The sequence below is a fragment of the Lithobates pipiens genome, unplaced genomic scaffold, assembly GCF_037356315.1.
Source record: "Lithobates pipiens isolate NorthernLeopardFrog02 unplaced genomic scaffold, aLitPip1_a1.2 Scaffold_28, whole genome shotgun sequence".
In the NCBI taxonomy this organism is placed as follows: Eukaryota; Metazoa; Chordata; class Amphibia; order Anura; family Ranidae; genus Lithobates; species Lithobates pipiens.
This window is the reverse complement of record NW_027507789.1, coordinates 143,141,932-143,208,908: the sequence shown is the minus strand read 5'-3', so window position 1 is coordinate 143,208,908 and position 66,977 is coordinate 143,141,932.

The window sequence follows — 66,977 nt, the reverse complement described above, 5'->3', positions numbered from 1 at the left end:
TCCCCCACCAGTGCTCTCCCCCCTGTTCCCCCCCCCCAGTGCTCTCCCGCCTGTTCTCCCCCCACCAGTGCTCTCCCCCTGTTCCCCCCGTTCTCCCCCCACCAGTGTTCTCCCCCTGTTCCCCCCCAGTGCTCTCGCCTCCTCCCAGTGCTCTCCCCCTGTTCCCCCCAGTGCTCTCCCCCTGTTCCCCCCAGTGCTCTCGCCTCCTCCCAGTGCTCTCCCCCTCCCCCCAGTGCTCTCCCCCTGTTCCCCCCCCGTGCTCTCGCCTCCTCCCAGTGCTCTCCCCCTCCCCCCAGTGCTCTCCCCCTGTTCCCCCCCAGTGCTCTCCCCCCTGTTCCCCCCCAGTGCTCTCCCGCCCAGTGCTCTCCTCCCCAGTGCTCTCCCCCCCCTGTTCTCCCCCCAGTGCTCTCCCCCCTGTTCTCCCCCCACCAGTGCTCTCCCCCCGTTCTCCCCGTTCTCCCCCCACCAGTGCTCTCCCCCTGTTCCCCCCCAGTGCTCTCCCCCTGTTCCCCCCCAGTGCTCTCGCCTCCTCCCAGTGCTCTCCCCCTGTTCCCCCAGTGCTCTCCCCCTCCCCCCAGTGCTCTCCCCCTGTTCCCCCCCAGTGCTCTCCCCCCTGTTCCCCCCCAGTGCTCTCCCGTCCAGTGCTCTCCTCCCCAGTGCTCTCCCCCCCTGTTCTCCCCCCAGTGCTCTCCCCCCTGTTCTCCCCCCACCAGTGCTCTCCCCCCGTTCTCCCCGTTCTCCCCCCACCAGTGCTCTCCCCCTGTTCCCCTCAGTGCTCTCCCCCTGTCCCCCCCCCCAGTGATCTCCCCCCTGTTCACCCCTCCTCCCAGTGCTCTCCCCCCTGTTCCCCCCAGTGCTCTCCCGCCCAGTGCTCTCCCCCCCTGTTCTCCCCCCAGTGATCTCCCCCCAGTGATCTCCCCCCTGTTCTCCCCACCAGTGCTCTCCCCCCTGTTCCCCCCCAGTGCTCTCCCGCCCAGTGCCCCCCCCTGTTCCCCCCCCTGTTCTCCCCCCCAGTGCTCCCCCCCCCCCCTGTTCTCCCCCCCCTGTTCTCCCCCCAGTGCTCTCCCCCCCTGTTCTCCCCCCATTGCTCTCCCGCCCAGTGCTCTCCTCCCCAGTGCTCCCCCCTGTTCTCCCCCCCTGTTCTCCCCCCAGTGCTCTCCCCCCTGTTCTCCCCCACCAGTGTTCTCCCCCCCTGATCTCCCCCCAGTGCTCTCCCCCCCTGTTCTCCCCCCACCAGTGCTCTCCCCCTGTTCTCCCCCCACCAGTGCTCTCCCCCTGTTCCCCCCGTTCTCCCCCCACCAGTGTTCTCCCCCTGTTCCCCCCCAGTGATCTCCCATTGTTCTCCCCCCACCAGTGCTCTCCCCCTGTTCCCCCCACCAGTGTTCTCCCCCTGTTCCCCCCCAGTGCTCTCCCCTCCTCCCAATGCTCTCCCCCTGTTCCCCCCAGTGCTCTCCCCCTCCCCCCAATGCTCTCCCCCTGTTCCCCCCAGTGCTCTCCCCCTCCCCCCAGTGCTCTTCCCCCTGATCCCCCCCCAGTGATCCCCCCCCCCTGTTCTCCCCCCACCAGTGCTCTCCCCTCCTCCCAATGCTCTCCCCCTGTTCCCCCCACCAGTGCTCTCCCCCTGTTCCCCCCCAGTGCTCTCCCCTCCTCCCAATGCTCTCCCCCTGTTCCCCCCAGTGCTCTCCCCCTCCCCCAGTGCTCTTCCCCCTGATCCCCCCCAGTGATCCCCCCCGTGCTCTCCCCTCCTCCCAATGCTCTCCCCCTGTTCCCCCCAGTGCTCTCCCCCTCCCCCCAGTGCTCTTCCCCCTGTTCCCCCCCAGTGCTCTCCCCTCCTCCCAATGCTCTCCCCCTGTTCCCCCCAGTGCTCTCCCCCTCCCCCAGTGCTCTTCCCCCTGATCCCCCCCCCAGTGATCCCCCCCCCCTGTGCTCTCCCCTCCTCCCAATGCTCTCCCCCTGTTCCCCCCAGTGCTCTCCCCCTCCCCCCAGTGCTCTTCCCCCTGTCCCCCCCCAGTGATCTCCCCCCTGTTCTCCCCCCACCAGTGCTCTCCCTCCTGTTCCCCCCCAGTGCTCTCCCGCCCAGTGCTCTCCTCCCCAGTGCCCCCCTGTTCTCCCCCCAGTGCTCTCCCCCCTGTTCTCCCCCCCAGTGCTCTCCCCCCTGTTCTCCCCCCAGTGCTCTCCCCCCTGTCCTCCCCCCAGTGCTCTCCCCCCTGTACTCCCCTCAGTGCTCTTCCGCCCAGTGCTCTCCCCCCCTGTTCTCACCCCAGTGATCTCCCCCCTGTTCTCCCCCACCAGTGCTCTCCCCCCTGTTCCCCCCCAGTGCTCTCCCGCCCAGTGCTCTCCTCCCCAGTACTCTCCCCCCTGTTCTCCCCCCAGTGCTCTCCCGCCCAGTGCTCTCCTCCCCAGTACTCTCTCCCCTGTTCTCCCCCCAGTGCTCTCCCGCCCAGTGCTCTCCTCCCCAGTACTCTCTCCCCTGTTCTCCCCCCAGTGCTCTCCCCCCCTGTTCTCCCCCTTGTGCTCTCCCCCCCCTGTACTCCCCCCAGTGCTCTCCCCCCCTGTACTCCCCCCATTGCTCTCCCCCCTGTTCTCCCCCCCAGTACTCCCCCCAGTGCTCTCCCCCCCCTGTACTCCCCCCAGTGCTCTCCCCCTGTTCCCCCCCAGTGCTCTCCCCTCCTCCCAATGCTCTCCCCCTGTTCCCCCCAGTGCTCTCCCCATCCCCCAGTGCTCTTCCCCCTGATCCCCCCCAGTGATCCCCCCCGTGCTCTCCCCTCCTCCCAATGCTCTCCCCCTGTTCCCCCCAGTGCTCTCCCCCTCCCCCCAGTGCTCTTCCCCCTGTTCCCCCCCAGTGCTCTCCCCTCCTCCCAATGCTCTCCCCCTGTTCCCCCCAGTGCTCTCCCCCTCCCCCAGTGCTCTTCCCCCTGATCCCCCCCCAGTGATCCCCCCCCCTGTGCTCTCCCCTCCTCCCAATGCTCTCCCCCTGTTCCCCCCAGTGCTCTCCCCCTCCCCCCAGTGCTCTTCCCCCTGTCCCCCCAGTGATCTCCCCCCTGTTCTCCCCCCACCAGTGCTCTCCCTCCTGTTCCCCCCCAGTGCTCTCCCGCCCAGTGCTCTCCTCCCCAGTGCCCCCCTGTTCTCCCCCCAGTGCTCTCCCCCCTGTTCTCCCCCCCAGTGCTCTCCCCCCTGTTCTCCCCCCAGTGCTCTCCCCCCTGTCCTCCCCCCAGTGCTCTCCCCCCTGTACTCCCCTCAGTGCTCTTCCGCCCAGTGCTCTCCCCCCCTGTTCTCACCCCAGTGATCTCCCCCCTGTTCTCCCCCACCAGTGCTCTCCCCCCTGTTCCCCCCCAGTGCTCTCCCGCCCAGTGCTCTCCTCCCCAGTACTCTCCCCCCTGTTCTCCCCCCAGTGCTCTCCCGCCCAGTGCTCTCCTCCCCAGTACTCTCCTCCCCAGTGCCCCCCTGTTCTCCCCCCAGTGCTCTCCCCCCTGTTCTCCCCCCCAGTGCTCTCCCCCCTGTTCTCCCCCCCAGTGCTCTCCCCCCTGTTCTCCCCCCCAGTGCTCTCCCCCCTGTTCTCCCCCCAGTGCTCTCCCCCCTGTCCTCCCCCCAGTGCTCTCCCCCCTGTACTCCCCTCAGTGCTCTTCCGCCCAGTGCTCTCCCCCCCTGTTCTCACCCCAGTGATCTCCCCCCTGTTCTCCCCCACCAGTGCTCTCCCCCCTGTTCCCCCCCAGTGCTCTCCCGCCCAGTGCTCTCCTCCCCAGTACTCTCCCCCCTGTTCTCCCCCCAGTGCTCTCCCGCCCAGTGCTCTCCTCCCCAGTACTCTCTCCCCTGTTCTCCCCCCAGTGCTCTCCCGCCCAGTGCTCTCCTCCCCAGTACTCTCCCGCCCAGTGCTCTCCTCCCCAGTACTCTCCCCCCTGTTCTCCCCCCAGTGCTCTCCCGCCCAGTGCTCTCCTCCCCAGTACTCTCTCCCCTGTTCTCCCCCCAGTGCTCTCCCGCCCAGTGCTCTCCTCCCCAGTACTCTCTCCCCTGTTCTCCCCCCAGTGCTCTCCCCCCCTGTTCTCCCCCCAGTGCTCTCCCCCCCTGTACTCCCCCCAGTGCTCTCCCCCCCTGTACTCCCCCCAGTGCTCTCCCCCCCTGTACTCCCCCCATTGCTCTTCCCCCTGTTCTCCCCCCCAGTGCTCTCCCCCCCTGTACTCCCCCCCGTGCTCTCCCCCCCTGTACTCCCCCCAGTGCTCTCCCCCCTGTTCTCCCCCCAGTGCTCTCCCCCTCCCCCCAGTGCTCTTCCCCCTGTCCCCCCCCAGTGATCTCCCCCCTGTTCTCCCCCACCAGTGCTCTCCCCCCTGTTCCCCCCCAGTGCTCTCCCGCCCAGTGCTCTCCTCCCCAGTGCCCCCCCCCCTGTTCTCCCCCCAGTGCTCTCCCCCCTGTTCTCCCCCCCAGTGCTCTCCCCCTTGTTCTCCCCCCAGTGCTCTCCCCCCTGTCCTCCCCCCAGTGCTCTCCCCCCCTGTACTCCCCTCAGTGCTCTTCCGCCCAGTGCTCTCCCCCCCTGTTCTCACCCCAGTGATCTCCCCCCCTGTACTCCCCTCAGTGCTCTTCCGCCCAGTGCTCTCCCCCCCTGTTCTCACCCCAGTGATCTCCCCCCTGTTCTCCCCCACCAGTGCTCTCCCCCCTGTTCCCCCCCAGTGCTCTCCCGCCCAGTGCTCTCCTCCCCAGTACTCTCCCCCCCTGTTCTCCCCCCAGTGCTCTCCCCCCCTGTTCTCCCCTCAGTGCTCTCCCCCCCTGTACTCCCCCCAGTGATCTCCCCCCTGTTCTCCCCCACCAGTGCTCTCCCCCCTGTTCCCCCCCAGTGCTCTCCCGCCCAGTGCTCTCCTCCCCAGTACTCTCCCCCCATGTTCTCCCCCCAGTGCTCTCCCCCCGTTCTCCCCCCAGTGCTCTCCCCCCCTGTACTCCCCCCAGTGCTTTCCCCCCCGGGACTCCCCCCAGTGCTCTCCCCCCTGTTCTCCCCCCCAGTGCTCTCCCCCCTGTTCCCCCCCAGTGCTCTCCCGCCCAGTGCTCTCCCCCCCAGTGCTCTCCCCCCTGTTCTCCCCCCAGTGCTCTCCCCCCCTGTTCTCCCCCCAGTGCTCTCCCCCCCTGTACTCCCCCCAGTGCTTTCCCCCCCGGTACTCCCCCCAGTGCTCTCCCCCCTGTTCTCCCCCCTGTTCTCCCCCCCCCCAGTGCTCTCCCCCCCTGTACTCCCCCCCAGTGCTCTCCCCCCCTGTACTCCCCCCCAGTGCTCTCCCCCCCTGTACTCCCCCCCAGTGCTCTCCCCCCTGTTCTCCCCCCCTGTTCTCACCCCAGTGATCTCCCCCCCAGTGCTCTCCCCCCTGTTCTCCCCCCCTGTTCTCACCCCAGTGATCTCCCCCCCCTGTACTCCCCTCAGTGCTCTTCCGCCCAGTGCTCTCCCCCCTGTTCTCACCCCAGTGATCTCCCCCCTGTTCTCCCCCACCAGTGCTCTCCCCCCTGTTCCCCCCCAGTGCTCTCCCGCCCAGTGCTCTCCTCCCCAGTACTCTCCCCCCCTGTTCTCCCCCCAGTGCTCTCCCCCCCTGTTCTCCCCCCAGTGCTCTCCCCCCCTGTACTCCCCCCAATGATCTCCCCCCTGTTCTCCCCCACCAGTGCTCTCCCCCCTGTTCCCCCCCAGTGCTCTCCCGCCCAGTGCTCTCCTCCCCAGTACTCTCCCCCCCTGTTCTCCCCCCAGTGCTCTCCCCCCCTGTACTCCCCCCAGTGATCTCCCCCCCTGTTCTCCCCCCAGTGCTCTCCCCCCCTGTACTCCCCCCAGTGATCTCCCCCCTTTTCTCCCCCACCAGTGCTCTCCCCCCTGTTCCCCCCCAGTGCTCTCCCGCCCAGTGCTCTCCTCCCCAGTACTCTCCCCCCCTGTTCTCCCCCCAGTGCTCTCCCCCCCAGTACTCTCCCCCCCTGTTCTCCCCCCAGTGCTCTCCCCCCTGTTCTCCCCCTAGTGCTCTCCCCCCCTGTACTCCCCCCAGTGCTTTCCCCCCGGTACTCCCCCCAGTGCTCTCCCCCCTGTTCTCCCCCCCCCCAGTGCTCTCCCCCCTGTTCCCCCCCAGTGCTCTCCCGCCCAGTGCTCTCCTCCCCAGTACTCTCCCCCCCTGTTCTCCCCCCAGTGCTCTCCCCCTGTTCCCCCCCAGTGCTCTCCCCTCCTCCCAATGCTCTCCCCCTGTTCCCCCCAGTGCTCTCCCCCTCCCCCAGTGCTCTTCCCCCTGATCCCCCCCGTGCTCTCCCCTCCTCCCAATGCTCTCCCCCTGTTCCCCCCAGTGCTCTCCCCCCAGTGCTCTTCCCCCTGTTCCCCCCCCAGTGCTCTCCCCTCCTCCCAATGCTCTCCCCCTGTTCCCCCCAGTGCTCTCCCCCTCCCCCAGTGCTCTTCCCCCTGATCCCCCCCAGTGATCCCCCCCCCTGTGCTCTCCCCTCCTCCCAATGCTCTCCCCCTGTTCCCCCCAGTGCTCTCCCCCTCCCCCCAGTGCTCTTCCCCCTGTCCCCCCCCAGTGATCTCCCCCCTGTTCTCCCCCCACCAGTGCTCTCCCCCCTGTTCCCCCCCAGTGCTCTCCCGCCCAGTGCTCTCCTCCCCAGTGCCCCCCCTGTTCTCCCCCCAGTGCTCTCCCCCCTGTTCTCCCCCCCAGTGCTCTCCCCCCTGTTCTCCCCCCAGTGCTCTCCCCCCTGTCCTCCCCCCAGTGCTCTCCCCCCTGTACTCCCCTCAGTGCTCTTCCGCCCAGTGCTCTCCCCCCAGTGCTCTCCCCCCCTGTACTCCCCCCAGTGATCTCCCCCCTGTTCTCCCCCACCAGTGCTCTCCCCCCTGTTCCCCCCCAGTGCTCTCCCACCCAGTGCTCTCCTCCCCAGTACTCTCCCCCCCTGTTCTCCCCCCAGTGCTCTCCCCCCCAGTACTCTCCCCCCCTGTTCTCCCCCCAGTGCTCTCCCCCCTGTTCTCCCCCTAGTGCTCTCCCCCCCTGTACTCCCCCCAGTGCTTTCCCCCCGGTACTCCCCCCAGTGCTCTCCCCCCTGTTCTCCCCCCCCCAGTGCTCTCCCCCCTGTTCCCCCCCAGTGCTCTCCCGCCCAGTGCTCTCCTCCCCAGTACTCTCCCCCCCTGTTCTCCCCCCAGTGCTCTCCCCCTGTTCCCCCCCAGTGCTCTCCCCTCCTCCCAATGCTCTCCCCCTGTTCCCCCCAGTGCTCTCCCCCTCCCCCAGTGCTCTTCCCCCTGATCCCCCCCGTGCTCTCCCCTCCTCCCAATGCTCTCCCCCTGTTCCCCCCAGTGCTCTCCCCCCAGTGCTCTTCCCCCTGTTCCCCCCCCAGTGCTCTCCCCTCCTCCCAATGCTCTCCCCCTGTTCCCCCCAGTGCTCTCCCCCTCCCCCAGTGCTCTTCCCCCTGATCCCCCCCAGTGATCCCCCCCCTGTGCTCTCCCCTCCTCCCAATGCTCTCCCCCTGTTCCCGCCAGTGCTCTCCCCCTCCCCCCAGTGCTCTTCCCCCTGTCCCCCCCCAGTGATCTCCCCCCTGTTCTCCCCCCACCAGTGCTCTCCCCCCTGTTCCCCCCCAGTGCTCTCCCGCCCAGTGCTCTCCTCCCCAGTGCCCCCCCTGTTCTCCCCCCAGTGCTCTCCCCCCTGTTCTCCCCCCCAGTGCTCTCCCCCCTGTTCTCCCCCCAGTGCTCTCCCCCCTGTCCTCCCCCCAGTGCTCTCCCCCCTGTACTCCCCTCAGTGCTCTTCCGCCCAGTGCTCTCCCCCCCTGTTCTCACCCCAGTGATCTCCCCCCTGTTCTCCCCCACCAGTGCTCTCCCCCCTGTTCCCCCCCAGTGCTCTCCCGCCCAGTGCTCTCCTCCCCAGTACTCTCCCCCCTGTTCTCCCCCCAGTGCTCTCCCGCCCAGTGCTCTCCTCCCCAGTACTCTCTCCCCTGTTCTCCCCCCAGTGCTCTCCCGCCCAGTGCTCTCCTCCCCAGTACTCTCTCCCCTGTTCTCCCCCCAGTTCTCTCCCCCCCTGTTCTCCCCCCAGTGCTCTCCTCCCCAGTGCCCCCCCTGTTCTCCCCCCAGTGCTCTCCCCCCTGTTCTCCCCCCCAGTGCTCTCCCCCCTGTTCTCCCCCCAGTGCTCTCCCCCCTGTCCTCCCCCCAGTGCTCTCCCCCCTGTACTCCCCTCAGTGCTCTTCCGCCCAGTGCTCTCCCCCCCTGTTCTCACCCCAGTGATCTCCCCCCTGTTCTCCCCCACCAGTGCTCTCCCCCCTGTTCCCCCCCAGTGCTCTCCCGCCCAGTGCTCTCCTCCCCAGTACTCTCCCCCCTGTTCTCCCCCCAGTGCTCTCCCGCCCAGTGCTCTCCTCCCCAGTACTCTCTCCCCTGTTCTCCCCCCAGTGCTCTCCCGCCCAGTGCTCTCCTCCCCAGTACTCTCTCCCCTGTTCTCCCCCCAGTTCTCTCCCCCCCTGTTCTCCCCCCAGTGCTCTCCCCCCCTGTACTCCCCCCAGTGCTCTCCCCCCCTGTACTCCCCCCATTGCTCTCCCCCCTGTTCTCCCCCCCAGTGCTCTCCCCCCCTGTTCTCACCCCAGTGATCTCCCCCCTGTACTCCCCTCAGTGCTCTTCCGCCCAGTGCTCTCCCCCCCTGTTCTCACCCCAGTGATCTCCCCCCTGTTCTCCCCCACCAGTGCTCTCCCCCCTGTTCCCCCCCAGTGCTCTCCCGCCCAGTGCTCTCCTCCAAAGTACTCTCCCCCCCTGTTCTCCCCCCAGTGCTCTCCCCCCAGTGCTCTCCCCCCCTGTACTCCCCCCAGTGATCTCCCCCCTGTTCTCCCCCACCAGTGCTCTCCCCCCTGTTCCCCCCCAGTGCTCTCCCGCCCAGTGCTCTCCTCCCCAGTGCCCCCCCTGTTCTCCCCCCAGTGCTCTCCCCCCTGTTCTCCCCCCAGTGCTCTCCCCCCTGTTCTCCCCCCAGTGCTCTCCCCCCTGTCCTCCCCCCAGTGCTCTCCCCCCTGTACTCCCCTCAGTGCTCTTCCGCCCAGTGCTCTCCCCCCCTGTTCTCACCCCAGTGATCTCCCCCCTGTTCTCCCCCACCAGTGCTCTCCCCCCTGTTCCCCCCCAGTGCTCTCCCGCCCAGTGCTCTCCTCCCCAGTACTCTCCCCCCTGTTCTCCCCCCAGTGCTCTCCCGCCCAGTGCTCTCCTCCCCAGTACTCTCCCCTGTTCTCCCCCCAGTGCTCTCCCGCCCAGTGCTCTCCTCCCCAGTACTCTCTCCCCTGTTCTCCCCCCAGTTTCTCTCCCCCCCTGTTCTCCCCCCAGGCTCTCCCCCCCTGTACTCCCCCCAGTGCTCTCCCCCCTGTACTCCCCCCATTGCTCTCCCCCCTGTTCTCCCCCCCAGTGCTCTCCCCCCTGTTCTCACCCCAGTGATCTCCCCCCCTGTACTCCCCTCAGTGCTCTTCCGCCCAGTGCTCTCCCCCCCTGTTCTCACCCAGTGATCTCCCCCCTGTTCTCCCCCACCAGTGCTCTCCCCCCTGTTCCCCCCCAGTGCTCTCCCGCCCAGTGCTCTCCTCCCCAGTACTCTCCCCCCCTGTTCTCCCCCCAGTGCTCTCCCCCCAGTGCCTCCCCCCTGTACTCCCCCCAGTGATCTCCCCCCTGTTCTCCCCCACCAGTGCTCTCCCCCTGTTCCCCCCCAGTGCTCTCCCGCCCAGTGCTCTCCTCCCCATTACTCTCCCCCCCTGTTCTCCCCCCAGTGCTCTCCCCCCCTGTTCTCCCCCCAGTGCTCTCCCCCCCTGTACTCCCCCAGTGCTTTCCCCCCCGGGACTCCCCCCAGTGCTCTCCCCCCTGTTCTCCCCCCCCCAGTGCTCTCCCCCCTGTTCCCCCCCAGTGCTCTCCCGCCCAGTGCTCTCCCCCCAGTTCTCCCCCAGTGCTCTCCCCCTGTTCTCCCCCCAGTGCTCTCCCCCCTGTACTCCCCCCAGTGCTTTCCCCCCCCCCGGTACTCCCCCCCAGTGCTCTCCCCCCTGTTCTCCCCCCCCCAGTGCTCTCCCCCCTGTACTCCCCCCCCAGTGCTCTCCCCCCTGTTCTCACCCCAGTGATCTCCCCCCCTGTACTCCCCTCAGTGCTCTTCCGCCCAGTGCTCTCCCCCCCTGTTCTCACCCCAGTGATCTCCCCCTGTTCTCCCCCACCAGTGCTCTCCCCCCTGTTCCCCCCAGTGCTCTCCCGCCCAGTGCTCTCCTCCCCAGTACTCTCCCCCCTGTTCTCCCCCCAGTGCTTTCCCCCCCGGTACTCCCCCCGTTGCTCTCCCCCCTGTTCTCCCCCCCCAGTGCTCTCCCCCCCTGTACTCCCCCACCAGTGCTCTCCCCCCTGTTCTCCCCCCAGTGCTCTCCCGCCCAGTGCTCTCCTCCCCAGTACTCTCTCCCCTGTTCTCCCCCCAGTGCTCTCCCCCCCTGTTCTCCCCCCAGTGCTCCCCCCCCTGTACTCCCCCCAGTGCTCTCCCCCCCTGTACTCCCCCCAGTGCTCTCCCCCCTGTACTCCCCCCATTGCTCTCCCCCCTGTTCTCCCCCCCAGTGCTCTCCCCCCCTGTACTCCCCCCAGTGCTCTCCCCCTGTTCTCCCCCCAGTGCTCTCCCCCTCCCCCCAGTGCTCTTCCCCCTGTCCCCCCCCAGTGATCTCCCCCCTGTTCTCCCCCACCAGTGCTCTCCCCCCTGTTCCCCCCCAGTGCTCTCCCGCCCAGTGCTCTCCTCCCCAGTGCCCCCCCCCCCTGTTCTCCCCCCAGTGCTCTCCCCCCTGTTCTCCCCCCCAGTGCTCTCCCCCTTGTTCTCCCCCAGTGCTCTCCCCCCTGTCCTCCCCCCAGTGCTCTCCCCCCCTGTACTCCCCTCAGTGCTCTTCCGCCCAGTGCTCTCCCCCCCTGTTCTCACCCCAGTGATCTCCCCCCTGTACTCCCCTCAGTGCTCTTCCGCCCAGTGCTCTCCCCCCCTGTTCTCACCCCCAGTGATCTCCCCCCTGTTCTCCCCCACCAGTGCTATCCCCCTGTTCCCCCCCAGTGCTCTCCCGCCCAGTGCTCTCCTCCCCAGTACTCTCCCCCCCTGTTCTCCCCCAGTGCTCTCCCCCCCTGTTCTCCCCTCAGTGCTCTCCCCCCCTGTACTCCCCCCAGTGATCTCCCCCCCTGTTCTCACCCACCAGTGCTCTCCCCCCTGTTCCCCCCCAGTGCTCTCCCGCCCAGTGCTCTCCTCCCCAGTACTCTCCCCCCATGTTCTCCCCCCAGTGCTCTCCCCCGTTCTCCCCCCAGTGCTCTCCCCCCCTGTACTCCCCCAGTGCTTTCCCCCCCGGGACTCCCCCCAGTGCTCTCCCCCCTGTTCTCCCCCCCCAGTGCTCTCCCCCTGTTCCCCCCCAGTGCTCTCCCGCCCAGTGCTCTCCCCCCCAGTGCTCTCCCCCTGTTCTCCCCCCAGTGCTCTCCCCCCCTGTTCTCCCCCCAGTGCTCTCCCCCCCTGTACTCCCCCCAGTGCTTTCCCCCCCGGTACTCCCCCCAGTGCTCTCCCCCCTGTTCTCCCCCCCCCAGTGCTCTCCCCCCCTGTACTCCCCCCCCAGTGCTCTCCCCCCTGTTCTCCCCCCCTGTTCTCACCCCAGTGATCTCCCCCCCTGTACTCCCCTCAGTGCTCTTCCGCCCAGTGCTCTCCCCCCTGTTCTCACCCCAGTGATCTCCCCCCTGTTCTCCCCCACCAGTGCTCTCCCCCCTGTTCCCCCCCAGTGCTCTCCCGCCCAGTGCTCTCCTCCCCAGTACTCTCCCCCCCTGTTCTCCCCCCAGTGCTCTCCCCCCCTGTACTCCCCCAATGATCTCCCCCCTGTTCTCCCCCACCAGTGCTCTCCCCCCTGTTCCCCCCCAGTGCTCTCCCGCCCAGTGCTCTCCTCCCCAGTACTCTCCCCCCCTGTTCTCCCCCCAGTGCTCTCCCCCCTGTACTCCCCCCAGTGATCTCCCCCCCTGTTCTCCCCCCAGTGCTCTCCCCCCTGTACTCCCCCCAGTGATCTCCCCCTGTTCTCCCCCACCAGTGCTCTCCCCCCTGTTCCCCCCCCAGTGCTCTCCTGCCCAGTGCTCTCCTCCCCAGTACTCCCCCCCCCTGTTCTCCCCCCAGTGCTCTCCCCCCTGTTCTCCCCCTAGTGCTCTCCCCCCTGTACTCCCCCCAGTGCTTTCCCCCCGGTACTCCCCCCAGTGCTCTCCCCCCCCCCAGTTGCTCTCCCCCCTGTTCCCCCCCAGTGCTCTCCCGCCCAGTGCTCTCCTCCCCAGTACTCTCCCCCCCTGTTCTCCCCCCAGTGCTCTCCCCCTGTTCCCCCCCAGTGCTCTCCCCTCCTCCCAATGCTCTCCCCCTGTTCCCCCCAGTGCTCTCCCCCTCCCCCAGTGCTCTTCCCCCTGATCCCCCCCGTGCTCTCCCCTCCTCCCAATGCTCTCCCCCTGTTCCCCCCAGTGCTCTCCCCCCAGTGCTCTTCCCCCTGTTCCCCCCCCAGTGCTCTCCCCTCCTCCCAATGCTCTCCCCCTGTTCCCCCCAGTGCTCTCCCCCTCCCCCAGTGCTCTTCCCCCTGATCCCCCCCAGTGATCCCCCCCCCTGTGCTCTCCCCTCCTCCCAATGCTCTCCCCCTGTTCCCCCCAGTGCTCTCCCCCTCCCCCAGTGCTCTTCCCCCTGTCCCCCCCCCAGTGATCTCCCCCCTGTTCTCCCCCCACCAGTGCTCTCCCCCCTGTTCCCCCCAGTGCTCTCCCGCCCAGTGCTCTCCTCCCCAGTGCCCCCCCCTGTTCTCCCCCCAGTGCTCTCCCCCCTGTTCTCCCCCCCAGTGCTCTCCCCCCTGTTCTCCCCCCAGTGCTCTCCCCCTGTCCTCCCCCCAGTGCTCTCCCCCCTGTACTCCCCTCAGTGCTCTTCCGCCCAGTGCTCTCCCCCCCTGTTCTCACCCCAGTGATCTCCCCCCTGTTCTCCCCCACCAGTGCTCTCCCCCCTGTTCCCCCCCGGTGCTCTCCCGCCCAGTGCTCTCCTCCCCAGTACTCTCCCCCCTGTTCTCCCCCCAGTGCTCTCCCGCCCAGTGCTCTCCTCCCCAGTACTCTCTCCGCTGTTCTCCCCCCAGTGCTCTCCCGCCCAGTGCTCTCATCCCCAGTACTCTCTCCCCTGTTCTCCCCCCAGTGCTCCCCCCCCCTGTTCTCCCCCCAGTGCTCTCCCCCCTGTACTCCCCCCAGTGCTCTCCCCCCCTGTACTCCCCCCATTGCTCTCCCCCCTGTTCTCCCCCCCAGTGCTCTCCCCCCCTGTTCTCACCCCAGTGATCTCCCCCCCTGTACTCCCCTCAGTGCTCTTCCGCCCAGTGCTCTCCCCCCCTGTTCTCACCCCAGTGATCTCCCCCCTGTTCTCCCCCACCAGTGCTCTCCCCCCTGTTCCCCCCAGTGCTCTCCCGCCCAGTGCTCTCCTCCCCAGTACTCTCCCCCCTGTTCTCCCCCCAGTGCTCTCCCCCCAGTGCTCTCCCCCCTGTACTCCCCCCAGTGATCCCCCTGTTCTCCCCCACCAGTGCTCTCCCCCCTGTTCCCCCCCAGTGCTCTCCCGCCCAGTGCTCTCTTCCCCATTACTCTCCCCCCCTGTTCTCCCCCCAGTGCTCTCCCCCCCTGTTCTCCCCCCAGTGCTCTCCCCCCCTGTACTCCCCCAGTGCTTTCCCCCCCGGGACTCCCCCCAGTGCTCTCCCCCCTGTTCTCCCCCCCCCCCAGTGCTCTCCCCCCTGTTCCCCCCAGTGCTCTCCCGCCCAGTGCTCTCCCCCCCCAGTGCTTTCCCCCCCCGGTACTCCCCCCAGTGCTCTCCCCCCTGTTCTCCCCCCCCAGTGCTCTCCCCCCTGTACTCCCCCCCCAGTGCTCTCCCCCCTGTTCTCACCCCAGTGATCTCCCCCCCTGTACTCCCCTCAGTGCTCTTCCGCCCAGTGCTCTCCCCCCCTGTTCTCACCCCAGTGATCTCCCCCCTGTTCTCCCCCACCAGTGCTCTCCCCCCTGTTCCCCCCCAGTGCTCTCCCGCCCAGTGCTCTCCTCCCCAGTACTCTCCCCCCCTGTTCTCCCCCCAGTGCTTTCCCCCCCGGTACTCCCCCCGTTGCTCTCCCCCCTGTTCTCCCCCCCCAGTGCCCCCCCCCCTGTTCTCCCCCCCAGTGCTCTCCCCCTTGTTCTCCCCCCAGTGCTCTCCCCCCTGTCCTCCCCCCAGTGCTCTCCCCCCCTGTACTCCCCTCAGTGCTCTTCCGCCCAGTGCTCTCCCCCCCTGTTCTCACCCCAGTGATCTCCCCCCCTGTACTCCCCTCAGTGCTCTTCCGCCCAGTGCTCTCCCCCCCTGTTCTCACCCCAGTGATCTCCCCCCTGTTCTCCCCCCCCAGTGCTCTCCCCCCTGTACTCCCCCCCCAGTGCTCTCCCCCCTGTTCTCACCCCAGTGATCTCCCCCCCTGTACTCCCCTCAGTGCTCTTCCGCCCAGTGCTCTCCCCCCCTGTTCTCACCCCAGTGATCTCCCCCCTGTTCTCCCCCACCAGTGCTCTCCCCCCTGTTCCCCCCCAGTGCTCTCCCGCCCAGTGCTCTCCTCCCCAGTACTCTCCCCCCCTGTTCTCCCCCCAGTGCTTTCCCCCCGGTACTCCCCCCGTTGCTCTCCCCCCTGTTCTCCCCCCCCAGTGCCCCCCCCCCCTGTTCTCCCCCCCAGTGCTCTCCCCCTTGTTCTCCCCCCAGTGCTCTCCCCCCTGTCCTCCCCCCAGTGCTCTCCCCCCCTGTACTCCCCTCAGTGCTCTTCCGCCCAGTGCTCTCCCCCCCTGTTCTCACCCCAGTGATCTCCCCCCCTGTACTCCCCTCAGTGCTCTTCCGCCCAGTGCTCTCCCCCCCTGTTCTCACCCCAGTGATCTCCCCCCTGTTCTCCCCCACCAGTGCTCTCCCCCCTGTTCCCCCCCAGTGCTCTCCCGCCCAGTGCTCTCCTCCCCAGTACTCTCCCCCCCTGTTCTCCCCCCAGTGCTCACCCCCCCTGTTCTCCCCTCAGTGCTCTCCCCCCCTGTACTCCCCCCAGTGATCTCCCCCCTGTTCTCCCCCACCAGTGCTCTCCCCCCTGTTCCCCCCCAGTGCTCTCCCGCCCAGTGCTCTCCTCCCCAGTACTCTCCCCCCATGTTCTCCCCCCAGTGCTCTCCCCCCGTTCTCCCCCCAGTGCTCTCCCCCCCTGTACTCCCCCCAGTGCTTTCCCCCCCGGGACTCCCCCCAGTGCTCTCCCCCCTGTTCTCCCCCCCCAGTGCTCTCCCCCCTGTTCCCCCCCAGTGCTCTCCCGCCCAGTGCTCTCCCCCCCAGTGCTCTCCCCCCTGTTCTCCCCCCAGTGCTCTCCCCCCCCTGTTCTCCCCCCAGTGCTCTCCCCCCCTGTACTCCCCCCAGTGCTTTCCCCCCCGGTACTCCCCCCAGTGCTCTCCCCCCTGTTCTCCCCCCCCCAGTGCTCTCCCCCCCTGTACTCCCCCCCAGTGCTCTCCCCCCTGTTCTCCCCCCCTGTTCTCACCCCAGTGATCTCCCCCCCTGTACTCCCCTCAGTGCTCTTCCGCCCAGTGCTCTCCCCCCTGTTCTCACCCCAGTGATCTCCCCCCTGTTCTCCCCCACCAGTGCTCTCCCCCCTGTTCCCCCCCAGTGCTCTCCCGCCCAGTGCTCTCCTCCCCAGTACTCTCCCCCCCTGTTCTCCCCCCAGTGCTCTCCCCCCCTGTTCTCCCCCCAGTGCTCTCCCCCCTGAACTCCCCCCAATGATCTCCCCCCTGTTCTCCCCCACCAGTGCTCTCCCCCCTGTTCCCCCCCAGTGCTCTCCCGCCCAGTGCTCTCCTCACCAGTATTCTCCCCCCCTGTTCTCCCCCCAGTGCTCTCCCCCCCTGTACTCCCCCCAGTGATCTCCCCCCCTGTTCTCCCCCCAGTGCTCTCCCCCCCTGTACTCCCCCCAGTGATCTCCCCCCTGTTCTCCCCCACCAGTGCTCTCCCCCCTGTTCCCCCCCCAGTGCTCTCCCGCCCAGTGCTCTCCTCCCCAGTACTCTCCCCCCCTGTTCTCCCCCCAGTGCTCTCCCCCCTGTTCTCCCCCTAGTGCTCTCCCCCCTGTACTCCCCCCAGTGCTTTCCCCCCGGTACTCCCCCCAGTGCTCTCCCCCCTGTTCTCCCCCCCCCCAGTGCTCTCCCCCCTGTTCCCCCCAGTGCTCTCCCGCCCAGTGCTCTCCTCCCCAGTACTCTCCCCCCCTGTTCTCCCCCCAGTGCTCTCCCCCTGTTCCCCCCCAGTGCTCTCCCCTCCTCCCAATGCTCTCCCCCTGTTCCCCCCAGTGCTCTCCCCCTCCCCCAGTGCTCTTCCCCCTGATCCCCCCGTGCTCTCCCCTCCTCCCAATGCTCTCCCCCTGTTCCCCCCAGTGCTCTCCCCCCAGTGCTCTTCCCCCTGTTCCCCCCCCAGTGCTCTCCCCTCCTCCCAATGCTCTCCCCCTGTTCCCCCCAGTGCTCTCCCCCTCCCCCAGTGCTCTTCCCCCTGATCCCCCCCAGTGATCCCCCCCCTGTGCTCTCCCCTCCTCCCAATGCTCTCCCCCTGTTCCCCCCAGTGCTCTCCCCCTCCCCCCAGTGCTCTTCCCCCTGTCCCCCCCCAGTGATCTCCCCCCTGTTCTCCCCCCACCAGTGCTCTCCCCCCTGTTCCCCCCCAGTGCTCTCCCGCCCAGTGCTCTCCTCCCCAGTGCCCCCCCTGTTCTCCCCCCAGTGCTCTCCCCCCTGTTCTCCCCCCCAGTGCTCTCCCCCCTGTTCTCCCCCCAGTGCTCTCCCCCCTGTCCTCCCCCCAGTGCTCTCCCCCCTGTACTCCCCTCAGTGCTCTTCCGCCCAGTGCTCTCCCCCCCTGTTCTCACCCCAGTGATCTCCCCCCTGTTCTCCCCCACCAGTGCTCTCCCCCCTGTTCCCCCCCAGTGCTCTCCCGCCCAGTGCTCTCCTCCCCAGTACTCTCCCCCCTGTTCTCCCCCCAGTGCTCTCCCGCCCAGTGCTCTCCTCCCCAGTACTCTCTCCCCTGTTCTCCCCCCAGTGCTCTCCCGCCCAGTGCTCTCCTCCCCAGTACTCTCTCCCCTGTTCTCCCCCCAGTGCTCTCCCCCCCTGTTCTCCCCCCAGTGCTCTCCCCCCCTGTACTCCCCCCAGTGCTCTCCCCCCCTGTACTCCCCCCATTGCTCTCCCCCCTGTTCTCCCCCCCAGTGCTCTCCCCCCTGTTCTCACCCCAGTGATCTCCCCCCCTGTACTCCCCTCAGTGCTCTTCCGCCCAGTGCTCTCCCCCCCTGTTCTCACCCCAGTGATCTCCCCCCTGTTCTCCCCCACCAGTGCTCTCCCCCCTGTTCCCCCCCAGTGCTCTCCCGCCCAGTGCTCTCCTCCCCAGTACTCTCCCCCCCTGTTCTCCCCCCAGTGCTCTCCCCCCAGTGCTCTCCCCCCCTGTACTCCCCCCAGTGATCTCCCCCCTGTTCTCCCCCACCAGTGCTCTCCCCCCTGTTCCCCCCCAGTGCTCTCCCGCCCAGTGCTCTCCTCCCCATTACTCTCCCCCCCTGTTCTCCCCCCAGTGCTCTCCCCCCCTGTTCTCCCCCCAGTGCTCTCCCCCCTGTACTCCCCCAGTGCTTTCCCCCCCGGGACTCCCCCCAGTGCTCTCCCCCCTGTTCTCCCCCCCCCCCAGTGCTCTCCCCCCTGTTCCCCCCCAGTGCTCTCCCGCCCAGTGCTCTCCCCCCCAGTGCTCTCCCCCATGTTCTCCCCCCAGTGCTCTCCCCCCTGTTCTCCCCCCAGTGCTCTCCCCCCCTGTACTCCCCCCAGTGCTTTCCCCCCCCCGGTACTCCCCCCAGTGCTCTCCCCCCTGTTCTCCCCCCCAGTGCTCTCCCCCCCTGTACTCCCCCCCAGTGCTCTCCCCCCTGTTCTCACCCCAGTGATCTCCCCCCCTGTACTCCCCTCAGTGCTCTTCCGCCCAGTGCTCTCCCCCCCCTGTTCTCACCCCAGTGATCTCCCCCCTGTTCTCCCCGACCAGTGCTCTCCCCCTGTTCCCCCCCAGTGCTCTCCCGCCCAGTGCTCTCCTCCCCAGTACTCTCCCCCCCTGTTCTCCCCCCAGTGCTTTCCCCCCCGGTACTCCCCCCGTTGCTCTCCCCCCTGTTCTCCCCCCCCAGTGCTCTCCCCCCCTGTACTCCCCCACCAGTGCTCTCCCCCCTGTTCTCCCCCCCAGTGCTCTCCCCCCTGTTCTCCCCCCAGTGCTCTCCCCCCTGTTCTCCCCTCCTCTCCCAGTGCTCTCCCCCTCCCCCAGTGCTCTCCCCCTGTTCACCCCCAGTGATCTCCCCCTGTTCTCCCCCACCAGTGCTCTCCCCCCTGTTCCCCCCCAGTACTCTCCCGCCCAGTGCTCTCCTCCCCAGTGCTCCCCCCCTGTTCTCCCCCCAGTGTTCTCCCCCCAGTGCTCTCCCCCTGTTCTCCCCCACCAGTGCTCTCCCCCCTGTTCCCCCCAGTACTCTCCCGCCCAGTGCTCTCCTCCCCAGTGCCCCCCCCTGTTCTCCCCCCAGTGCTCTCCCCCCTGTTCTCCCCCCAGTGCTCTCCCCCCCTGTTCTCCCCCAGTGCTCTCCCCCCCTGTTCTCCCCCCAGTGCTCTCCCCCCTGTTCTCCCCCCTGTTCTCCCCCCCCCCTGTTCTCCCCCCTGTTCTCCCCCAGTGCTCTCCCCCCCGGTACTCCCCCCAGTGCTCTCCCCCTCTTCCCCCCCCCCCCAGTGCTCTCCCCCCCTGTACTCCCCCCCCCAGTGCTCTCCCCCCTGTTCTCCCCCCCTGTTCTCACCCCAGTGATCTCCCCCCCTGTACTCCCCTCAGTGCTCTTCCGCCCAGTGCTCTCCCCCCTGTTCTCACCCCAGTGATCTCCCCCCTGTTCTCCCCCACCAGTGCTCTCCCCCCTGTTCCCCCCCAGTGCTCTCCCGCCCAGTGCTCTCCTCCCCAGTACTCTCCCCCCCTGTTCTCCCCCCAGTGCTCTCCCCCCCTGTTCTCCCCCCAGTGCTCTCCCCCCTGTACTCCCCCCAGTGATCTCCCCCCTGTTCTCCCCCACCAGTGCTCTCCCCCCTGTTCCCCCCTGTTCCCCCCCAGTGCTCTCCCGCCCAGTGCTCTCCTCCCCAGTACTCTCCCCCCTGTTCTCCCCCCAGTGCTCTCCCCCCCTGTACTCCTCCCAGTGATCTCCCCCCCCTGTTCTCCCCCCAGTGCTCTCCCCCCCTGTACTACCCCCTGTTCTCCCCACCAGTGCTCTCCCCCCTGTTCCCCCCAGTGCTCTCCCGCCCAGTGCTCTTCTCCCCAGTACTCTCGCCCCCCCCTGTTCTCCCCCCAGTGCTCTCCCCCCTGTTCTCCCCCTAGTGCTCTCCCCCCTGTACTCCCCCCAGTGCTTTCCCCCCGGTACTCCCCCCAGTGTTCTCCCCCCTGTTCCCCCCCCCAGTGTTCTCCCCCTGTTCCCCCCCCCCAGTGCTCTCCCCCCTGTTCCCCCCAGTGCTTTCCCGCCCAGTGCTCTCCTCCCCAGTACTCTCCCCCCCTGTTCTCCCCCCAGTGCTCTCCCCCCTGTTCTCCCCCCAGTGCTCTCCCCCCCTGTACTCCCCCCAGTGCTTTCCCCCCCGGTACTCCCCCCGTTGCTCTCCCCCCCAGTGCTCTCCCCCCCTGTACTCCCCCACCAGTGCTCTCCCCCCTGTTCCCTATTCTCCCCCCAGTGCTCTCCCCCCTGTTCTCCCCTCCTCCAGTGCTCTCCCCCTCCCCCAGTGCTCTCCCCCTGTTCACCCCCAGTGATCTCCCCCCTGTTCTCCCCCACCAGTGCTCTCCCCCCTGTTCCCCCCCAGTACTCTCCCGCCCAGTGCTCTCCTCCCCAGTGCTCCCCCCTGTTCTCCCCCAGTGTTCTCCCCCCAGTGCTCTCCCCCTGTTCTACCCCACCAGTGCTCTCCCCCCTGTTCCCCCCAGTACTCTCCCGCCCAGTGCTCTCCTCCCCAGTGCCCCCCCCTGTTCTCCCCCCTGTGCTCTCCCCCCTGTTCTCCCCCCAGTGCTCTCCCCCCCTGTTCTCCCCCCAGTGCTCTCCCCCCCTGTTCTCCCCCCAGTGCTCTCCCCCCCTGTTCTCCCCCAGTGCTCTCCCCCCCTGTTCTCCCCCCAGTACTCTCCCCCCTGTTCTCCCCCCGTGCTCTCCCCCCCTGTTCTCCCCCCTGTTCTCCCCCCCTGTTCTCCCCCCTGTTCTCCCCCCCCTGTTCTCCCCCCAGTGCTCTCCCCCCCTGTTCTCCCCAGCCCCTGTTCTCCCCCCCTGTTCTCCCCCCCCTGTTCTCCCCCCAGTGCTCTCCCCCCCTGTTCTCCCCCCTGTTCTCCCCCCCTGTTCTCCCCCCAGTGCTCTCCCCCTGTTCTCCCCCCAGTGCTCTCCCCCCCTGTTCTTCCCCCTGTTCTCCCCCCAGTGCTCTCCCCCCCTGTTCTCCCCCAGTGCTCTCCCCCCCTGTTCTCCCCCCAGTACTCTCCCCCCTGTTCTCCCCCCCCCAGTGCTCTCCCCCCTGTTCTCCCCCCACCAGTGCTCTCCCCCTGTTTCCCCCGTTCTCCCCCCACCAGTGTTCTCCCCCTGTTCCCCCCCAGTGCTCTCCCCTCCACCCAATGCTCTCCCCCACCAGTGCTCTCCCCCTTTTCTCCCCCCACCAGTGCTCTCCCCCTGTTCCTCCCGTTCTCCCCCCACCAGTGTTCTCCCCCTGTTCCCCCCAGTGCTCTCCCCTCCTCCCAATGCTCTCCCCCTGTTCCGCCCAGTGCTCTCCCCCTCCCCCCAGTGCTCTTCCCCCTGTTCCCCCCCCAGTGCTCTTCCCCCTGTCCCCCCCCAGTGATCTCCCCCCTGTTCTCCCCCCACCAGTGCTCTCCCCTCCTCCCAATGCTCTCCCCCTGTTCCCCCCAGTTCTCTCCCCCTCCCCCCAGTGCTCTTCCCCCTGTTCCCCCCTGGGGGAGCACTGGGGGGAGAACAGGGGGGGAGAGCACTGGGCAGGAGAGCACTGGGGGGAACAGGGGGGAGAGCACTGGTGGGGGGGAGAACAGAGGGGAGATCACTGGGGGGGACAGGGGGGAGAGCACAGGGGGAGGGGGGAGAACAGGGGGGAGAACAGGGGGGAGATCACTGGGGGGGACAGGGGGGAGAGAACTGGGGGGAACAGGGGGAGAGCATTGGGAGGAGGGGAGAGCACTGGGGGGGAGAACAGGGGGGGAGCACTGGTGGGGGGGAGAACAGGGGGGAGAGCACTGGTGGGGGGAGAACAGGGGGGAGAACACTGGGGGGAGAACAGGCGGGGGAGAGCACTGGGCGTGAGAGCACTGGGGAACATGGGGAGAGCTCTGGGGGAGCACTGGGGGGGAACAGGGGGAGAGCACTGGGAGGAGTGGAGAGCAACGGGGCAGAACAGGGGGAGAGCACTGGGAGGAGGGGAGAGCACTGCGGGGGAAAAGGGGGGAGAGCACTGGTGGGGGGAGAACAGGGGGGAGAACAGGGGGGAGATCACTGGGGGGGAACAGGGGGGAACAGGGGGGAACAGGGGAGAGCACTGGTGGGGGGAGAACAGGGGGGAGAGCACTGGGGGGGATAACGGGGGGAACAGGGGGAGAGCACTGGTGGGGGAGAACAGGGGGGAGAGCACTGGGGGGAGAACAGGGGGGGGAGCACTGGGCGGGAGAGCACTGGGGGGGAAAAGGGGGGAGAGCACTGGTGGGGGGAGAGCACTGGGGGGAGAACAGGCGGGGGAGAGCACTGGTGGAGGGAGAGCACTGGGGGGAGAACAGGCAGGGGAGAGCACTGGGCGGGAGAGCACTGGGGAACATGGGGAGAGCACTGGGCGGGAGAGCACTGGGGAACATGGGGAGAGCACTGGGGGGAGCACTGGGGGGGGACAGGGGGAGAGCACTGGGAGGAGTGGAGAGCAACGTTCTCCCCCCACCAGTGCTCTACCCCTGTTCCCCCCAGGGCTCTCCCCCCCTGTTCCACCCAGTGATCTCCCCCCTGTTCTCCCCCCACCAGTGCCCCCCTGTTCTCCCCCCACCAGTGCTCTCCCCCCCAGTGCTCTCCCCCCTGTTCTCCCCCCAGTGCTCTCCCCTCCTCCAAATGCTCTCCCCCTGTTCCCCCCAGTGCTCTCCCCCCTGCCCCCCCCAGTGATCTCCCCCCTGTCCCCCCAGTGATCTCCCCACTGTTCTCCCCCCACCAGTGCTCTCCCCCCTGTTCCCCCCCAGTGCTCTCCTGCCCAGTGCTCTCCCCCCTGTTCTCCCCCCACCAGTGCTCTCCCCCTGTTCCCCCCGTTCTCCCCCCCCAGTGCTCTACCCCTGTTCCCCCCAGTGCTCTCCCCCCCTGTTCCCCCCACAGTGATCTCCCCCCTGTTCTTCCCCCACCAGTGCTCTCCCCCCTGTTCCCCCGCAGTGCTCTCCCCTCCTCCCAGTGCTCTCCCCCTGTTCCACCCCCAGTGCTCTCCCTCCCTGTTCTCCCCCCAGTGATCTCCTCCCTGTTCTCCCCCACCAGTGCTCTCCCCCCTGTTCCCCCCCCGTTCTCCCCCCACCAGTGCTCTCCCCCTGTTCCCCCCAGTGCTCTCCCCCCCTGTCCCCCCCCCCCAGGGATCTCCCCCCTGTTCTCCCCCCTGTTCTCCCCCCACCAGTGCTCTCCCCTCCTCCCAGTGCTCTGCCCCCTGTTCCACCCCCAGTGCTCTCCCCCCCTGTTCTCCCCCCAGTGATCTCCCCCCTGTTCTCCCCCACCAGTGCTCTCCCCCCTGTTCACCCCACTGCTCTCCCCCTGTTCTGCCCCGTTGCTCTCCACTTCTCCCAGTACTCTCCCCTGTTCCCCCCCCCAGTGCTCCCCCCAGTGCTCTCCCCATGTTCCCCAGTGCTCTCCGGCCCAGTGATCCCCCCCGCCTGTTCTCCCCCCAGTGCTCTCCCCCTCCCCCGTGCTCTCCCCCCTGTCCCTCCCAGTGATCTCCCCTCTGTTCTCCCCCCCACCTGTGCTCTCCCCCTGTTCTCCCCCCACCAGTGTTCTCCCCCTGTTCCCCCCCAGTGCTCTCCCCTCCTCCCAATGCTCTCCCCCTGTTCCGCCCAGTGCTCTCCCCCTCCCCCCAGTGCTCTTCCCCCTGTTCCCCCCCAGTGATCTCCCCCTGTTCTCCCACCACCAGTGCTCTCCCCTCCTCCCAATGCTCTCCCCCTGTTCCCCCCAGTGCTCTCCCCCTCCCCCCAGTGCCCTTCCTCCTGTTCCCCCCCAGTGATCTCCCACCTGTTCTCCCCCCTCCCCCCAGTGCCCTTCCCCCTGTTCCCCCCCAGTGATCTCCCACCTGTTCTCCCCCCACCAGTGCTCTCCCCCCTGTTCCCCCCAGTGCTCTCCCACCCAGTGCTCTCCCCCCTGTTCTCCCCCCAGTGCTCTCCCCCCTGTTCTCCCCCCAGTGCTCTCCCCTCCTCCCAGTGCTCTCCCCCGCCTGTTCTCCCCCCTGTTTTCCCCCCACCTGTGCTCTCCCCCTGTTCCCCCCGTTCTCCTCCCCAGTGCTCTCCCCCCTGTTCTCCCCCCACCAGTGCTCTCCCCATGTTCCCCCCCCCCGTTCTCCTCCCCAGTGCTCTCCCCCCTGTTCTCCCCCCACCAGTGCTCTCCCCTTGTTCCCCCCCGTCCTCCCCCGTTCTCCCCCCACCATTGCTCTCCCCCTGTTCCCCCCAGTGCTCTCCCCCTCCCCCCAGTGCTCTCCCCCCTGTTCCCCCCACCATTGCTCTCCCCCTGTTCCCCCCAGTGCTCTCCCCCTCCCCCCAGTGCTCTCCCCCCTGTTGCCCCCTGTTCCCCCCACCAGTGCTCTGCCCCCTGTTCCCCCGCAGTGCTCTCCCCCTCCCCCCAGTGCTCTCCCCCCTGTTCCCCCCACCATTGCTCTCCCCCTGTTCCCCCCAGTTCTCTCCCCCTCCCCCCAGTGCTCTCCCCCCTGTCCCCCAGTGATATCCCCCCTGTTCTCCCCCCTGTTCTCCCCCCACCAGTGCTCTCCCCCTGTTCCCCCCCGTTCTCCTCCCCAGTGCTCTCCCCCCTGTTCTCCCCCCACCAGTGCTCTCCCCTTGTTCCCCCCCGTTCTCCCCCAGTTCTCCCCCTGTTCTGCCCCGGTGCTCTCCACTCCTCCCAGTGCTCTCCCCCTGTTCCCCCCCAGTGCTCCCCCCCGTTGCTCTCCCCATGTTCCCCAGTGCTCTCATGCCCAGTGCTCTCCCCCGCCTGTTCTCCCCCCAGTGTTCTCCCCCCACCAGTGCTCCCACCCCTGTTCTCCCCCCAGTGCTCTCCCCCCTGTTCTCCCCCCAGTGCTCTCCCCTCCTCCCAATGCTCTCCCCCTGTTCCCCCCAGTTCTCTCCCCCTCCCCCCAGTGCTCTCCCCCCTGTCCCCCCCAGTGATCTCCCCCCTGTTCTCCCCCCACCAGTGCTCTCCCCCTGTTCCCCCCCCCGTTCTCCTCCCCAGTGCTCTCCCCCCTGTTCTCCCCCCACCAGTGCTCTCCCCCCTGTCGCCCCCAGTGATCTCCCCCCTGTTCTCCCCCCACCAGTGCTCTCCCCCTGTTCCCCCCCGTTCTCCTCCCCAGTGCTCTCTCCCCTGTTCTCCCCCCACCAGTGCTCTCCCCATGTTCCCCCCCCCGTTCTCCTCCCCAGTGCTCTCCCCCCTGTTCTCCCCCCACCAGTGCTCTCCCCTTGTTCCCCCCGCCCCCCCCCCCGTTCTCCCCCCACCATTGCTCTCCCCCTGTTCCCCCCAGTGCTCTCCCCCTCCCCCCAGTGCTCTCCCCCCTGTTCCCCCCACCATTGCTCTCCCCCTGTTCCCCCCCACCAGTGCTCTCCCCCTGTTCTCCCCCCCCAGTGCTCTCCACCCTGTTTTCCCCCCACCAGTGCTCTCCCCCCCTGCTCTCACCCCCAGTGCTCTCCCCCCCCGTTCTCCCCCCACCAGTGCTCTCCCCCCCCCGTTCTCCGCCCCCAGTGCTCTCCCCCTTTCTGCCCTGTTTCTCTCCACTCCTCCCAGTGCTCTCCCCCTGTTCCCCCCCAGTGCTCCCTCCAGTGCTCTCCCCATGTTCCCCAGTACTCTCCCGCCCAGTGCTCTCCCCCGCCTTTTCTCCCCCCAGTGCTCTCCCCCGCCTGTTCTCCCCCCAGTGCTCTCCCCCGCCTGTTCTTCCCCCAGTGCTCTCCCCCCGTTCTCCCCCCCCCAGTGCTCTCCCCCTGTTCCCCCCCGTTCTCCCCCCACCAGTGCTCTCCCCCTGTTCCCCCCCGTTCTCCCCCCACCAGTGCTCTCCCCCTGTTCCCCCCAGTGATCTCCCCCCTGTTCTCCCCCCCCAGTGATCTCCCCCCTGTTCCCCCGCAGTGCTCTCCCCTCCTCCCAGTGCTCTCCCCCCTGTTCCACCACCTTGTGCTCTCCCCCCTGTTCTCCCCCCTGTTCCACCCCCAGTGCTCTCCCCCCCTGTTCTCCCCCCAGTGATCTCCCCCTGTTCTCCCCCCTGTTCTCCCCCACCAGTGCTCTCCCCCCTGTTCCCCCCCAGTGCTCTCCCCTCCTCCCAGTGCTCTCCCCCGCCTGTTCTCCCCCAGTGCTCTCCTTCTTTCTGCCCCGTTGCTCTCCACTCCTCCAAGGGCTCTCCCCCTGTTCCCCCCCAGTGATCCCCCCAGTGCTCTCCCCATGTTCCCCAGTGCTCTCCCGCCCAGTGCTCTCCCCCGCCTGTTCTCCCCCCAGTGCTCTCCCCATATTCCCCAGTGCTCTCCCCCGCCTGTTCTCCCCCCAGTGCTCTCCCCGCCTGTTCTCCCCCCAGTGCTCTCCCCCACCAGTGCTCTCCCCCCTGTTCTCCCCCCACCAGTGCTCTCCCCCCTGTTCTCCCCCCACCAGTGCTCCCCCCCGTTCTCCCCCCCAGTACTCTCCCCCCTGTTCTCCACCACCAGTGCTCCCCCCCGTTCTCCCCCCCAGTACTCTCCCCCCTGTTCTCCACCACCAGTGCTCTCCCCCCCCGTTCTCCCCCCAGTGCTCTCCCCCCAGTGCTCTCCCCCACCAGTGCTCTCCCCCCCCCTGTTCTCCCCCCCTGTTCTCCCCCCAGTGCTCTCTCCCTCCCCCAAGTGCTCTCCCCCCAGTGACCTCCCCTCCTCCCAGTGCTCTCACCTGTTCTCCCCCCACCAGTGCTCTCCCCCTGTTCTCCCCCACCAGTGCTCTCCCCCCCAGTGCTCTCCCCCCTGTTCTCCCCCCTGTTCTCCCCCCACCAGTGCTCTCCCCACTGTTCTCCCCCCACCAGTGCTCTCCCCCACCAGTGCTCTCCCCCCCCTGTTCTCCCCCCCCTGTTCTCCCCCCCAGTGCTCTCTCCCTCCCCCAAGTGCTCTCCCCCCAGTGACCTCCCCTCCTCCCAGTGCTCTCACCTGTTCTCCCCCCCACCAGTGCTCTCCCCCTGTTCTCCCCCCACCAGTGCTCTCCCCCCCAGTGCTCTCCCCCCTGTTCTCCCCCTGTTCTCCCCCCACCAGTGCTCTCCCCACTGTTCTCCCCCCACCAGTGCTCTCCCCACTGTTCTCCCCCCCACCAGTGCTCTCCCCCCTGTTCTCCCCCCACCAGTGCCCTCCCCCCCTGTTCTCCCCCCACCAGTGCCCTCCCCCCTGTTCTCCCCCCACCAGTGCCCTCCCCCCCTGTTCTCCCCCCACCAGTGCTCTCCCCCCTGTTCTCCCCCCACCAGTGCTCTCCCCCCTGTTCTCCCCCCACCAGTGCCCTCCCCCCCCTGTTCTCCCCCCCCTGTTCTCCCCCCACCAGTGCTCTCCCCCCTGTTCTCCCCCCACCAGTGCTCTCCCCCCCAGTGCTCTCCCCCCTGTTCTCCCCCCACCAGTGCTCTCCCCCCTGTTCTCCCCCCACCAGTGCTCTCCCCCCTGTTCTCCCCCCACCAGTGCCCTCCCCCCCTGTTCTCCCCCCACCAGTGCTCTCCCCCCTGTTCTCCCCCCACCAGTGCCCTCCCCCCCTGTTCTCCCCCACCAGTGCTCTCCCCCCTGTTCTCCCCCCACCAGTGCTCTCCCCCCTGTTCTCCCCCCACCAGTGCCCTCCCCCCCTGTTCTCCCCCCACCAGTGCCCTCCCCCCCTGTTCTCCCCCCACCAGTGCTCTCCCCCCTGTTCTCCCCCCACCAGTGCTCTCCCCCCCAGTGCTCTCCCCCCTGTTCTCCCCCCACCAGTGCTCTCCCCCCTGTTCTCCCCCCACCAGTGCTCTCCCCCCCAGTGCTCTCCCCCCTGTTCTCCCCCCACCAGTGCTCTCCCCCCTGTTCTCCCCCCACCAGTGCTCTCCCCCCCAGTGCTCTCCCCCCTGTTCTCCCCCCTGTTCTCCCCCCACCAGTGCTCTCCCCACTGTTCTCCCCCCACCAGTGCTCTCCCCCCTGTTCTCCCCCCAGTGCTCTCCCCCCTGTTCTCCCCCCAGTGCTCTCCCCCCTGTTCTCCCCCCCAGTGCTCTCCCCCCAGTGCTCTCCCCCTGTTCTCCCCCCACCAGTGCTCTCCCCCTGTTCCCCCCGTTATCCCCCCCCCCCCCCCAGTGCTCTCCCCCTGTTCTCCCCCCACCAGTGCTCTCCCCCTGTTCCCCCCTGTTCCCCCCAGTGCTCCCCCCCTGTTCCCCCCAGTGATCTCCCCCCTGTTCTCCCCCCACCAGTGCTCTCCCCCCTTTTCCCCCACAGTGCTCTCCCCTCCTCCCAGTGCTCTCCCCCCTGTTCCACCCCCAGTGCTCTCCCCTCCTCCCAGTGCTCTCCCCCGCCTGTTCTCCCCCCTGTTCTCCCCTCACCAGTGCTCTCCCCCTGTTCCCCCCGTTATCCCCCCCCCAGTGCTCTCCCCCCTGTTCTCCCCCCACCAGTGCTCTCCCCCTGTTCCCCCCGTTATCCCCCCCCCCAGTGCTCTCCCCCCTGTTCTCCCCCACCAGTGCTCTCCCCCTGTTCCCCCCGTATCCCCCCCCCCAGTGCTCTCCCCCCTGTTCTCCCCCCACCAGTGCTCTCCCCCTGTTCCCCCTGTTCCCCCCAGTGCTCTCCCCCCCTGTTCCCCCCCAGTGCTCTCCCCCGCCTGTTCTCCCCCCACCAGTGCTCTCCCCCCTTTTCCCCCGCAGTGCTCTCCCCTCCTCCCAGTGCTCTCCCCCCTGTTCCAACCCCAGTGCTCTCCCCTCCTCCTAGTGCTCTCCCCCGCCTGTTCTCCCCCAGTGCTCTCCCCCTGTTCTGCCCCGTTCCTCTCCACTCCTCCCAGTGCTCTCCCCCTGTTCCCCCTGTTCCCCCCCAGTGCTCCCCCCAGTGCTCTCCCCATGTTCCCCAGTGCTCTCACGCCCAGTGCTCTCCCCTGCCTGTTCTCCCCCCAGTGTTCTCCCCCCACCAGTGCTCTCCCCCCTGTTCTCCCCCCTGTTCTCCCCCCCACCAGTGCTCCCCCCTGTTCTCCCCCCAGTGCTCTCCCCCCTGTTCTCCCCCCAGTGCTCTCCCCTCCTCCCAATGCTCTCCCCCTGTTCCCCCCAGTTCTCTCCCCCTCCCCCCAGTGCTCTCCCCCCTGTCCCCCCCAGTGATCTCCCCCCTGTTCTCCCCCCACCAGTGCTCTCCCTCTGTTCCCCCCCGTTCTCCTCCCCAGTGCTCTCCCCCCTGTTCTCCCCCCACCAGTGCTCTCCCCTTGTTCCCCCCCGTTCTCCCCCTGTTCTCCCCCTGTTCTGCCCCGGTGCTCTCCACTCCTCCCAGTGCTCTCCCCTGTTCCCCCCCAGTTCCCCCCCAGTGCTCCCCCCCGTTGCTCTCCCCATGTTCCCCAGTGCTCTCATGCCCAGTGCTCTCCCCCGCCTGTTCTCCCCCCAGTGTTCTCCCCCCACCAGTGCTCCCACCCCTGTTCTCCCCCCAGTGCTCTCCCCCCTGTTCTCCCCCCCAGTGCTCTCCCCTCCTCCCAATGCTCTCCCCCTGTTCCCCCCAGTTCTCTCCCCCTCCCCCCACTGCTCTCCCCCCTGTCCCCCCCAGTGATCTCCCCCCTGTTCTCCCCCCACCAGTGCTCTCCCCCTGTTCCCCCCCGTTCTCCCCCCACCAGTGCTCTCCCCCTGTTCCCCCCCCGTTCTCCTCCCCAGTGCTCTCCCCCCTGTTCTCCCCCCACCAGTGCTCTCCCCCCTGTCCCCCCCAGTGATCTCCCCCCTGTTCTCCCCCCTGTTCTCCCCCCACCAGTGCTCTCCCCCTTTTCCCCCCCCCGTTCTCCTCCCCAGTGCTCTCCCCCCTGTTCTCCCCCCACCAGTGCTCTCCCCATGTTCCCCCCCCCCGTTCTCCTCCCCAGTGCTCTCCCCCCTGTTCTCCCCCCACCAGTGCTCTCCCCTTGTTCCCCCCCGTCCTCCCCCGTTCTCCCCCCACCATTGCTCTCCCCCTGTTCCCCCCAGTGCTCTCCCCCTCCCCCCAGTGCTCTCCCCCCTGTTCCCCCCACCATTGCTCTCCCCCTGTTCCCCCCAGTGCTCTCCCCTCCCCCCAGTGCTCTCCCCCCTGTTGCCCCCTGTTCCCCCCACCAGTGCTCTGCCCCCTGTTCCCCCGCAGTGCTCTCCCCCTCCCCCAGTGCTCTCCCCCCTGTTCCCCCCACCATTGCTCTCCCCCTGTTCCCCCCAGTTCTCTCCCCCTCCCCCGTGCTCTCCCCCCTGTCCCCCAGTGATATCCCCCCTGTTCTCCCCCCTGTTCTCCCCCCACCAGTGCTCTCCCCCTGTTCCCCCCGTTCTCCTCCCCAGTGCTCTCCCCCTGTTCTCCCCCCACCAGTGCTCTCCCCTTGTTCCCCCCGTTCTCCCCCTGTTCTCCCCTGTTCTGCCCCGGTGCTCTCCACTCCTCCCAGTGCTCTCCCCTGTTCCCCCCAGTTCCCCCCCAGTGCTCCCCCCCGTTGCTCTCCCCATGTTCCCCAGTGCTCTCATGCCCAGTGCTCTCCCCCGCCTGTTCTCCCCCCAGTGTTCTCCCCCACCAGTGCTCCCACCCCTGTTCTCCCCCCAGTGCTCTCCCCCCTGTTCTCCCCCCCAGTGCTCTCCCCTCCTCCCAATGCTCTCCCCCTGTTCCCCCCAGTTCTCTCCCCCTCCCCCCACTGCTCTCCCCCCTGTCCCCCCCAGTGATCTCCCCCCTGTTCTCCCCCCACCAGTGCTCTCCCCCTGTTCCCCCCCGCTGCCCCCTGTTCCCCCGCAGTGCTCTCCCCCTCCCCCAGTGCTCTCCCCCCTGTTCCCCCCACCATTGCTCTCCCCCTGTTCCCCCCAGTTCTCTCCCCCTCCCCCCAGTGCTCTCCCCCTGTCCCCCAGTGATATCCCCCCTGTTCTCCCCCCTGTTCTCCCCCCACCAGTGCTCTCCCCCTGTTCCCCCCGTTCTCCTCCCCAGTGCTCTCCCCCCTGTTCTCCCCCCACCAGTGCTCTCCCCTTGTTCCCCCCGTTCTCCCCCAGTTCTCCCCTGTTCTGCCCCGGTGCTCTCCACTCCTCCCAGTGCTCTCCCCCTGTTCCCCCCCAGTGCTCCCCCCCGTTGCTCTCCCCATGTTCCCCAGTGCTCTCATGCCCAGTGCTCTCCCCGCCTGTTCTCCCCCCAGTGTTCTCCCCCCACCAGTGCTCGCACCCCTGTTCTCCCCCCAGTGCTCTCCCCCCTGTTCTCCCCCCAGTGCTCTCCCCTCCTCCCAATGCTCTCCCCCTGTTCCCCCCAGTTCTCTCCCCCTCCCCCCAGTGCTCTCCCCCCCCAGTGATCTCCCCCCTGTTCTCCCCCCACCAGTGCTCTCCCCCTGTTCCCCCCCCCGTTCTCCTCCCAGTGCTCTCCCCCCTGTTCTCCCCCCACCAATGCTCTCCCCCCTGTCGCCCCCAGTGATCCCCCCCCCCAGTGATCTCCCCCCTGTTCTCCCCCCACCAGTGCTCTCCCCCTGTTCCCCCCCCCGTTCTCCTCCCCAGTGCTCTCCCCCCTGTTCTCCCCCCACCAGTGCTCTCCCCCCTGTCGCCCCCAGTGATCTCCCCCCTGTTCTCCCCCCACCAGTGCTCTCCCCCTGTTCCCCCCCGTTCTCCTCCCCAGTGCTCTCTCCCCTGTTCTCCCCCCACCAGTGCTCTCCCCATGTTCCCCCCCCCCGTTCTCCTCCCCAGTGCTCTCCCCCCTGTTCTCCCCCCACCAGTGCTCTCCCCTTGTTCCCCCCGTCCTCCCCCCGTTCTCCCCCCACCATTGCTCTCCCCCTGTTCCCCCCAGTGCTCTCCCCCTCCCCCCAGTGCTCTCCCCCCTGTTCCCCCCACCATTGCTCTCCCCCTGTTCCCCCCCCACCAGTGCTCTCCCCCTGTTCTCCCCCCCCAGTGCTCTCCACCCTGTTTTCCCCCCACCAGTGCTCTCCCCCCTGCTCTCACCCCCAGTGCTCCCCCCCCCCCCGTTCTCCCCCCACCAGTGCTCTCCCCCCCCGTTCTCCGCCCCCAGTGCTCTCCCCCTTTTCTGCCCTGTTTCTCTCCACTCCTCCCAGTGCTCTCCCCCTGTTCCCCCCCAGTGCTCCCTCCAGTGCTCTCCCCATGTTCCCCAGTACTCTCCCGCCCAGTGCTCTCCCCCGCCTGTTCTCCCCCCAGTGCTCTCCCCCGCCTGTTCTCCCCCCAGTGCTCTCCCCCGCCTGTTCTTCCCCCAGTGCTCTCCCCCCCGTTCTCCCCCCCCCAGTGCTCTCCCCCTGTTCCCCCCCCGTTCTCCCCCCACCAGTGCTCTCCCCCTGTTCCCCCCGTTCTCCCCCCACCAGTGCTCTCCCCCTGTTCCCCCCAGTGATCTCCCCCCTGTTCTCCCCCCCCAGTGATCTCCCCCCTGTTCCCCCGCAGTGCTCTCCCCTCCTCCCAGTGCTCTCCCCCCTGTTCCACCACCTTGTGCTCTCCCCCCTGTTCTCCCCCCTGTTCCACCCCCAGTGCTCTCCCCCTCTGTTCTCACCCCAGTGATCTCCCCCCTGTTCTCCCCCCTGTTCTCCCCCACCAGTGCTCTCCCCCCTGTTCCCCCCCAGTGCTCTCCCCTCCTCCCAGTGCTCTCCCCCGCCTGTTCTCCCCCAGTGCTCTCCTTCTTTTCTGCCCCGTTGCTCTCCACTCCTCCAAGGGCTCTCCCCCTGTTCCCCCCCAGTGATCCCCCCAGTGCTCTCCCCATGTTCCCCAGTGCTCTCCCGCCCAGTGCTCTCCCCCGCCTGTTCTCCCCCCAGTGCTCTCCCCATATTCCCCAGTGCTCTCCCCCGCCTGTTCTCCCCCCAGTGCTCTCCCCCGCCTGTTCTCCCCCCAGTGCTCTCCCCCACCAGTGCTCTCCCCCCTGTTCTCCCCCCCCCAGTGATCTCCCCCCTGTTCTCCCCCCACCAGTGCTCTCCCCCTGTTCCCCCCCCGTTCTCCTCCCCAGTGCTCTCCCCCCTGTTCTCCCCCCACCAGTGCTCTCCCCCCTGTCGCCCCCAGTGATCTCCCCCCTGTTCTCCCCCCACCAGTGCTCTCCCCCTGTTCCCCCCCGTTCTCCTCCCCAGTGCTCTCTCCCCTGTTCTCCCCCCACCAGTGCTCTCCCCATGTTCCCCCCCCCGTTCTCCTCCCCAGTGCTCTCCCCCTGTTCTCCCCCCACCAGTGCTCTCCCCTTGTTCCCCCCGTCCTCCCCCCGTTCTCCCCCCACCATTGCTCTCCCCCTGTTCCCCCCAGTGCTCTCCCCCTCCCCCCAGTGCTCTCCCCCCTGTTCCCCCCACCATTGCTCTCCCCCTGTTCCCCCCCCACCAGTGCTCTCCCCCTGTTCTCCCCCCCCAGTGCTCTCCACCCTGTTTTCCCCCCACCAGTGCTCTCCCCCCCTGCTCTCACCCCCAGTGCTCCCCCCCCCGTTCTCCCCCCACCAGTGCTCTCCCCCCCCGTTCTCCGCCCCCAGTGCTCTCCCCCTTTTCTGCCCTGTTTCTCTCCACTCCTCCCAGTGCTCTCCCCCTGTTCCCCCCCAGTGCTCCCTCCAGTGCTCTCCCCATGTTCCCCAGTACTCTCCCGCCCAGTGCTCTCCCCCGCCTGTTCTCCCCCCAGTGCTCTCCCCCGCCTGTTCTCCCCCCAGTGCTCTCCCCCGCCTGTTCTTCCCCCAGTGCTCTCCCCCCCGTTCTCCCCCCCCCAGTGCTCTCCCCCTGTTCCCCCCCCGTTCTCCCCCCACCAGTGCTCTCCCCCTGTTCCCCCCCGTTCTCCCCCCACCAGTGCTCTCCCCCTGTTCCCCCCAGTGATCTCCCCCCTGTTCCCCCGCAGTGCTCTCCCCTCCTCCCAGTGCTCTCCCCCCTGTTCCACCACCTTGTGCTCTCCCCCCTGTTCTCCCCCCTGTTCCACCCCCAGTGCTCTCCCCCTCTGTTCTCACCCCAGTGATCTCCCCCCTGTTCTCCCCCCTGTTCTCCCCCACCAGTGCTCTCCCCCCTGTTCCCCCCCAGTGCTCTCCCCTCCTCCCAGTGCTCTCCCCCGCCTGTTCTCCCCCAGTGCTCTCCTTCTTTTCTGCCCCGTTGCTCTCCACTCCTCCAAGGGCTCTCCCCCTGTTCCCCCCCAGTGATCCCCCCAGTGCTCTCCCCATGTTCCCCAGTGCTCTCCCGCCCAGTGCTCTCCCCCGCCTGTTCTCCCCCCAGTGCTCTCCCCATATTCCCCAGTGCTCTCCCCCGCCTGTTCTCCCCCCAGTGCTCTCCCCCGCCTGTTCTCCCCCCAGTGCTCTCCCCCACCAGTGCTCTCCCCCCTGTTCTCCCCCCACCAGTGCTCTCCCCCCTGTTCTCCCCCCACCAGTGCTCCCCCCCGTTCTCCCCCCCAGTACTCTCCCCCCTGTTCTCCACCACCAGTGCTCTCCCCCCCCGTTCTCCCCCCAGTGCTCTCCCCCCAGTGCTCTCCCCCCCCTGTTCTCCCCCCCCTATTCTCCCCCCCAGTGCTCTCTCCCTCCCCCAAGTGCTCTCCCCCCAGTGACCTCCCCTCCTCCCAGTGCTCTCACCTGTTCTCCCCCACCAGTGCTCTCCCCCCCAGTGCTCTCCCCCCTGTTCTCCCCCCACCAGTGCTCTCCCCCCTGTTCTCCCCCCACCAGTGCTCTCCCCCCCAGTGCTCTCCCCCCTGTTCTCCCCCCACCAGTGCCCTCCCCCCCTGTTCTCCCCCCACCAGTGCTCTCCCCCTGTTCTCCCCCCACCAGTGCCCTCCCCCCCTGTTCTCCCCCCACCAGTGCTCTCCCCCCTGTTCTCCCCCCACCAGTGCTCTCCCCCCTGTTCTCCCCCCACCAGTGCCCTCCCTCCCCTGTTCTCCCCCCACCAGTGCTCTCCCCCCTGTTCTCCCCCCACCAGTGCTCTCCCCCCTGTTCTCCCCCCACCAGTGCCCTCCCCCCCTGTTCTCCCCCCACCAGTGCTCTCCCCCCTGTTCTCCCCCCACCAGTGCCCTCCCCCCCCTGTTCTCCCCCCACCAGTGCTCTCCCCCCTGTTCTCCCCCACCAGTGCTCTCCCCCCCAGTGCTCTCCCCCCTGTTCTCCCCCCACCAGTGCTCTCCCCCCTGTTCTCCCCCCACCAGTGCTCTCCCCCCCAGTGCTCTCCCCCCTGTTCTCCCCCCACCAGTGCCCTCCCCCCCTGTTCTCCCCCCACCAGTGCTCTCCCCCTGTTCTCCCCCCACCAGTGCCCTCCCCCCCTGTTCTCCCCCCACCAGTGCTCTCCCCCCTGTTCTCCCCCCACCAGTGCTCTCCCCCCTGTTCTCCCCCCACCAGTGCCCTCCCCCCTGGTCTCCCCCCACCAGTGCCCTCCCCCCCTGTTCTCCCCCCACCAGTGCTCTCCCCCCTGTTCTCCCCCCACCAGTGCTCTCCCCCCCAGTGCTCTCCCCCCTGTTCTCCCCCCACCAGTGCTCTCCCCCCTGTTCTCCCCCCACCAGTGCTCTCCCCCCCAGTGCTCTCCCCCCTGTTCTCCCCCCTGTTCTCCCCCCACCAGTGCTCTCCCCACTGTTCTCCCCCCACCAGTGCTCTCCCCCCTGTTCTCCCCCCTGTTCTCCCCCCACCAGTGCCCCCCCCCCTGTTCTCCCCCCACCAGTGCTCTCCCCCCTGTTCTCCCCCCACCAGTGCCCTCCCCCCCTGTTCTCCCCCCACCAGTGCTCTCCCCCCTGTTCTCCCCCCACCAGTGCCCTCCCCCCCTGTTCTCCCCCCACCAGTGCTCTCCCCCCTGTTCTCCCCCCACCAGTGCTCTCCCCCCTGTTCTCCCCCCACCAGTGCCCCCCCCTGTTCTCCCCCCACCAGTGCTCTCCCCCCTGTTCTCCCCCCACCAGTGCTCTCCCCCCCAGTGCTCTCCCCCCTGTTCTCCCCCCACCAGTGCTCTCCCCCCTGTTCTCCCCCCACCAGTGCTCTCCCCCCCAGTGCTCTCCCCCCTGTTCTCCCCCCTGTTCTCCCCCCACCAGTGCTCTCCCCCCCAGTGCTCTCCCCCTGTTCTCCCCCCTGTTCTCCCCCCACCAGTGCTCTCCCCCCTGTTCTCCCCCCACCAGTGCTCTCTCCCCAGTGCTCTCCCCCCTGTTCTCCCCCCTGTTCTCCCCCCACCAGTGCTCTCCCCCCCAGTGCTCTCCCCACTGTTCTCCCCCCACCAGTGCTCTCCCCCCTGTTCTCCCCCCTGTTCTCCCCCCACCAGTGCCCCCCCCCTGTTCTCCCCCCACCAGTGCTCTCCCCCCTGTTCTCCCCCCACCAGTGCCCTCCCCCCCTGTTCTCCCCCCACCAGTGCTCTCCCCCCTGTTCTCCCCCCACCAGTGCTCTCCCCCCTGTTCTCCCCCCACCAGTGCCCCCCCCCTGTTCTCCCCCCACCAGTGCTCTCCCCCTGTTCTCCCCCCACCAGTGCTCTCCCCCCCAGTGCTCTCCCCCCTGTTCTCCCCCCACCAGTGCTCTCCCCCCTGTTCTCCCCCCACCAGTGCTCTCCCCCCCAGTGCTCTCCCCCCTGTTCTCCCCCCTGTTCTCCCCCCACCAGTGCTCTCTCCCCAGTGCTCTCCCCCCTGTTCTCCCCCCTGTTCTCCCCCCACCAGTGCTCTCCCCCCCAGTGCTCTCCCCCCTGTTCTCCCCCCTGTTCTCCCCCCTGTTCTCCCCCCACCAGTGCTCTCCCCCCTGTTCTCCCCCTCCCCCCAGTGCTCTCCCACCCAGTGCTCTCCCCCCCTGTTCTCCCCCCACCAGTGCCCTCCCCCCCTGTTCTCCCCCCACCAGTGCTCTCCCCCCCTGTTCTCCCCCCACCAGTGCCCTCCCCCCCTGTTCTCCCCCCACCAGTGCTCTCCCCCCTGTTCTCCCCCCACCAGTGCTCTCCCCCCCAGTGCTCTCCCCCCTGTTCTCCCCCCACCAGTGCTCTCCCCCCTGTTCTCCCCCCACCAGTGCTCTCCCCCCCAGTGCTCTCCCCCCTGTTCTCCCCCCTGTTCTCCCCTACCAGTGCTCTCCCCCCTGTTCTCCCCCCACCAGTGCTCTTCCCCCTGTTCTCCCCCTCCCCCCAGTGCTCTCCCACCCAGTGCTCTCCCCCCCTGTTCTCCCCCCACCAGTGCTCTCCCCCCTGTTCTCCCCCCCTGTTCTCCCCCCACCAGTGCCCTCCCCCCCTGTTCTCCCCCCACCAGTGCTCTCCCCCCTGTTCTCCCCCCCAGTGCTCTCCCCCCTATTCTCCCCCCACCAGTGCTCTCCCCCCTGTTCTCCCCCCACCAGTGCTCTCCCCCCCAGTGCTCTCCCCCCTGTTCTCCCCCCACCAGTGCTCTCCCCCCTGTTCTCCCCCTCCCCCCAGTGCTCTCCCACCCAGTTCTCTCCCCCCCTGTTCTCCCACCACCAGTGCCCTCCCCCCCTGTTCTCCCCCCACCAGTGCTCTCCCCCCTGTTCTCCCCCCTGTTCTCCCCCCCAGTGCTCTCCCCCCTGTTCTCCCCCCTGTTCTCCCCCCCAGTGCTCTCCCCCCTGTTCTCCCCCCACCAGTGCTCTCCCCCCTGTTCTCCCCCCACCAGTGCTCTCCCCCCAGTGCTCTCCCCCCTGTTCTCCCCCCACCAGTGCTCTCCCCCTGTTCTCCCCCCACCAGTGCTCTCCCCCCAGTGCTCTCCCCCCTGTTCTCCCCCCTGTTCTCCCCCCACCAGTGCTCTCCCCCCTCGTTCTCCCCCCTCGTTCTCCCCCCACCAGTGCTCCCCCCCCTGTTCTCCCCCCACCAGTGCTCTCCCCCCTGTTCTCCCCCCTGTTCTCCCCCCACCAGTGCCCTCCCCCCCTGTTCTCCCCCCACCAGTGCTCTCCCCCCTGTTCTCCCCCCCAGTGCTCTCCCCCCTGTTCTCCCCCCACCAGTGCTCTCCCCCCTGTTCTCCCCCCTGTTCTCCCCCCTGTTCTCCCCCCACCAGTGCTCTCCCCCCCCAGTGCTCTCCCCCCTGTTCTCCCCCCACCAGTGCTCTCCCCCCTGTTCTCCCCCCACCAGTGCTCTCCCCCCCTGTTCTCCCCCCACCAGTGCTGTCCCCCCTGTTCTTCCCCCACCAGTGCTCTCCCCCCCAGTGCTCTCCCCCCTGTTCTCCCCCTGTTCTCCCCCCACCAGTGCTCTCCCCCCCAGTGCTCCCCCCCCTGTTCTCCCCCCACCAGTGCTCTCCCCCCTGTTCTCCCCCCACCAGTGCTCTCCCCCCCAGTGCTCTCCCCCCTGTTCTCCCCCCTGTTCTCCCCCCACCAGTGCTCTCCCCCCTCGTTCTCCCCCCACCAGTGCTCCCCCCCCTGTTCTCCCCCCACCAGTGCTCTCCCCCCTGTTCTCCCCACTGTTCTCCCCCCACCAGTGCCCTCCCCCCACCAGTGCTCCCCCCCCTGTTCTCCCCCCACCAGTGCTCTCCCCCCTGTTCTCCCCACTGTTCTCCCCCCACCAGTGCCCTCCCCCCCTGTTCTCCCCCCACCAGTGCTGTCCCCCCTGTTCTCCCCCCACCAGTGCTCTCCCCCCCAGTGCTCTCCCCCCTGTTCTCCCCCCTTTTCTCCCCCCACCAGTGCTCTCCCCCCCAGTGCTCTCCCCCTGTTCTCCCCCCACCAGTGCTCTCCCCCCTGTTCTCCCCCTCCCCCCAGTGCTCTCCCACCCAGTGCTCTCCCCCCCTGTTCTCCCCCCACCAGTGCCCTCCCCCCCTGTTCTCCCCCCACCAGTGCTCTCCCCCCTGTTCTCCCCCCACCAGTGCCCTCCCCCCTGTTCTCCCCCCAGTGCTCTCCCCCCTGTTCTCCCCCCACCAGTGCTCTCCCCCCTGTTCTCCCCCTCCCCCCAGTGCTCTCCCACCCAGTGCTCTCCCCCCCTGTTCTCCCCCCACCAGTGCCCTCCCCCCCTGTTCTCCCCCCACCAGTGCTCTCCCCCCTGTTCTCCCCCCACCAGTGCCCTCCCCCCTGTTCTCCCCCCACCAGTGCCCTCCCCCCTGTTCTCCCCCCACCAGTGCTCTCCCCCCTGTTCTCCCCCCACCAGTGCCCTCCCCCCTGTTCTCCCCCCACCAGTGCTCTCCCCCCTGTTCTCCCCCCTGTTCTCCCCCCACCAGTGCTCTCCCCCCTGTTCTCCCCCCACCAGTGCTCTCCCCCCACCAGTGCTCTCCCCCCTGTTCTCCCCCCACCAGTGCCCTCCCCCCCTGTTCTCCCCCCACCAGTGCCCTCCCCCCTGTTCTCCCCCCACCAGTGCTCTCCCCCCACCAGTGCTCTCCCCCCTGTTCTCCCCCCACCAGTGCCCTCCCCCCCTGTTCTCCCCCCACCAGTGCCCTCCCCCCTGTTCTCCCCCCTGTTCTCCCCCCACCAGTGCTCTCCCCCCTGTTCTCCCCCCACCAGTGCCCTCCCCCCTGTTCTCCCCCCACCAGTGCCCTCCCCCCTGTTCTCCCCCCACCAGTGCTCTCCCCCTGTTCTCCCCCCACCAGTGCCCTCCCCCCTGTTCTCCCCCCACCAGTGCTCTCCCCCCTGTTCTCCCCCTGTTCTTCCCCCACCAGTGCTCTCCCCCCTGTTCTCCCCCCACCAGTGCTCTCCCCCCACCAGTGCTCTCCCCCCTGTTCTCCCCCCACCAGTGCCCTCCCCCCCTGTTCTCCCCCACCAGTGCTCTCCCCCCTGTTCTCCCCCCTGTTCTCCCCCCACCAGTGCTCTCCCCCCTGTTCTCCCCCCTGTTCTCCCCCCACCAGTGCTCTCCCCCCTGTTCTTCCTCCTTTTCTCCCCCCAGTGCTCTCCTCCCTGTTCTCCCCCTGTTCTCCCCCCACCAGTGCTCTCCCCCCTGTTCTCCCCCCTGTTCTCCCCCCACCAGTGCTCTCCCCCCCTGTTCTCCCCCCTGTTCTCCCCCCACCAGTGCCCTCCCCCCTGTTCTCCCCCCACCAGTGCCCTCCCCCCCTGTTCTCCCCCCACCAGTGCCCTCCCCCCCTGTTCTCCCCCCACCAGTGCTCTCCCCCCTGTTCTCCCCCCTGTTCTCCCCCCACCAGTGCCCTCCCCCCCTGTTCTCCCCCCACGTTCTCCCCCCACCAGTGCTCTCCCCCCTGTTCTCCCCCCACCAGTGCCCTCCCCCCCTGTTCTCCCCCCACCAGTGCTCTCCCCCCTGTTCTCCCCCCTGTTCTCCCCCCACCAGTGCCCTCCCCCCCTGTTCTCCCCCCACCAGTGCTCTCCCCCCTGTTCTCCCCCCACCAGTGCTCTCCCCCCTGTTCTTCCTCCTTTTCTCCCCCCAGTGCTCTCCCCCCTGTTCTTCCTCCTTTTCTCCCCCCAGTGCTCTCCTCCCTGTTCTCCCCCCTGTTCTTCCTCCTTTTCTCCCCCCAGTGCTCTCCTCCCTGTTCTCCCCCCTGTTCTCCCCCCACCAGTGCTCTCCCCCCACCAGTGCTCTCCCCCCTGTTCTCCCCCCACCAGTGCTCTCCCCCCCTGTTCTCCCCCCTGTTCTCCCCCCACCAGTGCCCTCCCCCCCTGTTCTCCCCCCACCAGTGCTCTCCCCCCTGTTCTCCCCCCACCAGTGCTCTCCCCCTGTTCTCCCCCCTGTTCTCCCCCCACCAGTGCCCTCCCCCCTGTTCTCCCCCCACCAGTGCCCTCCCCCCTGTTCTCCCCCACCAGTGCTCTCCCCCCTGTTCTCCCCCCTGTTCTCCCCCCACCAGTGCCCTCCCCCCTGTTCTCCCCCCACCAGTGCCCTCCCCCCTGTTCTCCCCCCACCAGTGCCCTCCCCCCTGTTCTCCCCCACCAGTGCTCTCCCCCCTGTTCTCCCCCCTGTTCTCCCCCCACCAGTGCCCTCCCCCTGTTCTCCCCCCACCAGTGCCCTCCCCCCTGTTCTCCCCCCACCAGTGCTCTCCCCCCCTGTTCTCCCCCCACCAGTGCTCTCCCCCCCTGTTCTCCCCCCCAGTGCTCTCCCCCCACCAGTGCTCTCCCCCCTGTCCCCCCCAGTGATCTCCCCCCTGTTCTCCCCCCTGTTCTCCCCCCACCAGTGCTCTCCCCCTGTCCCCCCCCCCCGTTCTCCCCCCAGTGCTCTCCCCCCTGTTCTCCCCCCACCAGTGCTCTCCCCATGTTCCCCCCCCCCGTTCTCCTCCCCAGTGCTCTCCCCCCTGTTCTCCCCCCACCAGTGCTCTCCCCTTGTTCCCCCCCGTCCTCCCCCCGTTCTCCCCCCCACCATTGCTCTCCCCCTGTTCCCCCCAGTGCTCTCCCCCTCCCCCCAGTGCTCTCCCCCCTGTTGCCCCCACCATTGCTCTCCCCCTGTTCCCCCCAGTGCTCTCCCCCTCCCCCCAGTGCTCTCCCCCTGTTGCCCCCTGTTCCCCCCACCAGTGCTCTGCCCCCTGTTCCCCCGCAGTGCTCTCCCCCTCCCCCCAGTGCTCTCCCCCCTGTTCCCCCCACCATTGCTCTCCCCCTGTTCCCCCCAGTTCTCTCCCCCTCCCCCCAGTGCTCTCCCCCCTGTCCCCCCCAGTGATATCCCCCCTGTTCTCCCCCCTGTTCTCCCCCCACCAGTGCTCTCCCCCTGTTCCCCCCCCCGTTCTCCTCCCCAGTGCTCTCCCCCCTGTTCTCCCCCCACCAGTGCTCTCCCCTTGTTCCCCCCCGTTCTCCCCCTGTTCTCCCCCTGTCCTGCCCCGGTGCTCTCCACTCCTCCCAGTGGTCTCCCCCTGTTCCCCCCCAGTGCTCCCCCCGTTGCTCTCCCCATGTTCCCCAGTGTTCTCATGCCCAGTGCTCTCCCCCGCCTGTTCTCCCCCCAGTGTTCTCCCCCCACCAGTGCTCCCACCCCTGTTCTCCCCCCAGTGCTCTCCCCCCTGTTCTCCCCCCCAGTGCTCTCCCCTCCTCCCAATGCTCTCCCCCTGTTCCCCCCAGTTCTCTCCCCCTCCCCCCAGTGCTCTCCCCCCTGTCCCCCCCAGTGATCTCCCCCCTGTTCTCCCCCCACCAGTGCTCTCCCCCTGTTCCCCCCCCCGTTCTCCTCCCCAGTGCTCTCCCCCCTGTTCTCCCCCCACCAGTGCTCTCCCCCCTGTCCCCCCCAGTGATCTCCCCCCTTTTCTCCCCCCTGTTCTCCCCCCTGTTCTCCCCCCACCAGTGCTCTCCCCCTGTTCCCCCCCCGTTCTCCTCCCCAGTGCTCTCCCCCCTGATCTCCCCCACCAGTGCTCTCCCCATGTTCCCCCCCCCCCCGTTCTCCTCCCCAGTGCTCTCCCCCCTGTTCTCCCCCCACCAGTGCTCTCCCCTTGTTCCCCCCGTCCTCCCCCCACCATTGCTCTCCCCCTGTTCCCCCCAGTGCTCTCCCCCTCCCCCCAGTGCTCTCCCCCCTGTTCCCCCCACCATTGCTCTCCCCCTGTTCCCCCCCCACCAGTGCTCTCCCCCTGTTCTCCCCCCCCAGTGCTCTCCACCCTGTTTTCCCCCCACCAGTGCTCTCCCCCCTGTTTTCCCCCCACCAGTGCTCTCCCCCCCTGCTCTCACCCCCAGTGCTCTCCCCCCCGTTCTCCCCCCACCAGTGCTCTCCCCCCCCGTTCTCCGCCCCCAGTGCTCTCCCCCTTTTCTGCCCTGTTTCTCTCCACTCCTCCCAGTGCTCTCCCCCTGTTCCCCCCCCAGTGCTCCCTCCAGTGCTCTCCCCATGTTCCCCAGTACTCTCCCGCCCAGTGCTCTCCCCCGCCTGTTCTCCCCCCAGTGCTCTCCCCCGCCTGTTCTCCCCCCAGTGCTCTCCCCCCCGTTCTCCCCCCCCAGTGCTCTCCCCCTGTTCCCCCCCGTTCTCCCCCCACCAGTGCTCTCCCCCTGTTCCCCCCGTTCTCCCCCCACCAGTGCTCTCCCCCTGTTCCCCCCAGTGATCTCCCCCCTGTTCTCCCCCACCAGTGCTCTCCCCCCCTGCTCTCACCCCCAGTGCTCTCCCCCCCGTTCTCCCCCCACCAGTGCTCTCCCCCCCCGTTCTCCGCCCCCAGTGCTCTCCCCCTTTTCTGCCCTGTTTCTCTCCACTCCTCCCAGTGCTCTCCCCCTGTTCCCCCCCCAGTGCTCCCTCCAGTGCTCTCCCCATGTTCCCCAGTACTCTCCCGCCCAGTGCTCTCCCCCGCCTGTTCTCCCCCCAGTGCTCTCCCCCTCCTGTTCTCCCCCCAGTGCTCTCCCCCCCGTTCTCCCCCCCCAGTGCTCTCCCCCTGTTCCCCCCCGTTCTCCCCCCACCAGTGCTCTCCCCCTGTTCCCCCCGTTCTCCCCCCACCAGTGCTCTCCCCCTGTTCCCCCCAGTGATCTCCCCCCTGTTCTCCCCCCCAGTGATCTCCCCCCTGTTCCCCCGCAGTGCTCTCCCCTCCTCCCAGTGCTCTCCCCCCTGTTCCACCCCCTTGTGCTCTCCCCCCTGTTCTCCCCCCTGTTCCACCCCCAGTGCTCTCCCCCCCTGTTCTCCCCCCAGTGATCTCCCCCCTGTTCTCCCCCCCCAGTGATCTCCCCCCTGTTCCCCCGCAGTGCTCTCCCCTCCTCCCAGTGCTCTCCCCCCTGTTCCACCCCCTTGTGCTCTCCCCCCTGTTCTCCCCCCTGTTCCACCCCCAGTGCTCTCCCCCCCTGTTCTCCCCCCAGTGATCTCCCCCCTGTTCTCCCCCCTGTTCTCCCCCACCATTGCTCTCCCCCCTGTTCCCCCCCAGTGCTCTCCCCTCCTCCCAGTGCTCTCCCCCGCCTGTTCTCCCCCCAGTGCTCTCCTTCTTTTCTGCCCCGTTGCTCTCCCCCCCTGTTCTCCCCCCAGTGATCTCCCCCCTGTTCTCCCCCCTGTTCTCCCCCACCAGTGCTCTCCCCCCTGTTCCCCCCCAGTGCTCTCCCCTCCTCCCAGTGCTCTCCCCCGCCTGTTCTCCCCCCAGTGCTCTCCTTCTTTTCTGCCCCGTTGCTCTCCACTCCTCCAAGGGCTCTCCCCCTGTTCCCCCCAGTGCTCCCCCCAGTGCTCTCCCCATGTTCCCCAGTGCTCTCCCGCCCAGTGCTCTCCCCCGCCTGTTCTCCCCCCAGTGCTCTCCCCATATTCCCCAGTGCTCTCCCCCGCCTGTTCTCCCCCCAGTGCTCTCCCCCGCCTGTTCTCCCCCCAGTGCTCTCCCCCCAGTGCTCTCCCCCACCAGTGCTCTCCCCCCTGTTCTCCCCCCACCAGTGCTCTCCCCCCTGTTCTCCCCCCACCAGTGCTCCCCCCCGTTCTCCCCCCTGTTCTCCCCCACCAGTGCTCTCCCCCCCTGTTCTCCCCCCAGTGCTCTCCCCCCAGTGCTCTCCCCCACCAGTGCTCCCCCCCCCTGTTCTCCCCCCCTGTTCTCCCCCCCTGTTCTCCCCCCAGTGCTCTCCCCCTCCCCCAAGTGCTCTCCCCCCAGTGACCTCCCCTCCTCCCAGTGCTCTCACCTGTTCTCCCCCCACCAGTGCTCTCCCCCTGTTCTCCCCCCACCAGTGCTCTCCCCCCCAGTGCTCTCCCCCCTGTTCTCCCCCCACCAGTGCTCTCCCCCCCAGTGCTCTCCCCCCTGTTCTCCCCCCTGTTCTCCCCCCACCAGTGCTCTCCCCACTGTTCTCCCCCCACCAGTGCTCTCCCCCCTGTTCTCCCCCCTGTTCTCCCCCCACCAGTGCTCTCCCCACTGTTCTCCCCCACCAGTGCTCTCCCCACTGTTCTCCCCCCACCAGTGCTCTCCCCACTGTTCTCCCCCCACCAGTGCTCTCCCCCCCAGTGCTCTCCCCCCTGTTCTCCCCCCTGTTCTCCCCCCACCAGTGCTCTCCCCACTGTTCTCCCCCCACCAGTGCTCTCCCCACTGTTCTCCCCCCACCAGTGCTCTCCCCACTGTTCTCCCCCCACCAGTGCTCTCCCCCCTGTTCTCCCCCCACCAGTGCCCTCCCCCCCTGTTCTCCCCCCACCAGTGCTCTCCCCACTGTTCTCCCCCCACCAGTGCTCTCCCCACTGTTCTCCCCCCACCAGTGCTCTCCCCCCTGTTCTCCCCCCACCAGTGCCCTCCCCCCCTGTTCTCCCCCCACCAGTGCTCTCCCCACTGTTCTCCCCCCTGTTCTCCCCCCACCAGTGCTCTCCCCCCCAGTGCTCTCCCCCCTGTTCTCCCCCCTGTTCTCCCCCCACCAGTGCTCTCCCCACTGTTCTCCCCCCACCAGTGCTCTCCCCACTGTTCTCCCCCCACCAGTGCTCTCCCCACTGTTCTCCCCCCACCAGTGCTCTCCCCACTGTTCTCCCCCCACCAGTGCTCTCCCCCCCAGTGCTCTCCCCCCTGTTCTCCCCCCTGTTCTCCCCCCACCAGTGCTCTCCCCACTGTTCTCCCCCCACCAGTGCTCTCCCCACTGTTCTCCCCCCACCAGTGCTCTCCCCACTGTTCTCCCCCACCAGTGCTCTCCCCCCTGTTCTCCCCCCACCAGTGCCCTCCCCCCCTGTTCTCCCCCCACCAGTGCTCTCCCCACTGTTCTCCCCCCACCAGTGCTCTCCCCCCTGTTCTCCCCCCACCAGTGCCCTCCCCCCCTGTTCTCCCCCCACCAGTGCTCTCCCCCCTGTTCTCCCCCCACCAGTGCCCTCCCCCCCTGTTCTCCCCCCACCAGTGCTCTCCCCCCTGTTCTCCCCCCACCAGTGCTCTCCCCCCTGTTCTCCCCCCACCAGTGCCCTCCCCCCCTGTTCTCCCCCCACCAGTGCTCTCCCCCCTGTTCTCCCCCCACCAGTGCTCTCCCCCCAGTGCTCTCCCCCCTGTTCTCCCCCCACCAGTGCTCTCCCCCCACCAGTGCTCTCCCCCCCCAGTGCTCTTCCCCCTGTTCTCCCCCCTGTTCTCCCCCCACCAGTGCTCTCCCCACTGTTCTCCCCCCACCAGTGCTCTCCCCCCTGTTCTCCCCCCACCAGTGCCCTCCCCCCCTGTTCTCCCCCCACCAGTGCTATCCCCCCTGTTCTCCCCCCACCAGTGCCCTCCCCCCTGTTCTCCCCCCACCAGTGCTCTCCCCCCTGTTCTCCCCCCACCAGTGCCCTCCCCCCCTGTTCTCCCCCCACCAGTGCTCTCCCCCCTGTTCTCCCCCCACCAGTGCTCTCCCCCCTGTTCTCCCCCCACCAGTGCCCTCCCCCCTGTTCTCCCCCCACCAGTGCTCTCCCCCCTGTTCTCCCCCCACCAGTGCTCTCCCCCCCAGTGCTCTCCCCCCTGTTCTCCCCCCACCAGTGCTCTCCCCCCACCAGTGCTCTCCCCCCAGTGCTCTTCCCCCTGTTCTCCCCCCTGTTCTCCCCCCACCAGTGCTCTCCCCACTGTTCTCCCCCCACCAGTGCTCTCCCCCCTGTTCTCCCCCCACCAGTGCCCTCCCCCCCTGTTCTCCCCCCACCAGTGCTATCCCCCCTGTTCTCCCCCCACCAGTGCCCTCCCCCCCTGTTCTCCCCCCACCAGTGCTCTCCCCCCTGTTCTCCCCCCACCAGTGCCCTCCCCCCTGTTCTCCCCCCACCAGTGTTCTCCCCCTGTTCTCCCCCCACCAGTGCTCTCCCCCCCAGTGCTCTCCCCCCTGTTCTCCCCCCACCAGTGCTCTCCCCCCCAGTGCTCTCCCCCCTGTTCTCCCCCCACCAGTGCTCTCCCCCCCAGTGCTCTCCCCCCTGTTCTCCCCCCACCAGTGCTCTCCCCCCCAGTGCTCTCCCCCCTGTTCTCCCCCCACCAGTGCTCTCCCCCCCAGTGCTCTCCCCCCTGTTCTCCCCCCACCAGTGCTCTCCCCCCCAGTGCTCTCCCCCTGTTCTCCCCCCACCAGTGCTCTCCCCCCTGTTCTCCCCCCACCAGTGCTCTCCCCCCCAGTGCTCTCCCCCCTTTTCTCCCCCCTGTTCTCCCCCCACCAGTGCTCTCCCCCCAGTGCTCTCCCCCCTGTTCTCCCCCCACCAGTGCTCTCCCCCCTGTTCTCCCCCTCCCCCCAGTGCTCTCCCACCCAGTGCTCTCCCCCCCTGTTCTCCCCCCACCAGTGCCCTCCCCCCCTGTTCTCCCCCCACCAGTGCTCTCCCCCCTGTTCTCCCCCTCCCCCCAGTGCTCTCCCACCCAGTGCTCTCCCCCCCTGTTCTCCCCCCACCAGTGCCCTCCCCCCCTGTTCTCCCCCCACCAGTGCTCTCCCCCCTGTTCTCCCCCCACCAGTGCTCTCCCCCCCAGTGCTCTCCCCCCTGTTCTCCCCCCACCAGTGCTCTCCCCCCTGTTCTCCCCCCACCAGTGCTCTCCCCCCCAGTGCTCTCCCCCCTGTTCTCCCCCCTGTTCTCCCCCACCAGTGCTCTCCCCCCCAGTGCTCTCCCCCCTGTTCTCCCCCCACCAGTGCTCTCCCCCCTGTTCTCCCCCCACCAGTGCTCTCCCCCCCAGTGCTCTCCCCCCATTTCTCCCCCCTGTTCTCCCCCACCAGTGCTCTCCCCCCCAGTGCTCTCCCCCCTGTTCTCCCCCCACCAGTGCTCTCCCCCCTGTTCTCCCCCCACCAGTGCCCTCCCCCCCTGTTCTCCCCCCACCAGTGCTCTCCCCCCTGTTCTCCCCCCTGTTCTCCCCCCACCAGTGCTCTCCCCCCTGTTCTTCCTCCTTTTCTCCCCCCAGTGCTCTCCTCCCTGTTCTCCCCCCACCAGTGCTCTCCCCCCCAGTGCTCTCCCCCCTGTTCTCCCCCCACCAGTGCTCTCCCCCCTGTTCTCCCCCCACCAGTGCTCTCCCCCCATTTCTCCCCCCTGTTCTCCCCCACCAGTGCTCTCCCCCCCAGTGCTCTCCCCCCTGTTCTCCCCCCACCAGTGCTCTCCCCCCAGTGCTCTCCCCCCTGTTCTACCCCCTGTTCTCCCCCCCCAGTGCTCTCCCCCCTGTTCTCCCCCCACCAGTGCTCTCCCCCCTGTTCTCCCCCTCCCCCCAGTGCTCTCCCACCCAGTGCTCTCCCCCCCTGTTCTCCCCCCACCAGTGCCCTCCCCCCCCTGTTCTCCCCCCACCAGTGCTCTCCCCCCTGTTCTCCCCCCTGTTCTCCCCCCACCAGTGCCCTCCCCCCCAGTGCTCTCCACCCTGTTCTCCCCCCACCAGTGCTCTCCCCCCTGTTCTCCCCCTCCCCCCAGTGCTCTCCCACCCAGTGCTCTCCCCCCCTGTTCTCCCCCCACCAGTGCCCTCCCCCCCTGTTCTCCCCCCACCAGTGCTCTCCCCCCCTGTTCTCCCCCCACCAGTGCTCTCCCCCCTGTTCTCCCCCTCCCCCCAGTGCTCTCCCACCCAGTGCTCTCCCCCCCTGTTCTCCCCCCACCAGTGCCCTCCCCCCCCTGTTCTCCCCCCACCAGTGCTCTCCCCCCTGTTCTCCCCCCCTGTTCTCCCCCCACCAGTGCCCTCCCCCCCAGTGCTCTCCACCCTGTTCTCCCCCCACCAGTGCTCTCCCCCCTGTTCTCCCCCTCCCCCCAGTGCTCTCCCACCCAGTGCTCTCCCCCCCTGTTCTCCCCCCACCAGTGCCCTCCCCCCCTGTTCTCCCCCCACCAGTGCTCTCCCCCCCTGTTCTCCCCCCACCAGTGCTCTCCCCCCCTGTTCTCCCCCCACCAGTGCTCTCCCCCCCTGTTCTCCCCCCACCAGTGCTCTCCCCCCTGTTCTCCCCCCTGTTCTCCCCCCACCAGTGCCCTCCCCCCCCCTGTTCTCCCCCCACCAGTGCCCTCCCCCCTGTTCTCCCCCCACCAGTGCCCTCCCCCCTGTTCTCCCCCCACCAGTGCCCTCCCCCCCCCTGTTCTCCCCCCACCAGTGCCCTCCCCCCTGTTCTCCCCCCACCAGTGCTCTCCCCCCTGTTCTCCCCCCACCAGTGCCCTCCCCCCTGTTCTCCCCCCACCAGTGCCCTCCCCCCTGTTCTCCCCCCACCAGTGCCCTCCCCCCTGTTCTCCCCCCCAGTGCTCTCCCCCCACCAGTGCCCTCCCCCTGTTCTCCCCCCACCAGTGCTCTCCCCCCTGTTCTCCCCCCACCAGTGCCCTCCCCCCTGTTCTCCCCCCACCAGTGCCCTCCCCCCTGTTCTCCCCCCACCAGTGCTCTCCCCCCCTGTTCTCCCCCCCAGTGCTCTCCCCCCACCAGTGCTCTCTCCCCTGTTCTCCCCCCACCAGTGCTCTCCCCCCTGTTCTCCCCCCACCAGTGCCCTCCCCCCTGTTCTCCCCCCACCAGTGCCCTCCCCCCTGTTCTCCCCCCACCAGTGCTCTCCCCCCTGTTCTCCCCCCACCAGTGCTCTCCCCCCCAGTGCTCTCCCCCCATTTCTCCCCCCTGTTCTCCCCCACCAGTGCTCTCCCCCCCAGTGCTCTCCCCCCTGTTCTCCCCCCACCAGTGCTCTCCCCCCTGTTCTCCCCCCACCAGTGCCCTCCCCCCCTGTTCTCCCCCCACCAGTGCTCTCCCCCCTGTTCTCCCCCCTGTTCTCCCCCCACCAGTGCTCTCCCCCCTGTTCTTCCTCCTTTTCTCCCCCCAGTGCTCTCCTCCCTGTTCTCCCCCCACCAGTGCTCTCCCCCCCAGTGCTCTCCCCCCTGTTCTCCCCCCACCAGTGCTCTCCCCCCTGTTCTCCCCCCACCAGTGCTCTCCCCCCATTTCTCCCCCCTGTTCTCCCCCACCAGTGCTCTCCCCCCCAGTGCTCTCCCCCCTGTTCTCCCCCCACCAGTGCTCTCCCCCCAGTGCTCTCCCCCCTGTTCTACCCCCTGTTCTCCCCCCCCAGTGCTCTCCCCCCTGTTCTCCCCCCACCAGTGCTCTCCCCCCTGTTCTCCCCCTCCCCCCAGTGCTCTCCCACCCAGTGCTCTCCCCCCCTGTTCTCCCCCCACCAGTGCCCTCCCCCCCCTGTTCTCCCCCCACCAGTGCTCTCCCCCCTGTTCTCCCCCCCTGTTCTCCCCCCACCAGTGCCCTCCCCCCCAGTGCTCTCCACCCTGTTCTCCCCCCACCAGTGCTCTCCCCCCTGTTCTCCCCCTCCCCCCAGTGCTCTCCCACCCAGTGCTCTCCCCCCCTGTTCTCCCCCCACCAGTGCCCTCCCCCCCTGTTCTCCCCCCACCAGTGCTCTCCCCCCTGTTCTCCCCCCACCAGTGCTCTCCCCCCTGTTCTCCCCCTCCCCCCAGTGCTCTCCCACCCAGTGCTCTCCCCCCCTGTTCTCCCCCCACCAGTGCCCTCCCCCCCTGTTCTCCCCCCACCAGTGCTCTCCCCCCTGTTCTCCCCCCCTGTTCTCCCCCCACCAGTGCCCTCCCCCCCAGTGCTCTCCACCCTGTTCTCCCCCCACCAGTGCTCTCCCCCCTGTTCTCCCCCTCCCCCCAGTGCTCTCCCACCCAGTGCTCTCCCCCCTGTTCTCCCCCCACCAGTGCCCTCCCCCCCTGTTCTCCCCCCACCAGTGCTCTCCCCCCCTGTTCTCCCCCCACCAGTGCTCTCCCCCCCTGTTCTCCCCCCACCAGTGCTCTCCCCCCTGTTCTCCCCCCTGTTCTCCCCCCACCAGTGCCCTCCCCCCCCTGTTCTCCCCCCACCAGTGCCCTCCCCCCTGTTCTCCCCCCACCAGTGCCCTCCCCCCTGTTCTCCCCCCACCAGTGCCCTCCCCCCCCCTGTTCTCCCCCCACCAGTGCCCTCCCCCCTGTTCTCCCCCCACCAGTGCTCTCCCCCCTGTTCTCCCCCCACCAGTGCCCTCCCCCCTGTTCTCCCCCCACCAGTGCCCTCCCCCCTGTTCTCCCCCCACCAGTGCCCTCCCCCCTGTTCTCCCCCCCAGTGCTCTCCCCCCACCAGTGCCCTCCCCCCTGTTCTCCCCCCACCAGTGCTCTCCCCCCTGTTCTCCCCCCACCAGTGCCCTCCCCCCTGTTCTCCCCCCACCAGTGCCCTCCCCCCTGTTCTCCCCCCACCAGTGCTCTCCCCCCCTGTTCTCCCCCCCAGTGCTCTCCCCCCACCAGTGCTCTCTCCCCTGTTCTCCCCCCACCAGTGCTCTCCCCCCTGTTCTCCCCCCACCAGTGCCCTCCCCCCTGTTCTCCCCCCACCAGTGCCCTCCCCCCCTGTTCTCCCCCCACCAGTGCTCTCCCCCCCTGTTCTCCCCCCCAGTGCTCTCTCCCCTGTCCCCCCCAGTGATCTCCCCCCTGTTCTCCCCCTGTTCTCCCCCCACCAGTGCTCTCCCCCTGTTCCCCCCCCGTTCTCCTCCCCAGTGCTCTCCCCCCTGTTCTCCCCCCACCAGTGCTCTCCCCCTGTTCTGCCCCATTGCTCTCCAATCCCCCCAGTGCTCCCCCTCTGTGTTCTCCCCCTTCCCCCCAGTTCTCCCCTTCTGTGCCCCTTCTGTGGTCTCCCCTTTCCACCACCGTGCTCTCCACTCCCCCCGGTTCTCCCACTTTCCCCCCCCCCTTTCCACCCCCCCAGTGCTCTCCCCCGTTCTCCCCCCTGTTCTCCCCCCAGTGATTTCCTCCCAGTGCTCTGCCCCCTGTTCCCCCTCCCAGTGCTCTGCCCCCTGTTCCCCCTGTTCCCCCTCCCAGTGCTCTGCCCCGTCTCCCCCCCAGTGCTCTCCCCCGCTGTTCTCCTCCCCCTCCCAGTGCTCTGCCCCCTGTTCTCCCTCCCAGTGCTCTCCCCGTCCCCCCCCCCCCCAGTGCTCTCTCCCGCTGTTCCCCCTCCCAGTGCTCTCCCCCGTCTCCCCCCCAGTGCTCTCCCCCGCTGTTCTCCTCCCCCTCCCAGTGCTCTGCCCCCTGTTCTCCCTCCCAGTGCTCTGCCCCCTGTTCCCAGTGCTCTCCCCGTCTCCCCCCCCAGTGCTCTCCCCCGCTGTTCCCCCTCCCAGTGCTCTCCCCCGTCTCCCCCCAGTGCTCTCCCCCGCTGTTCCCCCTCCCAGTGCTCTCCCCCGTCTCCCCCCCCAGTGCTCTCCCCCGCTGTTCCCCCTCCCAGTGCTCTCTCCCGTCTCCCCCCCAGTGCTCTCCCCCGCTGTTCCCCCTCCCAGTGCTCTCCCCCGTCTCCCCCCCCAGTGCTCTCCCCCGCTGTTCTCCTCCCTCTCCCAGTGCTCTGCCCCCTGTTCCCCCTCCCAGTGCTCTGCCCCCTGTTCCCCCTGTTCCCCCTCCCAGTGCTCTGCCACGTCTCCCCCCCAGTGCTCTCCCACGCTGTTCTCCTCCCCCTCCCAGTGCTCTGCCCCCCGTCCCCCCTCCCAGTGCTCTCCCCCCTGTTCTCCTCCCCAGTGCCCTCCGCTCCCCCCATTCCCCCCTAGTGCTCGCCCCCGCTGTTCTCCTCCCCCTCCCAGTGCTCTGCCCCCTATTCCCCCTGTTCTCCCTCCCAGTGCTCTCCCCCCTGTTCCCCCTCCCAGTGCTTTCCCCCGTCTCCCCCCCCAGTGCTCTACCCCGCTGTTCTCCTCCCCCTCCCAGTGCTCTGCCCCCTGTCCCCCCTCCCAGTGTTCTGCCCACTCCCCCCAGTGCTCCCCCCCCGTTCCCCCCAGTGCTCTCCCCCTGTTCTGCCCCATTGCTCTCCAATCCCCCCAGTGCTCCCCCTCTGTGTTCTCCCCCTTCCCCCCAGTTCTCCCCTTCTGTGGTCTCCCCTTTCCCCCACCGTGCTCTCCACTCCCCCCAGTTCTCCGACTTTTCCCCCCCTTTCCACCCCCCCAGTGCTCTCCCCCCGTTCTCCCCCCTGTTCTCCCCCAGTGATTTCCTCCCAGTGCTCTGCCCCCTGTTCCCCCTCCCAGTGCTCTGCCCCCTGTTCCCCCTGTTCCCCCTCCCAGTGCTCTGCCCCGTCTCCCCCCCCAGTGCTCTCCCCCGCTGTTCTCCTCCCCCTCCCAGTGCTCTGCCCCCTGTTCTCCCTCCCAGTGCTCTCCCCGTCCCCCCCCCAGTGCTCTCTCCCGCTGTTCCCCCTCCCAGTGCTCTCCCCCGTCTCCCCCCCAGTGCTCTCCCCCGCTGTTCTCCTCCCCCTCCCAGTGCTCTGCCCCCTGTTCTCCCTCCCAGTGCTCTGCCCCCTGTTCCCAGTGCTCTCCCCGTCTCCCCCCCCAGTGCTCTCTCCCGCTGTTCCCCCTCCCAGTGCTCTCACCCGTCTCCCCCCCCCCCCCAGTGCTCTCCCCCGCTGTTCTCCTCCCCCTCCCAGTGCTCTGCCCCCTGTTCTCCCTCCCAGTGCTCTGCCCCCTGTTCCCAGTGCTCTCCCCGTCTCCCCCCCCAGTGCTCTCTCCCGCTGTTCCCCCTCCCAGTGCTCTCCCCCGTCCCCCCCCCCCCCAGTGCTCTCCCCCGCTGTTCCCCCTCCCAGTGCTCTCCCCCGTCTCCCCCCCCAGTGCTCTCCCCCGCTGTTCCCCCTCCCAGTGCTCTCCCCCGTCTCCCCCCCCCCAGTGCTCTCCCCCGCTGTTCCCCTCCCAGTGCTCTCCCCCGTTTCCCCCCCAGTGCTCTCCCCCGCTGTTCCCCCTCCCAGTGCTCTCCCCCGTCTCCCCCCCAGTGCTCTCCCCCGCTGTTCTCCTCCCCCTCCCAGTGCTCTGCCCCGCTGTTCTCCTCCCCCTCCCAGTGCTCTGCCCCCTGTTCTCCCTCCCAGTGCTCTGCCCCCTGTTCCCAGTGCTCCCCCCCCCCCAGTGCTCTCCCCCGCTGTTCCCCCTCCCAGTGCTCTCCCCCGTCTCCCCCCCCCCCAGTGCTCTGCCCCCTGTTCCCAGTGCTCCCCCCCCCCAGTGCTCTCCCCCGCTGTTCCCCCTCCCAGTGCTCTCCCCCGTCTCCCCCCCCCAGTGCTCTCCCCCGCTGTTCCCCCTCCCAGTGCTCTCCCCCGTCTCCCCCCCCAGTGCTCTCCCCCGCTGTTCCCCCTCCCAGTGCTCTCCCCCGCTGTTCCCCCTCCCAGTGCTCTCCCCCGTCTCCCCCCCCAGTGCTCTCCCCCGCTGTTCTCCTCCCTCTCCCAGTGCTCTGCCCCCTGTTCCCCCTCCCAGTGCTCTGCCCCCTGTTCCCCCTGTTCCCCCTCCCAGTGCTCTGCCACGTCTCCCCCCCAGTGCTCTCCCACGCTGTTCTCCTCCCCCTCCCAGTGCTCTGCCCCCCGTCCCCCCTCCCAGTGCTCTCCCCCCTGTTCTCCTCCCCAGTGCTCTCCGCTCCCCCCATTCCCCCCTAGTGCTCGCCCCCGCTGTTCTCCTCCCCCTCCCAGTGCTCTGCCCCCTGTTCCCCCTGTTCTCCCTCCCAGTGCTCTCCCCCCTGTTCCCCCTCCCAGTGCTTTCCCCCGTCTTCCCCCCCAGTGCTCTACCCCGCTGTTCTCCTCCCCCTCCCAGTGCTCTGCCCCCTGTCCCCCCTCCCAGTGTTCTGCCCACTCCCCCCAGTGCTCCCCCCCCGTTCCCCCCAGTGCTCCCCCTCTGTGTTCTCCCCCTTTGCCCCCCCGTGCTCCACAACCCCCAGTTCTCCCCCTTTTCCCCCCCTTTCCACCCCCCAGTGCTCTCCGCCCCTGCTCTCCCCCCTCCCCCCAGTGCTCTCCCGCCCAGTGCTCTCCCCCCTGTTCTCCTCCCACAGTGCCCTCCCCCTGTTCCCCCCCCCAGTGCTCTCCCCCTGTTCTGCCCCATTGCTCTCCAATCCCCCCAGTGCTCCCCCTCTGTGTTCTCCCCCTTCCCCCCAGTTCTCCCCTTCTGTGGTCTCCCCTTTCCCCCACCGTGCTCTCCACTCCCCCCAGTTCTCCGACTTTTCCCCCCCTTTCCACCCCCCCAGTGCTCTCCCCCCGTTCTCCCCCCTGTTCTCCCCCCAGTGATTTCCTCCCAGTGCTCTGCCCCCTGTTCCCCCTCCCAGTGCTCTGCCCCCTGTTCCCCCTGTTCCCCCTCCCAGTGCTCTGCCCCGTCTCCCCCCCCCAGTGCTCTCCCCCGCTGTTCTCCTCCCCCTCCCAGTGCTCTGCCCCCTGTTCTCCCTCCCAGTGCTCTGCCCCCTGTTCCCAGTGCTCTCCCCGTCTCCCCCCCAGTGCTCTCTCCCGCTGTTCCCCCTCCCAGTGCTCTCCCCCGTCTCCCCCCCAGTGCTCTCCCCCGCTGTTCTCCTCCCCCTCCCAGTGCTCTGCCCCCTGTTCTCCCTCCCAGTGCTCTGCCCCCTGTTCCCAGTGCTCTCCCCGTCTTCCCCCCCCCAGTGCTCTCTCCCGCTGTTCCCCCTCCCAGTGCTCTCCCCCGTCTCCCCCCCAGTGCTCTCCCCCGCTGTTCTCCTCCCCCTCCCAGTGCTCTGCCCCCTGTTCTCCCTCCCAGTGCTCTGCCCCCTGTTCCCAGTGCTCTCCCCGTCTTCCCCCCCCCAGTGCTCTCTCCCGCTGTTCCCCCTCCCAGTGCTCTCCCCCGTCTCCCCCCCCCCCCCAGTGCTCTCCCCCGCTGTTCCCCCTCCCAGTGCTCTCCCCCGTCTCCCCCCCAGTGCTCTCCCCCGCTGTTCCCCCTCCCAGTGCTCTCCCCCGTCTCCCCCCCAGTGCTCTCCCCCGCTGTTCCCCCTCCCAGTGCTCTCCCCCGTCTCCCCCCACCCAGTGCTCTCCCCCGCTGTTCTCCTCCCCCTCCCAGTGCTCTGCCCCGCTGTTCTCCTCCCCCTCCCAGTGCTCTGCCCCCTGTTCTCCCTCCCAGTGCTCTGCCCCCTGTCCCCCCTCCCAGTGCTCTGCCCCCTGTCCCCCCTCCCAGTGTTCTGCCCACTCCCCCCAGTGCTCCCCCCCCCCGTTCCCCCCAGTGCTCCCCCTCTGTGTTCTCCCCCTTTGCCCCCCCGTGCTCCACAACCCCCAGTTCTCCCCCTTTTCCCCCCCTTTCCACCCCCCAGTGCTCTCCGCCCCTGCTCTCCCCCCTCCCCCCAGTGCTCTCCCGCCCAGTGCTCTCCCCCCTGTTCTCCTCCCACAGTGCCCTCCCCCTGTTCCCCCCCCCCAGTGCTCTCCCCCTGTTCTGCCCCATTGCTCTCCAATCCCCCCAGTGCTCCCCCTCTGTGTTCTCCCCCTTCCCCCCAGTTCTCCCCTTCTGTGGTCTCCCCTTTCCCCCACCGTGCTCTCCACTCCCCCCAGTTCTCCGACTTTTCCCCCCTTTCCACCCCCCAGTGCTCTCCCCCCGTTCTCCCCCCTGTTCTCCCCCCAGTGATTTCCTCCCAGTGCTCTGCCCCCTGTTCCCCCTCCCAGTGCTCTGCCCCCTGTTCCCCCTGTTCCCCCTCCCAGTGCTCTGCCCCGTCTCCCCCCCAGTGCTCTCCCCCGCTGTTCTCCTCCCCCTCCCAGTGCTCTGCCCCCTGTTCTCCCTCCCAGTGCTCTGCCCCCTGTTCCCAGTGCTCTCCCCGTCTCCCCCCCCAGTGCTCTCTCCCGCTGTTCCCCCTCCCAGTGCTCTCCCCCGTCTCCCCCCCAGTGCTCTTCCCCGCTGTTCTCCTCCCCCTCCCAGTGCTCTGCCCCCTCCCCTGTTCCCCCTCCCAGTGCTCTCCCCCGTCTCCCCGCCCCAGTGCTCTCCCCCGCTGTTCCCCCTCCCAGTGCTCTCCCCCGTCTCCCCCCCCCAGTGCTCTCCCCCGCTGTTCCCCCTCCCAGTGCTCTCCCCCGTCTCCCCCCCCAGTGCTCTCCCCCGCTGTTCTCCTCCCTCTCCCAGTGCTCTGCCCCCTGTTCCCCCTCCCAGTGCTCTGCCCCCTGTTCCCCCTGTTCCCCCTCCCAGTGCTCTGCCACGTCTCCCCCCCAGTGCTCTCCCATGCTGTTCTCCTCCCCCTCCCAGTGCTCTGCCCCCCGTCCCCCCTCCCAGTGCTCTCCCCCCTGTTCTCCTCCCCAGTGCTCTCCGCTCCCCCATTCCCCCTAGTGCTCGCCCCCGCTGTTCTCCTCCCCCTCCCAGTGCTCTGCCCCCTGTTCCCCCTGTTCTCCCTCCAGTGCTCTCCCCCCTGTTCCCCCTCCCAGTGCTTTCCCCGTCTCCCCCCCCAGTGCTCTACCCCGCTGTTCTCCTCCCCCTCCCAGTGCTCTGCCCCCTGTCCCCCCTCCCAGTGTTCTGCCCACTCCCCCCAGTGCTCCCCCCCGTTCCCCCCAGTGCTCCCCCTTTGCCCCCCGTGCTCCACAACCCCCAGTTCTCCCCCTTTTCCCCCCTTTCCACCCCCCAGTGCTCTCCGCCCCTGCTCTCCCCCCTCCCCCAGTGCTCTCCCGCCCAGTGCTCTCCCCCCTGTTCTCCTCCCACAGTGCCCTCCCCCTGTTCCCCCCCCCAGTGCTCTCCCCTGTTCTGCCCCGTTGCTCTCCAATCCCCCCAGTGCTCCCCTCTGTGTTCTCCCCCTTCCCCCCAGTTCTCCCCTTCTGTGGTCTCCCCTTTCCCCCACCGTGCTCTCCACTCCCCCCAGTTCTCCGACTTTTCCCCCCCTTTCCACCCCCCCAGTGCTCTCCCCCCGTTCTCCCCCCAGTGATTTCCTCCCAGTGCTCTGCCCCCTGTTCCCCCTCCCAGTGCTCTCCCCCGTCTCCCCCCCCAGTGCTCTCCTCCGTCTCCCCCCCCAGTGCTCTCTCTCCCTGTTCTCCTCCCCTCCCAGTGCTCTGCCCCCTGTTCCCCCTCCAGTGCTCTGCCCCCTGTTCCCCCTCCCAGTGCTCTGCCCCCTGTTCCCTCTGTTCCCCCTGTTCCCCCTCCCAGTGCTCTGCCCCGTCTCCCCCCCAGTGCTCTCCCCCGCTGTTCTCCTCCCCCTCCCAGTGCTCTGTCCCCTGTTCTCCCTCCCAGTGCTCTGCCCCCTGTTCCCAGTGCTCTCCCCGTCTCCCCCCCCAGTGCTCTCTCCCGCTGTTCCCCCTCCCAGTGCTCTCCCCCGTCTCCCCCCCCCCCCAGTGCTCTCCCCCGCTGTTCCCCCTCCCAGTGCTCTCCCCGCTGTTCTCCTCCCCCTCCCAGTGCTCTGCCCCCTGTTCCCCCTCCCAGTGCTCTGCCCCCTGTTCCCCCTCCCAGTGCTCTGCCACGTCTCCCCCCCAGTGCTCTCCCCCCGCTGTTCTCCTCCCCCTCCCAGTGCTCTCCCCCGCTGTTCTCCTCCCCCTCCCAGTGCTCTGCCCCCTATCCCCCTCCCAGTGCTCTCCCCCGTCTCCCCCCAGTGCTCTCCCCCGCTGTTCTCCTCCCCTTCCCAGTGCTCTGCCCCCTGTTCCCCCTCCCAGTGCTCTGCCCCTGTTCCCCCTCCACTACTCTCCCCCGTCTCCCCCCCAGTGCTCTCCCCCTTGGTTCCCCCCAAGTGCTCTCCCCCGTCTCCCCCACAGTGCTCTCCCCCCTGTTCTCCCCCTCCCAGTGCTCTTCACTCCCCCCAGTGCTCTCCCCCCGTTCCCCCTCCCAGTTCTCTCCCCTGTTGTTCCCCCCCCAGTGCTCTCCACTCCCCCCAGTGCTCTCCCCCCCTGTTCTCCCCCCTCCCAGTGCTCTTCACTCCCCCCAGTGCTCTCCCCCCTGTTCTCCCCCCCAGTGCTCTCCACTCCCCCATTGCTCTCCCCCCTGTTCTCCCCCCTCCCAGTGCTCTTCACTCCCCCCAGTGCTCTCCCCCCGTTCCTCTTCCCAGTTCTCTCCCCCTGTTGTTCCCCCCCAGTGCTCTCCACTCCCCCCAGTGCTCTCCCCCCCTGTTCTCCCCCCTCCCAGTGCTCTTCACTCCCCCCAGTGCTCTCCCCCCGTTCCCCCTCCCAGTTCTCTCCCCCTGTTGTTCCCCCTCCCAGTGCTCTCCACTCCCCCCAGTGCTCTTCCCCCCCCAGTGATCTCCAGTCCCCCATGCTTTCCACCTCTGTTCTTTCTGGCCCCCACTGGTGCTCTCAAGCTCCCCCCACCATTGCTCTCCACTCCCCCCTGCTCTTTGTACCCCCCCAGTACTCCCCACCCCTGTTTTTCTGCCCCCCCAGTGCTCTCAGCCTACCGTGATCTCCACCCCTGTTCTTTTTGCCCCCCCCAGTGCTCTCCGCTCCCCACCCCTGTGATCTCCACTCCCCCCTGCTCTTTAAGGACGGCTGAAGGTGCAGGTGGCCAGGGACCACTCCATCTCACAGCAAACAGATCCTCTGGAAGGAGCACCGTCCCCACCCAAAACGAGAACAGACCCTGCCTGCTGCTGGCCGTAATGGATATCCTGATGGCATGCAAGGTACCGTACAGAGCATAAACAACACACCTTCCCACAGACAGGGACTGCAGTCTTTTACATGGGGCACAGGAGGGGCTGCAATGATGGGAACAGAGAGACTGCATTCACGGCACAGTAAAGCTGCATTTGATGGACACAGTATGGCTGCAAAAGTGGGCACAGTAAGGCCACATTTGTAGGCACAGAGAGGCTGCTTTGATGGGCACTGGTGAGGCTGCATTGAGCTATTGTATCATGTCTGCAGTCTCTGACCATTTCCTGTATCAAGTCTACAGTCTCTGAGGGAGTCTGGAATTTGAATTTTAGAAATATATATATATATATATATATATATATAGCCCTATGTGATTTCATATCGATATATAATACTCTCTTCATCAAATGTGCTTTTAAAATGTATGGTTTTCTCTTTCATGAACAAGAAAATAATGACATTATGCTGTTGGGCTGGTATAATAATGCTGTGGGGCTGGTATGAATTTTTTTCCAGGGCTGGTTTTTATTCCCAGTCCGGCCCTGCATCCCTGCAGTTCCACCCTCACTGTGCAGCCACAGGCAGCAGAGGGATTGTATCATGTTTCACCGCCCGCCCCGACATGTGCTTAAAAGCTGGGGAGAGAAGCCTCTTTCTCTGCTGTCACTGTTGTTGCAAGATAGTGACAATCTGCATCTAGTGTCTGGTGACTAGGGATGAGCTCGGTGTTCGAGTCGAACACATGTTCAACTCGATCACCGACCGTTCGCCTCTTTCGGTGAATTCGGAACTTTGTGGACCGTTCGCACCATATTCGTGTGGTGCAAACAGCCCACAATGCACTATGCCATCGCAGTGCATTGCTGGCTCATGATTGGCCAAGCATGCACTGTGACCCGCATGCTTGGCCAATCACAGCGCCAGCAGCGAGGAGAGCCATAAATTGGCCACAGGCAGGATGCCTGTGGGCAATTATAGCTCAGGGGGGTTAAGTACACGCCCCATACTATATAAGGCCGCCAGCGTGGTGGCCTTGTGTAGTGTGTTGCGGCGGTCAGGGAAAGAGCAGGATAGGCAGGGACAGTGTCTTTGTGGCTTGAAAACCTAGCGCTGTTTAAGTGGGTGTTGTGTGCCTCCAGCACAGTATACACCTGAAGATACCCTTTATTACTGGTGTTCTGTAATACAAGCATCTGCAGTAGTTAAAGTGTGTGTTGTGTACCTCCAGCACAGTATACACCTGATGCAGTGAGAGGGGATGCTCAAGAAGGACAGCAATCTGGCAGTCATGTTCCACCAGCTGCAGCATACTGCCAGGTTTGCTCCAATGATGAAGAGGGAGGGGATGATGAGGTCACTGACTCCACGTGGGTGCCTGATAGGAGAGAGGAGGAGAAGGCACATCTCCAACGAGGCAGGATGCCCTCCGGGGGCCAGCTTAGGGGCAGCACACCAGCTGAATCACACCGCAGAGCTCTGCCTGTGCAGGGTACTGCCTCTGTGCGTTATTCCAAAAGTTCTTTGGTGTGGGCCTTTTTTGAGACGAGTGCATCAGATCGCACTGCTGGTATCTGCAACGTATGTCTCAAGCGTATCTCGCATGGCCAAAACATCAGCCGCTTGGGAACCACATGCTAGACCAGACATATGTTGACCTGCCATGCAGCTCATTGGCAAGTGTACCTTAAAGACCCACACCAAAGAACAAAGCAGACATCTCCTTGCTCCTCATCAGCTGGGATCTCCAACCCCACTAGACCTTCAGTCCTCTCTGAAACCTGCACTGATTGGAATGAAGGTGTAGAATTAGGTGTGTCACAGCCAAGTACTTGCGGGCACTCTGCTAGCAGTACACCAACGTTCGATTGTACCAGGCAAATTTCCCTGCCCCAGCTGCTGGACCGTCAAAAGAAGTTCACTCCCAGCCATCCACATGCCCAGTGGTTGAATGCTAGCTTGGCTAAATTGCTAGCACTTCAGCTGCTGCCTTGTCAGTTGGTAGACTCGGCCCCTTTCCGTGAGTTTGTGCAATGTGCAGTTCCTCAGTAGCAGGTCACAAACGCAATGGAAGGAGATTACGGCTCTCTACCAGCATGTGGAAGGCAATGTCCATGCCTCGCTGGACATGGCGGTCAGCGGTAAGGTACATATTACCGCTGACTCATGGTCCAGCAGGCATGGACAGGGACGTTACTTATCTTTCACAGCCCATTGGTTCACTCTTCGGGCAGCTGGGAAGGATGAAGGACAAGGTGCAGTAGTGTTGGAGGTTGTTTCGCCACCCCGCCTCTAAAATGCTACTACTGGTTGTGACACACCTCTCTCCTCCACCCCTCCTCTTCTTCTTCCTCCATGGCCTCTTCCAGTGCTTTGTCCTCTGAACCAGCGGTGCTCCATAAGCATTCAAGGGGCTACGCAAATACGCAGGAAAAAAGATGCCATGCCGTGCTTGCGCTGGTTTGTTTGGAGGACAGGAGCCACACTGGGGTAGATATTTTGTCAGCTCTGCAGGGGCAGGCTGAGAGGTGGTTGACGCCACGGCAGCTTAAGCCAGGAATGGTGGTTTGCGACAATGGCACCAACCTTCTCTCCGCCCTCCGACGGGGACAACTGACCCATGTGCCCTGTGTGGCTCACGTCCTTAACCTGGTGGTGCAACGGTTCTTGGGCAGCTACCCGGGCTTACAGGATGTCCTGAGGCAGGCCAAGGAAGTCTGTGTGCATTTCCACCGATCATTTAATGCCAGTGCTCGGCTGGCTGAACTCCAAAAGGAGTTGAACCTGCCCAAGAACCGCCTTATATGTGACATGCCCACCAGGTGGAACTCAACATTGGCCATGCTGTAGCAGCTGCACATGCAGCAGAGGGCCATCAATGAGTACCTGTGCGACTACGGCATCAGGACAGGGTCAGGGGAGCTCGTTTTTTTCACCACGCCAGTGGGGCATGATCAGGGATGCATGCACTGTCCTGTCACCATTTGAGGAGGCCACAAGGATGGTGAGCAGTGACAGTGCATGCATCAGTAACACTGTACCTCTTGTCCACCTGTTGGAGCATACGCTGCATGGAATAATGGACAGGGCACTTGAGGCAGAACAGAGGCAGGAAGAGGAGGACTTCCTTGCCTCTCAAGGCCCCCTTTATCCAGACAGTGTTCCTGCTGTCCCACCCATCACACAGGAAGGGGATGAGGAGGAGGAGGCTTGTGATAGTATGGAGGTGGAACCTGGCACTCAGCATCAGCAGCAGCAGTCTTTTAGGAATGATTAACAGTCCCAAGAAACATGTGGACTTGTATGTGGCTGGGAGGAGGTGGCTGCAGATCAGGTTGTCCTTAGTAGGGATGGCCAAATTTCAGCTGTTCGCGGTCCGCCCAATCGGTAGACTATTGCCGCCGTTCGCCCGGCGGACTTCCGTGTTTACTGTGTAAAATAACTTTGACCTATGATGACACATCCATCATGGGGTACAGGACAGCCAATTGAGACATTACAGCACATGGACACTTGGACATTCTCCCTAACTTATAAATAGACCCGATCCAGCGGCCATTTTACATTCTTTCGTATGTCACTATAGGGAGAGGTTGCTGTGTGGAGCAGGGAGAGACTGCAGTGACCCAAATCGCTAGCTATTAGGTCCACAAAAGTTCTTTTCAGGACTGGTATGGTATAGGTGTTAGGTGTAGTTCAGGATATAGGTTTGAGGCACTGCTGTGCTAGTGATTGTTGCAGCAGCCTGTCTTTTGTCAGTGTAGAGAGAGGGTCAGGATGCTGTGTGCAGCAGAGACAGTCAGTTTAATCATTAGCTGTTACTATTAGGTCCACAAAAGTCCTTTTCAGGACTGGTATGGTAAAGTAGTACAGGATATAGTTTTGAGTGCTATTCAAGTTATTGTTCCAGTAGCCTGTGTTTTGTCAGTTTAAATAGGGACAGGCAGGAAGCTGTGTGTGGCAGTGAGGGACAGTCAGTTTAATCAGTAGCTGTTACTATTAGGTCCACAAAGGTTCTTTTCAGGACTCGTATGGTAATAGGCTTGTACACGTATAATATTCTTTCTTCCAAATATAGAAAGAATATTATACCTAACTGCTGCCCTTCTGCTGCAGTAGTCCTTTATCAGTATAGGGACTGAGGTACAGTCTGCTAATCATTCACAACCTACTAGTTCCACAAAGGTCCTTATAAGGACTGGTAAGGTATAGGGTACTACAGTACATAGGGTTGAGTGAGGTACTGTCTGCTATTCCTTAAGGACTGGTATAGGTCCACAATACAGTGCCTTGCGAAAGTATTCGGCCCCCTTGAACTTTTCAACCTTTTGCCACATTTCAGGCTTCAAACATAAAGATATAACATTTTAATTTTTTGTGAAGAATCACCAACAAGTGGGACACAATTGTGAAGTGGAACGAAATCTATTGGATAATTTAAACTTTTTTAGCAAATAAAAAACAGAAAAGTGGTGCGTGCAAAATTATTCGGCCCCTTTACTTTCAGTGCAGCAAACTCTCCAGAAGTTCAGCGAGGATCTCTGAATGATCCAATGTTGTCCTAAATGACTGATGGTGATAAATAGAATCCACCTGTGTGTAATCAAGTCTCTGTATAAATGCACCTGCTCTGTGATAGTCTCAGGGTTCTGTTGAAAGCGCAGAGAGCATCATGAAGACCAAGGAACACACCAGGCAGGTCCATAATACTGTTGTGGAGAAGTTTAAAGCCGGATTTGGATACAAAAAGATTTACCAAGCTTTAAACATCCCAAGGAGCACTGTGCAAGCGATCATTTTGAAATGGAAGGAGTATCAGACCACTGCAAATCTACCAAGACCTGGCCGTCCCTCTAAACTTTCAGCTCAGACAAGGAGAAGACTGATCAGAGATGCAGCCAAGAGGCCCATGATCACTCTGGATGAACTGCAGAGAACTACAGCTGAGGTGGGAGAGTCTGTCCATAGGACAACAATCAGTCGTACACTGCACAAATCTGTCCTTTATGGAAGAGTGGCAAGAAGAAAGCCATTTCTCAAAGATATCCATAAAAAGTCTCGTCTAAAGTTTGCCACAAGCCACCTGGGAGACACACCAAACATGTGGAAGAAGGTGCTCTGGTCAGATGAAACCAAAATCAAACTTTTTGCCCACAATGAAAAACGATATGTTTGGCGTAAAAGCAACACAGTTCATCACCCTCAACACACCATCCCCACTGTCAAACATGGTGGTGGCAGCATCATGGTTTGGGCCTGCTTTTCTTCAGCAGGGACAGGGAAGATGGTTCAAATTGAGGGGAAGATGGATGCAGCCAAATACAGGACCATTCTGGATGAAAACCTGTTGGAGTCTGCAAAAGACCTGAAACTGGGACGGAGATTTATCTTCCAACAAGACAATGATCCCAAACATACAGCAAAATCTACAAAGTGTCCCACTTGTTGGTGATTCTTCACAAAAAATAAAAATTTTATATCTTTATGTTTGAAGCCTGAAATGCGGCAAAAGGTTGAAAAGTTCAAGGGGGCCGAATACTTTCGCAAGGCACTGTATATAGGGTTGAGGTGCACTACTGCTGACTGCTGCCCTTCTGCTGCAGCAGTCCTTTATCAGTATAGGGACTGAGGTACAGTCTGCTAATCATTCACAACCTACTAGTTCCACAAAGGTCCTTATAAGGACTGGTAGGGTATAGGGTACTACAGTACATAGGGTTGAGTGAGGTACAGTCTGCTATTCTTTAAGGACTGGTATAGGTCCACAATATATAGGGTTGAGGTGCACTACTGCTGACTGCTGCCCTATTCTGCAGCAGTCCTTTATCAGTATAGGGACTGAGAGTTTTGTCACAGGGTCATTTAAAAAATGACAGGCAGAGGAAGAGGCAGGCCGTTCCGCAGGGGTGGTAGGGGTAGAGCAGGAGCAACAGGCTTGAGCCAAAGTGGGAAGTTGCAGAAGGTGCGTTCAATTACTTTAAAGGATGCACCAGACTTGGTTGAGTGGCTCACTCAGCCTTATTCTTCTGCACCCTCTTCTTCACTCTCTGCTATGTGCACCCCCAAAGACACTAACACCAACAACAACACCACCACCACATACCTTCCGCTTGAGTCACAGGAATTATTTTCCGATCCATATCAAGACATTTCTGTTGCGCAGCCACTCTTGGCATTGGATCAGGAAGAGGAGGTAGCAACAACCGCCACTCAGCAGTCTGACGACAGTACCCAGATCAGCCCAAGGAGGAGGTTGGTCCCCGGTGTTGCTGCCTACTCCGAGATCTCTACTTATAGCGGTGGGGAAGGTGACGTCGATGGTGACGTGTCTAGTGATGTCACGTGGGTGCCCACAAGAGAGGAAGAGGAGGGGAGTTCAGAGGGAGATATGGACCAGCAGATAGGGAGGAGAAGCAGGAATAACTTACATTGCACAGGAGGGACAAAGCAGACTGCTAATGTATCAGGAGCGAGTCATTGACAATGTACGGTCACATCTGGCGCTCCCAGGACGCCGGCACATGGTTCCGCAGTGTGGGCTTTTTTTAACGTGTCCGCTGCTGACAATAGCGTTGCCATCTGCAATCTTTGCAGTCAACGCATTAGTCGCGGTAAGCCCAACTCTCACCTAGGGACGACCGCCTTAAGAAGGCACATGAGCAGCCATCACCGAGCCAAGTGGGAGCAACGCAACACACAAAGCCACACTCCAGGCTCTCACCGTCCAGCCTCGTCTTCTACTTCTCCTTCTCCTCTCTCGTCACAATTGTCCTCCACTCCACCTTCCATCATGCCAAGCTCCCGTTTTTCTGCAAAAAGGCAGGCTTCTGTGGGCCTAATGTTCGAGTGTAAAAAAATGATGACGCCGGATAACCCTCTTGCCCAACGTTTGACGGCTGGCTTGTCAGAACTGATAGCCCGCCAACTACTGCCATATAAACTGGTGGCCTTTAGAAAATTTGTGGCCATTGGAACACCACAATGGAAGGTCCCAGGAAGGAAGTATTTCTCAGAGAAGGGCATCCCAAAGCTATATGGCCGTGTTCAGCGGCAAGTGAATGCATCTCTGGCACACAGTGTCGGTGCCAAGATACATCTGACCACAGACACGTGGTCTAGCAAACACGGGCAGGGAAGGTATATCACTTTTACTGCCCACTGGGTGAACCCTCTGACGGCCGTCAAGCATGTAACCCGTGGCACCAGTGTAGATTTGGTTTTACCGCCACGGATTGCATGCAGGCCTGGCTCTTCTTCTCCTCCTCCTCCTACTTCATCCTCCTCCCTCTCCTCCTCGGCTGACTCCTCCTTTTCCGCTGCTAGCGTCTCTTCCGCTGCGCCACCCAAGCTCCCCAGAACCTATTCGACATGCCAGGTGAGACGTTCCCATGCCGTGCTGCGTCTGTTGTGCCTGGAAGCCAAGAGCCACACTGGCCCGGCACTCCTTTCAGCTTTGCGTACACAGGCAGATCAGTGGCTAACACCGCTCAATTTGACAGTTGGTAAAGTGGTGTGTGACAACGGTGCCAATCTGCTTAGCGTATTGAAACAGGGCAAAATTACGCACGTGCCATGCATGGCACACGTCTTAAACTTGGTCGTGCAGCGATTCGTTGTCAAATACCCTGGGGTCCAGGACATCTTGCGGCAGGCAAGGAAAATCTCGGCCCATTTCAGAAGATCTTACACGGCCATGGCTCGCCTTGCTGACATTCAGCGGTGACACAATCTGCCAGTCAGACGTCTTATTTGCGATTGCCCGACGCAATGGAACTCAACCTTCTATATGCTTGATAGGCTGCTCCAGCAGAAACGTGCAGTTAACGTCTACCTGTATGAACTCTGCGGCAGAACAGGTTCTGGGGAGCTGGGTTTTTTTTCACCGCGCCAGTGGCTGCTCATGCGCGACGCATGCAGACTTCTGCGGCCATTTGAGGAGATCACCAAACTGGTCAGTCGCAGCCATGGCGCCATCAGTGACATGGTACCTTATGCCTTCTTTATGGAGCGTGCATTGCGTCATGTCATTGATCAAGCTGTGGAGGAGCAGGAGTGGGAAGATGAGGAGGTCGCAATGTTGGATGAATTCCCAGGGGGGGCTACTATATCTGAGACAAGTCAACAACAGGAGTCTGAAGAGGAGGATGGTGCTGGGGCGGATGAGGAGGAGCAAGAAGAGCATGCTTTAAACCTTTCTGGGATCCCTGTTGTTGTGTGTGGATGGGGAGAGGAGAATGAAGAGGACGACATTATCCTGGATGATGAGCAGGAGCCAGGCCACCACACCGCTTCCACTTTAGTGCAAATGGGGGCTTTCATGCTCCAGTGTTTTAATAGGGACCCCCGTATAAAAAGCATAAGGGTGAAGGACCAGTACTGGGTGGCAACGTACTTAGACCCCCGGTACAAACACAAAATGGCGGAAATGTTACCGCCGTCACAGAGGGCTGTCAAAATGGAGCACTTCCAGGCCTTGCTTCGAGAAATGCTGCATTCTGCTTTTGCGTGGCAAGAGGAGCAATTTCCACTCCCAGAGAAGGAGTTGCGGGTACCAATCCAACAGCGCCTGCAAGAAGAGGCCGGTTTGAAGATGTGTTGGTGACTTCGGATATGAGGTCATTCTTTCAGCCGACCCATCGACAGGTGTCATCCGGATCCAGCATCAGGGAACGCCTAGACCGTCAGGTGTCCGACTACATCGGTTTAACGGCCGATGTGGACGCTCTGAGGAGTGATGAACCCCTGGACTACTGGGTGGGCAGGCTTGACCTCTGGCCAGAGCTTGCCCAATTTGCAATCGAACTGTTGGCTTGCCCCTCGTCCAGTGTCCTGTCCGAAAGGACGTTCAGCGCAGCAGGGGGGATAAGCATACTCGCCTAGCTCACAACAGTGTTAACTACCTCACATTTCTAAAAATGAATGAGGCATGGATCTCGGAGGAATTCAACACATGTGACCAGTAGACCATGTATATGTCTATAAACGATTTTTTTAA